The following is a 72089-nucleotide window of genomic DNA, read 5'->3' on the forward strand; positions in this document are numbered from 1 at the left end:
TCTGTTCCCCTCCAGAGGAATCAAACTAATATCAGAATTCTCCCTATCTATATTCTTCTAATTCAGCTAACAATACTTGTACTATACACTTTTCATCTACATGTGGAGGGGGGGGGTGCAGCTGGCCATGGAAGTCTTATGCTGCACTACTGAGAAAGGAAGAGACAGGGAATTCAAAAACATTCTTTTTTTTCCTACAGCATTGTCTTTTCTGCCTTGCTTATTCAGAGCATTTCCAAGAATGGGAGTAAAGGTTTTGAATTTTTAAGTGCATGATTTTTTTCTTGGTGTACTCAAACTGGGATTTGAAGAAAATCCACCAAGCAAAGGAGTATGCACAGGAGGAGGGGGGTGGGCTGTGGTATAACAGTGCTCAGAATTGTCACCTTACTCATTAATTCTTCCTGCCTGAAGGTGTGAATTTACTAACATTGATTCTGTTGGCAGGTTTAGAGAATTTTCTTAACTGCTGCTACTTTTCAATACCTTGAATATTATATTGTTCTCTGAATTACTCTCTGTTTATTCAGTAATTTTAGGATAATATTGCTATTTTTACTGCCCTCTGTTTATTGTTTAGTCGTTAAGCACATGAATGTGTAAGTTTACAATCTTTGAAGCTGTTTGCAGTATTAGGGGATTTTCTTTTTATTATTGACTAAATTTAAAATTTGCTGGTTAATACTGCTCGGGTTTGACCTCTGCTTTTTTTCTTTAGTTGTTCTTTACATTAAGGTGTGAACTGCAAAGTGCCATTCTGTTTGAAATTTGTTATGTATCTTTATTAGCGATTACTAGATTGCTTGTGATTGCAGTACGGGCAAGATGATATTGCTTTGCTTTGCACTCTGTTAATGTCTTAATTGTTCATTGTTAGTAGAAAGTGGAATTCTTGTGCTGTCTACATCTCATGAAAATGGTGATTGCAGTTTCCTTCATTATACCTGTTGTAACATTCCTTGCAGGGTTTTATTATGTCTCATTGTTTATTAAAACAGAGGTTATTAGCTGTCTTGCTTCAGGCCTACCCCATTTCCCTCCTAATCACAATTCCATGCCTACCATTCTTGGCCTTATACCTAGTTATTTTAGCTGTCTTATCTCAGTCACTCCTACCCTTATACTTAGTTTTGACAGAGATGCAACGTTGAAAAGTTATAAAAAGATACATTATCTTTGCGCTCTTGATAATCACCTGCCTAACTCCTACTTTCCATTATTTAATTTAAACAGGATATAAGCTCCTAACCCCATTCAATTATTACACAGCAAGAAAATCCACAGCAGTCCATTGAAAACAGTGAAAAGCACTATTATTACCAAGTGCTCTGCAAAGGCACTGAGCTCTGCAGCATTGTTTAAAGCAAGCAGAGGCTTTCCTATCACTTTCCTTCATGCTGGGTCCAGCTAAGGCTGTTTCTAAGTGCCATTGAATGGGGAAATAGTAAGCTCCCCCTCCACTACTTGCTACACACCCTCCTTTAATGCTATACCAGTTCAGTGGGATGCAAAGCAAGGAAGCCTCTTACTGCAAGACTGAGAAAGGGCCAAAGAGTACAAGAACTTACCCCTTAAATTAAAACAAGGGAAACTCTAGACTAAACTGTGAAACATGCCTGGAGGATTGCTTACCTTTTCACTGAATAGTTTCTGCTGTGTACTTTTCAAAACTTCCTCAAATGCCATTTGGAAATCCCATATTTCTGCATACATTCATTGAGCTCATAATAATGCTTGGATTCTACCTAGTTATATTTTACTGGTGCTGCAATCATACTTTTCTTATGCTCTGTACATCTGCTTATCCTTATTTAGCTGCCTAGCTTTATCAAGAAAGCTGAACTTCATTTCCATGCATTGATCACTTTGTAATAAGGTCACAGTCACATAAAGGCTTGACTCCATTAGCCCTCTCTATGCTTAGCCCCTCTCCGCCCTCCTACCCTGCCACCAGTTCCATCCCACCTCTCTTAATCTACAAGTAAATGGTAATTCTTCCCTCCCATGCTGTCTGTTCAGCCAATAGTTTTAACTCACCTCAGCCTCCTTACCAGATTTTTAACCAATCCATTTCATACTAATTACATAATTTAGCTGCTCCACAAACAGTGACACACAATCATATATCCATTTTACTTACTTTAATCTTAACCACTTCTACCAACTACATAAGGTTATGCACAAATGGACAACTTTCCCTTTTAGATACAATTATCATTCCCAATTGCCACCTAACATCAAAGCATTATAACTAAGAGCCTTTCTCTCAAATCTTACGCATTTCTCTTTCTCTGCATGCATAAACATCCATAACTCCTCCCACAATCCACATAAAAGTCAATGCTTCAGTAGCAGAACACTTGCCATAATCTGGAACATTACCTTCCCTGCTCGCTTATCTTGTTCTATAAAAATCTATAATTTCCAGTTATTTAACCTTTTTCTCTCTATTATTCCAACTATTTTCACTACACTTCCCTAACTGTAGTTAACCATTAATAACTTTTAACTAAACTCTCTGCTAACATTCTTACACATTTAACATTCACACCATTCACTACAAAGAATATTTATGTCATTAGTCTCCCACCTACCTGCCACATATCTTATAGATACTCGAAAAGCTTCACTTAGTATTATATTAATTCAATGCACTTTCCCATTCCTCTAACATGAATACTGCAGTAATCCATTTTCACTCTTCCTCCTGATACATTTACAAAACCTTTGATATGCCTCTATCTACATAACCTTTCATGCACATCTGTCTAACTATCCATTATAACCATTACTCTCACAAACATACAACCCAATTTTCCAATCATTTTTTGCTATATACACATCTCCTTCTGTTACTGAAAATTATATATTTTACAGTTAATAATATGTCTTCTATAACTGAAAAGTATTACACACAAAAAACATTTCACACCACTAAAATCAAAACCAGGTCCACCTCAGTCAGGTCACTTCTATGTTATATCTCCCAGAAAAAAAAAGAAAAAGGTACTACACACAAACCTACTCCACACCACTAGAATCAACACCAGGTAAACATCAGTCAGGTCACTTCTATGCTGTATCTCCCACGCTGTTCAACCTAGTCTATCCATATAACTTTAAACCCAATTTGTTTTCTGCACATCACAATACAACATATCTCTTAGATCATAAAAGCGTCATTCTATTTACCAAAAATGTCCGCATTCTTCTTTCCTGTCATCCCTTCACTAATTGGTTGAAACATTTACCTAGGTCCAGGACTAGCAAGTCTCACCTGCCGGAGCTGAACCCATACATCAGACAATAAGAATCCCATTATATAATGGTCCACATACATTTCTAAAACCTTTGAAATAAACTGCCTCATCTCCATAGGTGGATTAGACTACACTCTCCAGACAGAGAAGTGATTACTGAAATGTGGTTCAAAATAGTTATAATATATAAGGAAATAAAACCACAAAGGTATAATATTATCAGAGGAGATAGATAATCCAGAATAGCTGTAGTCATTCTATATTCAAACTGCAAGTGGCATATTTTCCCATGGGAAATTCCCAACTTTACACAGTTAACTAATAGACACCCCCTTAAGGTTAAGCAAAAGAGATCTATCTGCCTAACTGGCACTTACATCCCTTCTAATTATTTATTATTGAAGACAATCTTTCCCTGACCTCTACTTAGGGTTGCAAATCTAGATTATAATATTATAAAGCAGAAATCGTCTCCTAACCCATTAAATCTTTTAAAATTCACACAAACTACCTTTTATCTACCAGATATAATAAAGCTACCAAAATAAGTACTACCCAACTGCATATTAACATCAAATAACTCAATCTAGAACACTATCAGACTCACTCAAGGACCATCTCCCCATATATGCCTTTCATCAATGCTCTAAAACTCATAAAACCAACACTTATAACACAGTGAGAATTTACCTTTTTTCATACGTTGTCACACTGTAACTGGGCACTCAAACATATCTCACACTTGTTTATGCTGTCTCTATATTCAGTAATGTCTTACTATCTACCCTAAATTACCAAACTCCAGCTCAATGGAAAAGAATGAAAGCAAACCCATCATCAAGTCTTACACACTCATCAAAAAATCCTACATTAAACAGATAAAGCCTGGAAAATGTAACATAAATACAAAACACAACAAAACTAACAAACATACTTGTCATAGGTGACTCCATAGTCAGACACACTGACGTCCCACTCACCAGGCTGAACAAGAAGAGGGTCACAGTAAGCTGCCTATCGGCCGCTAGCATCCGCCACATAACACAAGCACTCGGGTCACTCCATGGCAAGTACAAATATGACACAGTCATTGTCCATGCTGGTGTGAACGACCTGAGACGTACCTCCCTGGACTACATGAAAAGAGACATAGAGTAGCTCTCTGATTATGTAGCCCAGGCAGGTATGACCCTAACCCTGAGCAGTATCCTTCCTTCACCAAGAATGATGCCACAATATAGAGACAAGATGATCAGCTTTAACAATTGGTTTAATGTCTGGTGTCATTCAAAGGGGATCCAGTGTCTGTCTGCCTGGGATGACATGCTTGACAAGCCACGCTGCTTTGCAAGGGACGGCTTGCACCTGTCACCCTGGGATTCCGGATATTGGCTAAGGCTCTTGCCACCCCCATAGTGCCTTTTTAGGCAAGGCTCAAATTCTAAACCTACCAACCTAGAAAACAAAAATGGGAAGTAATGCTGCTCAATGCCAGAAGTCTAAATCTCAAAATGCACGCACTCGAGGCCCTTCTCAGTATGGAGAACATCGATGTCTGTGCTGTAACTGAAACCTGGTTCAAGGCTCCTGAGAGCACCCCGGCACTATTAGGTTTTACCTCATATCATGCGTTCTGGCCCCAAAACCCGGACCACACCACAAAAGGAGGGGGTGTATCCATATTCATAAAGTATACCCACACCTCCAGGTTGGTGGCAATGCACGAAGCTTTGGAAACCATCCAGGTGCAACTAACCATAGACAAAACTGCTCTACAAATTGTAGCATGCTACAAGCCACCCTCTCAAACTCAGGAACCCCACACAGCCTTCCTGAAGACACTGGAGGGTATAAATGTATCTCCAAACACCATCATATTGGGTGACTTCAACTACCCGAATATAGACTGGGAACATTACTCAAGCCCTAACTTTCTAGCCCAACAGTTCCTGGAGTTCATAAATTCAAATGCCATGGAACAGCTAGTCATTGTTCCCACGAGAGGAGAAAATATACTAGATCTCATTATCACAAACATGGGAACAAAATGCTCCACACCAGAAGTATATCCCTCATTGGTGAGATCTGATCATAAACTAATCTCACTGGAAATCCACATCACCCCCCCACCCCAAACAAAAAAGACCACAGTGAAGAACTTCTCTAAAGCAAACTTCACACTACTCAAGACTGGTGTGGTATCCTTCAAGGCCCCTGAGCCAGTGGAAACCACAACCCAAGCTGGAAGCCCTTACAAACGCCTTCTATGAACACCTCCAGGACTGCATGGATCAGGCAATCCCAAATAAAACCAAGACTCTTTCCACAAAGGGCAAACGTCCAGTCTGGTGGACCCCAGCCATTAACAAACTTTACAATAAGAGGAGAAAGCTATTACATGATAGAACAAAATCCATAAAAGGGAAGTCACCCCTAATCATTATTAGTAAAAAAAATACGAGCACTCATAAAATCAACTAAGGACAATTTTGAGAGAAAAATTGCCATGGATTCAAAGGACAATCATAAGGCCTTTTTCAGCTATGTTAGGAACCTGGGTGGAAACTCCCAGATATGCTCAGAATTAGTCCAAAATGATACAAAAATCACTGAACCCACAGACATTGCCAACATACTGGCAGACAGGTTCAGTGCAAACTTCACCCCCCCCCCTAAAGGAGAGATAACTATCCCAGCGGAGTGTAGCCTCCCAGACATCTCAAATGTGCAGGTGAAAGCTGCTCTCTCTAAAGCTAAAAACACAGCATCAATGGGACTGGATGGTGTCCCCGGCTGTGTGCTACACGAGCTAAATGAGGAATTAAACCTGCACATAAGGCAGCTGTTTAATCTCAGCCTTACCACAGGATACGTGCCCAAGGAGTGGCGTACAGCAACTGTGGTCCCACTCCACAAAGGCGGTGCCTCTATGGACCCTGGTAATTACCGCCCCATAAGCTTAACAAGTCTAGTCTGCAAAGCTATGGAGAGGATCATAATGGAGCTCATAAACAAAGATATAGGGGACTTGCAGACATTGGACCCGACCTAGTTTGGCTTCATCAAGGGAAGATCATGCCTTTTGAACTTGGTCGACTTCTTCGAAACAGTCACCAAGGCCATTGATGAGGGAAAGGCAGTCCATACAGCCTACCTTGACCTTGCAAAGGCTTTCAACACAATACCCCACTCGGGTATTGTAGAAAAACATACCAGCTTAAATGTAAACCCATATGTCACAAGATGGGTTGCAAACTGGATTAAGGACAGAACCCACAGGGTTAGAGTTGCTGGCGCTATGTCAGACTCCAAGCCGGTCACAAGTGGTGTCCCACAGGGGTCGGTCCTTGGCCCCCTATTGTTCGGCATCTACTTCTCAGAAGTACAGGCCAACATGGGAGGACTTTGGCTGACAAAGTTTGCAGACGACTGCAAACTGGGCGCCATAGTGGAAAGTGCATCGGACACGGATATCCTTCAGAAGGGACTCACAGAAACAGATAGCTGGTGCCAGAGCCATGGCCTGAAGTTAAACGCCAAAAATGTATAGTCATACCCTTCGGGAAAAGCAAGGTAACCCCAAGCTACCATATAGGTGGCAATCCACTAAGCACAGAAGAGGTTATCAGGGACCTGGGGACCCAGGTTGACAGTGGCCTTTCTTTTGACACTCACGTTGCTAAAGTGGTTAGAAAGACCTTCTACATTGCCCACCTGATCATGAAGGGATTCACATCCAGATCTAGTGAGGTCATTGTTCCCCTGTACTCTTCACTTATCAGACCAATGATCGAGTACAATGCCCCATTCGGGATGTATCTCACCCGACATCTGCAGCAATTGGAGAGACCCCAAAAGTTCCTCACCAAAAGGATAAAGGGACTCCAAAATCTGTCATATGCTGCCAGACTGAAGAAACTCCAGCTCTATTCAGTCGCATACCGTCTGCTCAGAGGTGACATATGCCTGATATACAAGGCCATGTCCAACCCGGAATTAATGGACATGCTCCACCTCAAAAAATCCAAATCCACCAAAACCACTAGAGCAAGTGACTTAAACCTTAGCACAGATATAAATAGGATGTGCTGGAGGGATAGATTTATCACTCAGTGACTCCCTATGCTGTGGAATAGAGTCCAGGTCCATGTGAGGCAGAGCACCTCGCTGGCTCTGTTCAAGAGAAATCTTGACCTGTGGATGGGAGATCGTAGGTTTACCCCGGGAATCATCTCTGTGTCACTGCTGGACAGAGGCACAACAAACTAATGGGCACAGTATTTTTTCATATAAGGGGTGGCGTAAGCCACAAAAATTTGGGCTAGGCTTATAAATGCCTTGGGGCAGATAGCCTAGTATAAACCTATGAACCTATGAACCTATGAACATATAGGCACCCACATGACTTATTCAAATCTGTTATTAATGCTGACAAACAGAAAACCCACTGTGCCTATCTCAGCTCCTTGTGGTCAAGCATAAATATATTTATAGAAGCCAATCCTATGCCCCTTGAAAAATATTCCGTGGTAATCTTGAAGTTCAATAAACACTCCATCAGTTCTTATCTGCCTTCTAAAATCCATCCTCCAGCACGTCTGCTACAGAACCAATATCTATAAGTAAATCACACTATACATAATTGTTGTAGAAAACAAAACACTAGCAGCTGATTACATTCCATCAGACTACTTAAAGATAACAACCCAATCTGTAGTACTTCCATTTTCCATATAAACAATAAATTAATTACAGAATCATATGTTCATCACTATTGAAGCAAGTATCCATCTTAGCTCTGCACGCAGGTAGCAAACCCACTGAGTTATCTAATGCCAAACCTATTGCTCTGCACCCATGTCTATCTATAGTGCTTGAAAGAATTAATTTCTCAATTAATGAAATACCTCCCAAATAACAGTTTTTTTCACCTCTACTTAGCACATCTTTCACTCCAACCACAGAACAGACACAGCCCTCCTCTCATTTTAAACACAATTAAACAAAAAGAAATGAAGGGCACACAGTTTAAACTTTGTTCCTAGACTTATCAAAGGGATTTAACAAGAAGACCCATTCAAAACTTACCCAAACTCTGAGCAACCTTGGCATATGCTAAAACACATCTACATGGTCTATCAGTTAGCTAACCAAACAAACTCAGTCCTTAGTATGACATGACATATTTTCTGAATATCTATTTGCAACTAATGTTGTTCCCAAGGTTTAAAATTCACCTGCTGTCATTAATTCTTCTTCCTTGCCCGCAAAACTCCAAACTATAGCTCAAGAATCATATGCAGCCTTTGAAAACTATTTCTGTCTTTCTCACTTACACTTAAATTTAAAAACAATTCATGCTGTCCATTCCCATTTGACTGGCCAGTGTTAGAGAAAGCACTATCTATTTATTGCACAATATCCAGATTGAAATAATTACCACCACTAACCTCCTTGGAGTCACTATTGCTCAAAATCTAAGGTGTAATGGTTATTAACAAAACTCATCAAAAGCTGAGTCTTCTTTATTGTGTCAGATATTTACTAAACCAAAACGTCCATCTAAGTACTGCTTCCGAGTTCTATTTTCAAAACCTTCTTTATGCAACTATAAGATTAACTCCATCCAGTACAGCTCTGGAAGATTTACACAATGGTGAATACTGTTGGACAGATGCTAACAAATTTAACAACTTTATTATAGTGCTCTTATAATTTACTTTGTAGGGTAATACTAAAGTTGTTAAATTGGAAAGCATCTACCCAACAGTATTCAACACTGTGTATCTCTTTTAGAGCTATACTAGAGGGAGTTTCTCAATCTCTTACAATGGCATACAAAATCCCTTATCAAGCAGAAAAATTCCTTTCCTCCCTTACTTACATGGTACAACCTGATAGACCATTGCACTCTAAAGAGACATCTAATCTGCACAGAGAAATCACACAGTGTGTATTGAGATGCTTTTTACTCCTCATATGTTGCTAACACACGCAAAGCCCCCTAAACCATTTTAAGAGAAAGCAGCAGTCCCCAACAACTGAAGGAAAACATTAAAGCTCATCTGTTAAACAATAAACTGTCTCTGTAACTCTCTCTCCAAAAAAGATGGATAGATAGATAGATAGATAGATAGATAGATAGATAGATAGACAGACAGATAGGCAGATAAATAGATAGATAGATAGATAGATAGATAGATAGATAGATAGATAGATAGACAGATAGGCAGATAGATGGATACTTAGAAAGATAGATAGATAGATAGATAGATAGATAGATAGATATACAGTAGACACACACACACACACACACACACACACACATAGATAGATATATATATATATATATATATAGATAGATAGATATATATATATATATATATATATATATATATATATATATATATATATATATATATATATATATATATATATATATATATATATATATATATATATATATATATATATATATACACACACACTGCAGTGGGCTATGTCATCTGCACCCAAGAATTTGAAACAAGCTGATCTGCTGATCTCTAGATATACTACCTCAAGGGTCCTACAAACTCATATAAAAAGGGAAAATTGGTAGTAACATGGAGCTCACTTTTTCCATTTTATCCATGTTTTATAACATCACAAAAAAGCAAAGCACCTGTGATAAATCAAGTTCCCATATACTGTGACATCTAGAAGACCTAATTGTGATCTCATATGTTTGATAATTTAATACCTGACAACAGGAGTTTTCAATCAAAACGAGTGCTCTCCACTATAGATCACATTGTTGTACAATTGTATGTACTTTCTTCTTTTCTATATTGTCTCATCTGTAGTTTTGCTAACACATGTGCATTCATGAGGACTATTTTAAGGATGTTCCTGTTCCTTGTCTGATTCTGCCTGAGGCCAGATTCAAACAAAGAATCTATACATTTATGTCTGTCAAGTTTGTGAAGAAGAATAAGCTATAATTTACTGACAGGTTTTATCCTGTAGCATATGGTATGACCTTATCTATCTCCATTACCCTACTGTGGAAGTCTCAGTATGTCACTTAATCAGACAATGCCCCTGGGTCACCCCAGAAAGGAAGGGTTTGTTCCTTGTACTTATTTGCTTCTATGTTATCGCATCCTATTTCACTGTTAAAAAATTAAAGTCACAGCTGATAATAATTGTTTTCTTCTTTGTCCTTGAGCAGGTTACTATATTAATGTTTTTTTAATATTTGATGGTGAGCATGCTGCAATATTTCCTTCATAAGCGGGTGGACCTTTCCTTGATTGGAGTTGTGGCTGGAGTTAAAGGAAGCACATGATAGTGAGAGAAGAAATGTAGCAGTGAACTAAAACCCTAAATAAATAGGTTTAGCTGAAGCTGAAGACTCAAGCTACGTTGGTACCCTGGTAGACTAATGGTATCTAATTCACCATATTTGTTCTCAGTGTCAGAGCTTCTATTCATAGCAAAAGTGCTAAGTAGTCAAATCTTAATTAATGTAAAGTGAATATACATTCTACATTTGCAAAAATAAACACATTCAGAAAGTTCTGCAAACCATAATAAAATGAAATGTCTTCTTCTTTGTCTCACTCTAAAGGTTTAAAAAGCACCTGAAATATAAAAAAATGTGAAAAATTTACAAGACTGAAACTGCATAACTCATATTCTTATATTTTGTGAAGGACGACACTATTATCAACTCTGGCAATGCATACATTTTTCATAAATTCAAAACATGCAATGCAAAATGCAGAGAAGTAAATATGGAGTATTGCTTATCACATCCGTGTATAACATTTTATGCCACTATGTTATATAATATGGAACAGATTTCTCATAAGGGATAAAGTGAATTTGCCATCCCAAGCCAGACATGTTTTTTTTTTTTTTATTTATTCTTCTATACCAGCTCTTTGTGTCCAAAAAAGAAATGAAGGTCCACCTGAGAACATTTTGCTAGCTTATTTTACAGGACACACTAGTACTTAGTACTTTCTTTTATCATGTCTTCCATTATGACACCACTCTTCCAGCCAGGAACATATGTCTAACAATAGTTGAATTTCTCCTGCATGTTTGAGATGTTTCCTTTCCATCTGCTCTTCTGTGAGTCCTTAATGCCCCTCGCTGTAGTTGTCTTTTGAGCCCATTGTCTTTTTTTAGGATACTTTTGCAACAGAGCTACTGATGACCTCAATCTGTCAACCTGAATTAGAGCCATATTCACATTTGTTTTCTATCACTGCAGTGGAATGAAATGGGAACAAAATGAAGGTTCAGAGAGCACATCTGCTATGCTGGCTCTTTTTATACATGTCCTTGTATGAACAGACAATAATGAAACCATTATTTGTGTTTTGCTTTATTTTTGATTTTAAAAGATATATAAATCCCTGGCATTCCTATTTTCATTATACCATTGCTTATTGATGAACATGTAGAAATTATTAGTTTTATAGAGGAATTAATCATCTGTGTTTTTGTTTCATAAGCTATGAAATGAATACTGCTCATGCTATACTTAAGCCTGGTGGTTAATTTTTTTTTTACCAACAAATGTGTATTTGTTAAAATAATATGAGCTTACAATGGGAACAGAACTAATGCAACATTTTGTTGTACAACTATAACAACTTTGACAAGAATCAACAGTCAATGATTTATTTGCATGTTCTTAAATAACATATAAATTAGTTTGTTATTGAAATCATGTGAAATGGTTATACAAGCAAATTTATCAAGGACAATGCTTCCTTATCAGAAAGACAAAAAAACCTAACATTTCAAAAATAAAATAGGATTAAAATAAAAATCCAAAATACAAGGATGATTTGCCCCTGCGCTCAACAACATATTAGTTTAATTCACAACATGGCTTTTACAGCTTATCTGGCAAATGGCTAGGAGGATTTTGAGCTGCTAATACGTTGTTTCTTGTGATCCAGTGCTACAAGGTTTGAGTCACTCAGCCTCCATTGCCTAAATGGCCTAAATGTGTGACTCCGAACAATTCACTTAACCAGATAGTACTCCCTGGGTGAATATGAAAAATGTCCCTGGAGATCAGTGCTCTACCCCACAAAACAAATATAACTAAATATATACATTTACTAACTCTGAGATTGCTGTTCCTTGGAGTAGGGACGTATGTTGGTAATACAACATTGGACTTGTCATATACTCCTCTGCACTTGCTTTTGCAGTTCTGTTACTCTAAATGCCCCAGTTACTGGCCTTAACTTTTTAACCAGCACCCAAGTAAATTAATATTTAAATTATATTTTGTATGACACTGACAGCACATCCTCATAGTCTTGGAACAGCACATACATTTTTCTCTTGAAAGCAAGTATTCCCTTTAGCTGCTGTACATGACTCTGAAAATAATAGTTTAGTTTGGAAGGTATAGGAGCGCAGACCCACTTTACAAGTGCAAGTGTTGCCTCACCCAGTCCAGGTATAATGTGAAATCCTTAGTAGGCACAATTCTCATTAGTCCCTCGTTCTGACTTAGCCAGACCCAAAAGGACTTTGAAAGCAGAGGCAGGTCATTGGCAGCAGAGGGTTTATGTGTGGTACCTTGTAACAGTGAATTTCAGTGACATCAACGCGTAACATATAAAGAGGGTGAGGTAAGAAGATTAAGCTACCCTACTGTCAAATGGGGTTCCTCTCATCTCTCAAAAACAGGCTTCTTGGTTAGCTATACTAGATTGCCCCATATGCATATTTGTGTTTTCATTCTTATTTATTTTACTTATCATTTTTTGAATGGGTTAGTCCCACTAGTCTAGTTGTCTCTTTTCAGGGGAGACCCAGAGGTGTATTTATGCTAAATGGGGGAATTTGGCCAGGGCACCAGGAACCTTCTCTTGCTGTATTCTAATGCTGCTGTGTGATCTTATCCATCCATTTCAGTTACCACAATCTCATGCAGATAGGACGTCTCATCAGAAGGAGGGTTGCCCTTATGGAGTGTATCATGGTTGAAATAGAATCAAGGTAGCAGATCTTACCTGCTTAAAAAATGCTAAAAAAAATAAAAATATTAGGAAGCTGCTCTTTCATCTGCTGTATTTGTGAAGGTATATCACAGCGGTGTATGGAAACGACATGAAAAGCAGATGTTATGTACTACTGATTTTGAAGGCTTGCTTTACTTTATAGATCTGACTGAGGATGTAAGACAAAGTACAGTTGTGTAAGCTGCACTTACCTATAATAGTAGATGTTCAAATTCTTCTCTGCTGCTGTACCCTATGGCAGTATCCTGACAATGATACGACAACCTGCCAGCTTCCCAGAGCTCTAACCCCCTCCCACACAGAGACTCTGGTTGCCTATAGGCTAATTCATTTTGGAGGGAACTAAAAAAAGCAGCCAGAGTGACTACAAGTCTTCAGGACTTTCTTTCCCCTAAGTGAAATAAGGGAAATTCATTCTGAACAAAATAGCAACAACAGTAAGAATAACACCAGGTAGAACAATAACAACAACAAAATGTAGCAAACGTTCTAACCCACACTATTTACAGTGAATGGAATGGTGGGTGGGAAAAGCTACTGCAGCAGTGAAGAATTTGAACATCTACTCTTATAGGTAGATGCAACTTACATAACTGCACTGTGTTCGTCATTTTCACTGCTACAGTAGCCAATGGGTAGATTAACAAAGCTTATCCAACCTCAAAGGAGGAAAGATAAAGATCCAGGAGCCTCCTGAAGACTACCCATGCAAAGCTTGCTATTGGCCTAGAAATGGAATCCAGTTTGTAGAGTTCTGTAAATGAATGGATGGAGGACCAAATAGCTGCCTTTAGAATGCTTCTAGTATCCACACCTTTCCAGTATGCCATCGAAGAAGAACATGCCCAAGTGGAATGGTCCTTAACTCTACCTAGCATAATTTTGCCATGGTAGGAGTAACAAAAGACAATAGCAATAGGCAGCCATCTTGAAATACTGTGTTTAAACATGGGTTGACTTTTTTAGTCTGTGAATCCGAGATAAAAAGCTGGTCAGCTTTTCTGAAGGACTTGGTACTGTCAAGATAGTAAAAATAGCAAAATAAGCAGACTAGAACATGGCCTCACTTTGCAGGTTAACAATTATTTAATCCAAACTTAAAACATCATATAAAAAGAAAGAAAACACATACAATTATATGCATTTTCTTTTTTTTTTATATTGAATTTTATTTGGATTAATTAATTTTAACCCAGACAGTGAGACCATGTTCCAGTCTGCTTCTTTTGTTATTTTTGTGATTTGTTTTGAAGTAGAGGACTGATTAACTCGAGACAGAACATTTTTTTTCTTTGGATTACAGTCAAGTACTTGAGTTGTCTATGCATATCCATGGTATAAAGAATCTTTCCTCCCTTGTTTTTAAGAACCGGGTATAAAACTGGAAGATTTATAGCTTGATTCAAAGTGAATTCAGAGACTAATTTTGTTACAGACGAAGTTATAGTCTTAAAAAGTAACCCTATCTCTATGGAAAACCAACAGGGTTTCTACACCATAACAGCCTGCAACTCAGATACACATCTTGCAAATATCAGAACAAAAAGAATAACAGTTTTCAAGTAACAAACCTCAAATCGTCCAAAAAGGCAGATTCAAAGTGTGACAAAGTCATTTTTTTTCTAGCACATACAATTGATAAATTTATTTGCAAGGGGGTCTCATTTCAACACTCCTTTCAAAAACCATTTATCCACAAACAGGGACAAAAAAGGAGGAGTCTTGGACAGACAATCTGAAATAGCTAAAAGATGAACATTGATAGAGGCATAAGAAATGACAGAAGATAGTAACTTGCACAAATATTTGAGTACATGGGATAGAAAATCCATAATGGCATCCTGGTTACTGACTAGACACCAGCTAAAAAATATTTTCCATTTGCCAGCATATGACTTTCTAGTAATCAGGCTTTCTTACCTCCTTTAACGCCTGATACACATCCCTCATGAAAAGAGGTACCCGAATGGTGTCAAAATTGAATCATCAAGGCAGTCAGGTGAAGTTATTTTATGTTGAGGTGTATCATACTCATCTTATCCTATGTGAGGAGGTACAATTTATGAAGAAATTTGTGGTAATTGCTTTTGGCCAGCTCCATAATAAGTGAGAACCAATTTTGCCTGTGCCAAAATGGAGTCACCATAGTGATTTTTAGTAAATTTCTCTTAACTCTTCAAGTGTAACATAATAATCATTAAAAGGGTGGAAAAGCATATAGTAACATCCCTGACTAGGGGAATAAAATAATATATGTTCTAAAAGCTTGGTTGCAAGGATTTCTGTAACAAGATATTTCTAGTTGTCTGTTTTGAAACAAGACAAGCAGATCTACTGGAGATATTTCTCACATCTGGATCAGTTCCTGGAATACCTCTGAACTGAGCTTCCACTGGTGAGGGTCAGTCTGGGATCTGTTGAGTTTGTCTGCCACTATGTTTTGCTTTGACAAAATGTTAAAAGCCTGAAGAGCTTTAATGTGTTGGAAAGCTAACTCCTTAGCTAGCATAGCTATCTGGAACAAACATTATGATCTGGTAGCCCCTTGTTTAAGTGCTGTATTACTGTGGTATTATTTCTAATCATCAAAAGAGGGACTGATTCATAAAGGTGATGCTGAATGTTTATGGCATGGATTACAGAATTTCGTTGTGCTTTGATCTGTCCAAATTGCTCCACAGGTCTAGCACATTTATTCCCATAGAAACTACACCCCAAGAAAAAATCTGAGGGGCCCATCAGGACAGACTGTGTTGAAGTAGAAAAAGAAAAAAAGTTCCTGGTTTGAGAGCCATTTGATCCATCTAGTACTGCAGCTTTAGTTTTACAGAACCAAGTACTAGAATACAAGCTCTAATAGCTGAACATGTTGAATCACCATATTTTGGAGGTACCAGTGCATTTTTCGCTTGTGCAATCTGGCCAGTGGTATCATGAGGACCATAGAAGCCATATGGCCTACAATCATGAAAAATTCTTTGTCTGAAGCTTGTAACAGAAGATCCAAGTTTAGGAATATTTCTCAGTATGAATCCACCTTGTCCTGAAGTTAGAAAAAAAATGTGAATGTGAGTGCTGATAAGGCACTCCTGAAGTTCAATCCTGTGTGAGGGAGTCAGAGAGGAGTTTTGTAAGTTTATCTGAAAACCCAGATGAATGAGGAGGGACGTAACCTTTGTTAAGGCTCCTGGCATCTAGGCAAAGATTCTGCACAGATATACAAGTCATGTAAATAAGGCAAAATATGGATACTCTACAGTCAACAGTGGGCAAGCACTGGGGCTAGAGACTTTGTAACCAATTTGGTGTAGTAGGCAGCCCAACATGTAATACTGAGAATTGATAATGTGCTACAGATACACAAAATCTTAGTATCTCCTCTAGGTATGAGCAATAGCAATGTGATGCTAAGGATACTTGAGGTCAAAGGTTACTATAAAAAGTGGTCTAGAAGAAGTGCTAACACTGACTGAAGGATTAACATCCTGAACAGATTGAGGAAGTATAGATCAAAAACTGTCCTTCATGTGTGCTCTTTCTTCAGGACCAAAAACATTATGGAATAAAGCCCTTTCCTGTGTTTTCTGAAGGAATAAGTTCTCTGAATCCCGAATGTAATATGTTCTGGAGAACTCAGGAAAATAATTCTTTCTGACTAGTAGAGTAAGGGGGGATCTTCCTGAAAGGAGTAGGAGAACAGGTAGCTTGCATCCTTCTAAGTTGGGAATTGCTGATTGAAGGCTCAGTGTCTGTTATTCTAAAAGTGCATTAGTTCTGGTTTAAGCACATGGGCTTCAGGCCAGTTATTATACATTAAGAAGGTTTGTGGTCTGCACTCTTGTGGGAGGAGAGGCTAGATTCTGCCCTTCTGAGCTGGGAATTTCTGGTTAAAGGCTTATTGTGCCTGCTTATTTGAACTGTTTATTTCTGAAATTCATGTGCCTTGTTTGCTGTAGCCCAGAAGTTAGTAGTTTATTGGCCATTCTGGGCTAATTTCTATCTCTTTCATTTCCCTGCTATAAAAAAAATGTTTGCGCTTGTATTCAGCTCAGCAAGTGCCTGCCAGGTGTCCTGCAAAAAAGTTCTACAGCAGCAGAGAGACAAAAGAGAGACTTTGGAGTGATTAAGTATCATTTTGCTGTATTTTCTTGCTGTCTTTAACTAATTCCACCTAAAACGCCGATTTTTTAGCATTTCTGTGATTTAAAAAGCTTGTTTCTGCTACATATTGTACTTATTTGCTGCCTGCACTTGAACTAAGTCATTTTGTGTTTAAATAATCTGTTTAACTGTTGTAGGCTACACATTAAAGTGTGATAGCCAATTCTGTGCATTTAAAGTGTTTTTTTATTGTATCTGTTTTATTTATTTATTTATTTTTACTTTATACCTATGTATACTTTTCACCTAATACTATACTGTACTAACTACTGACTTTTCCTTAATGATCCATATAAACCATGATATTGCAATTTAATTCTATGTATATATATATATATATATATATATATATATATATATATATATATATATATATATATATATATAGATAGATATATATAGTGAACAACTTTTTTGTATATTACCTTTACTATTTGTATTATGCTCACCATTAGTATTGTACTTTTTTTTAATAACAGCTGCCTCAAGCTTGTACTGTTGCAACATTTATTAGTATATTGTGTATATGTGTTGGAGCTTTTCTCTCTGGGCCTCTACTGAAAATGGACATGTATCCAGTTAGACTAGCCTGGTCAACAAATGTAAAATAAATAAAATAAATTCTGAAAAAAAAAAAACCCAAAAAATTATACTTTTTTCCCGCCTTTCTGAACTAGTATAGTCCAGTTTTCAGGTTACTGCTGAATTCAGGGCTGTGTTACAAGTTTCTGTGTTGCACATACCTTACTTGGAAAGAAGGAAGTTTCTCTGTTCACCTGTGAGAGAGGGGAGCTTTAAGCAGCCTATCTGTCTCTGAAGGAATAGTTTCAGTCAAGAAGTTAGTAGTTTATTGGCCATTTTGGGCTAATTTCTATCTCTTTCATTTCCCTGCTATAAAAACCACATTTGTGCACTTTTGCACTGGGCAGCTAGCTAGGGTTAAACTATTCCCAGCTCCACAAAGTCTACTCTTCAATTTTTCCCTTGGAACTAGACAAACTTTCAACTTAAGCACTCAAACCATTCATTTCACAGCCTAGCACTTGCTCAAAACTCATAGCAAGCACTAATTAACCTTAGCACTAGACCCCCCCATACTGTCCAGAAAGGAAAGGCTCTCTATTTGTCCCTACCAGCCAGTCAGTAAAACAGCTCACTTTACCTATTCAGGCATGTCCAAAGGGCAGTTTCAGGTGTACTCTCCAGTCCAACTGGTGAATCTGGGCATTTTGAGGCAATGTTACAACTGCCTAATCTACACAGACAACCTTCTCCTCCTATCACCAAACACTAATATATGCAAGAGATGCAATTATACAGCCAAACTGGAGGCAAAGTTCTCTCAACCCAAGACTGGAACTGACAGTCAAGAGGAGAAGGGAAATACTTGCAACACACCACTAGTCTCACATAGACCTACTAAACCAACACTGGCAAATAATACACATAAATACATGAAAACATACTCGTGGGGCTCTAAATAAAAATCTGCAAAAGCAACAGAGACCTCCAAAGCAGACATCCAAGCAACCTCCACACCCCATCACAAACCATGAAACACATACTTCACATAATCAGTGTACCACACAATCACAGCCCTTAAGGCAAAATAACATACCCAACACACTAGTAATAGGTGACTCTATAGTCAGGCACACTGATGTCCCACTAACTAGACTGGACAAGAAGGTTACAGTTAGCTACCTCTCAGGCGCGAGGATACACCACATAACACAAGCATGCAGGTCACTCCAGAACATGTACAAATATGACTCTGTCATTGTCCATGTTGGTGTGCATGACCTGAGACATAACTCCCTGGACTACATGAAAGGAGACATGGAAGAGCTCTCTGATCCCATAGCCCAGGCTGGTATAACCCTGACCCTGAGTAGCATCCTGCCCTCACCAAGAATGATGCCACAGTATAAAGAAAAAATGATCAATTTCAACAATTGGCTACGTTTCTGGTGTCATTCAAAGGGGATTCAGTATCTGTCTGCTTGGGATGACATGCTCGACAAGCCACATTGCTTCGCAAGAGATGGTTTGCACCAATGACCTATAAGCTTTTGAATACTGGCCAAGGCTTTTGCCACCCCCATAGTGTCTTTTTTAGGCAAGGCTTAAAAGATAAACCCACCACTGTAAATAGCACAAGTAACCAAAAATTGAGGGTAATGCTATTCAACGCCAGAAGTCTAAACCTCAAAATGCATGCACTCGAGGCACTCCTCAGTATGGAGATCATCGATATCTGTGCAGTAACAGAAACCTGGTATAAGGCTTCTGAGAGCACCCCAGCACTACCAGGCTATAACTCATACCATACTTTTTGGTCACAGAATCTGGACTGAAACACAAAATGTGGGGGGTGTATCCATATTCATCAAGGATACCCACACCTTCAGGTTAGTGACGCAGCACAATGCTTCAGAGATCATACACATACAACTAACAATGGGCAAAACTGCAATTCAAATTGTAGCTTGCTACAGATTACCCACTATAACCCAGGACCCCCATTCCATGTTTCTGGAGACACTGGAAAATATGAAGGTCCTACCAAACACTCTAATAGTGGGTGATTTCAATTACCCAAACATTAACTGGGAGAACTACTCAAGTACTAACTCCCTTGCCCAACGCTTCCTAGAATTTATAAATGTTAATGCCCTGGATCAACTGTTCAACACCCCCACCAGAGGTGACAACATATTGGACCTGGTCATCACCAACATGGGTAACCGGTGTTCCACACCAGAGGTCAACCCCTCGCTGGTTACAACCGACCATAGACTAATCACTCTGGATATCCACATTCTACCCCCACCCCCAATCAAGGAAACTACCATGAAAAACTTTTCAAAAGCGAACTTCACATTACTTTAGACCGAGGTGGAAAGGTTCACAGCTCCCATGCTAAAGGACAACGCTGTCCAAGCTGCTGAGTCCCTTACAAAGGCACTCTTTGAGCACCTGCAAGAATGCATGGATCATGCTATCCCAAGCAAACTCAAGACTCATTCCTCCTTGAAAAGGAAACCAGTCTGGTGGACCCCTGCCATAAACAAGCTATACAATAGAAAGAGGGAACTAGTACAGAAAAGAGTAAAATTCCAAGAAGGAAAAACATCCCTGATCAGTATCAGCAAGAAACTACAATCCCTCATAAAATCATCCAAGGCTAGCTTCAAAAGAAAAATTGCTAAGGACTCCAAAGATAACCACAAAGCATTCTTTAGCTATGTCAAGAACTAATCTCATATCTGCTGTGAGTTAGTGCAGAATGGCACAAAATACACTGAACCAACTGATATTGCCAACATTCTGGCAGACAGGTTTAGTGCAAACTTCACCCCCCCTCACCCCCTAAAGGGCCCATAACCATACCAGAAGAATGTAGAGACCCGGCAATCACTGACACACAGGTTAAAACAGCCCTTTCCAAAGCCAAATACAAAGCTTCAATTGGACCGGGCTGTGTCCCAGGCTGTCTTACACACTCTCCAAAATGAACTAATCCCTCACTTAAACACATTGTTCAAACTCAGCCTCTCTACAGGCTATGTACCCATTGAGTGGCTCACAACAACAGCTATCCTGCTCCACAAAGGTGGAGCCAAAACGGACCCCGAGAACTATCACCCTATAAGCCTGACTTGCCTGGTCTGCAAGGCTATGGAGCACATCATCATGGAACTCATTAACAGAGACATTGGGAACCTCCAAACATTAGACCCTACCCAGTTTGGCTTTATTAAGGGAAGATCATGCCTTCTATACCTGATGGACTTCTTTGAGACAGTTACCAAGGCTTTAGACAAGGGGAAGGAGGTCCACACAGCCTAGCTAGACCTTGCAAAGACTTTCGACACCATTCCCCATTCTGGTATTATAGACAGGCTCACCAGCATGAAGATAAACCCCTATATCACAAGATGGGTTGCCAAATGGCTCATGGATAGAACCCACATGGTGAGAGTTGCAGGGTCTAGGTCTGACTCTAAACCGGTTACAAGTGGTGTCCCCCAGGGCTCAGTTCTGGGACCCCTCCTGTTCAGTATATACTTCTCAGAGGTATAGGCAAGCACAGGAGGACTATGGCTTACCAAGTTCGCAGATGACTGCAAACTGGGGACCATAACTGACTCTCCAGCTGATACAGACATCCTCCAGCAGGATCTCACTGAGACAGATACCTGGTGTCAAAATCATGGCCTCAAGCCAAATGCCAAAAAGTGCATAGTCATTCCCTTTGGAAAAAACAAAGTACTCGCAAACTACCATATACGTAGTAGTCTCCTAAATACAGAAAATGTAATAAGAGATTTGGGGACCCAAGTAGATAGTAATCTCTCATTTGATAATCATATTGCCAGGGTGGTTAGGAAATTCTTTTATGTGGCCCACCTAATCATAAAAGGGTTCACATCTAGAAGAAAAGAGGTTATTGTGCCCCTCTACTCATCACTCATCAGGCCCGTCATAGAGTACAATGCCCCATTTGGGATATACCTTACAAGACACCTACAACAGCTGGAAAGACCACAGAAGTACCTCACCAAGAGGATTACTGGCCTCAAACAGATCCCTATGCAGCCCGACTGAATAAACTCCAGCTGTACTCAGTTGCATACTGCTTACTCAGAGGTGATCTCTGCCTCACATACAAAGCCATGTCCAACCCAGAATTGATGGACATGCTCCACCTTAAAAAAAAAATCCCTGAGAGCCACAGACTCTAGGGATCTAAACCTCACCACAATGACAAATAGGATGTGCTGGAGGGATAGATTCCTGTCCCAGAGACTCCCCATGCTTTGGAACAGGATTCCAATCTACATTAGGCAGAGCCCCTCACAAACACTCTTCAAGAGAAACATTGATGCGTGGAAGGGAAACAGAAAATTTACCCTGGGGATCACTGCAGAGGCACAGGGAAGTAATTTAAAGGGGAGGCGAAAGCCAACACATTCTGGCTAAGCTTATAGATGCCCTCAGGCAGATACCCTAGTACTTACCTATGAACCTATGATCCTAAGGAGAATCTATCCATTGCTAACTGTATCCTTACTGTATCAGCTTCAAAACCTATTTTTCTGAAACTATTTGATGCCAAACAGGGTCATTAAGAGTCAGCATCTGTGAAGGTGGAAGGGGTGAATGGGCAGGAGGTAAATACAAAGAAAAAAGGTATCTGGCATAGTTATTCAGTATCTGGCATTTGACTCTGTTTTGGGAAACTTCCCTGTGTTTTGGGATTGGAATTGGTTACATGCTGCCATTTTTTCTTAGGAGCCTGCCTGTTATTAGGTTGTGCTCTATGCTTATTTTGCCCTTTGAAAGAGGTATACAATTTGAAACTGAAGGGGATCTGACAAATTCTGGAAACTCCCTGCATTAGTTTACCTCACTCACCCCATTGTTTGAAGACCTGTGTAGCAGTAGACCCAAATAAACCGTCTGTCTCTGAACATAAATTCATAATTTCTGAATTATAAATTATCTGAAAACTTTTGGTTACCCAAGTATATTTTCTGAAAAGACAAGCTGAGACAGAACTCCTGCAACAGTATCAGCACAATCATGCCCACTTTGTAATGTATGTTTAGAGATTTGGGATAGGTTGGACACAATCTGATCCATATATGACCTAGTTACAGATGTTACTGAAATAGAAAATTATCTCAAGCCATTGGCACATTTTAAAATAAACTTCCACATATAGCCCTGGTAGTTAAGGAATTTGAAGACTAGAGTAGAAGAAGAAGAAGAAAGTCTCTTACCCTGTCTCTCCAGTCACTTATCCTCATTATCCCAAGAAATGGGTTGGAGGTGGGAAGGAGCTTTCTCATCACTGGAGCCATAGGCAAAATGGTAGCCTGGTCAGCTCTAAGATGAGAATAAATGTATTTATTTTTAATGTATTCATTCATTGATTTTTTTTTTTTATGGAAAGGTCTGAGTGGGTGAATTACCTGTTTTTAGTGGAGGCACAGGGAGAAAAGTTCCTCTATGTTATAATTATAATATAATTATAATTATTTTTAAAGTAACTAAATAGCAAACAAAAATGTAATCAATATTTTTAGGGCTAAAAAGCTGTATGACAGTATAACAGATTGACTAAAACAGTTTACAACAGCATAAAAACTGAGTAATACAGTGCTTTCTTAATTCAATATAAATGCACAGCATTGGTTAAAAACATGTGCAGTATCACAAAAACTATATTTTGCAGAAACATCTAGAGCAGGTTGAAAAAGTAAGGATACGTTTTTTGTTCTTTTGATTTGATGAAACAAGAGATGGAAGAGATTTTTTAAAGACTTCAAAGATGTAAGATATTCAAAGGTGAAGAAGAAGGATGATAAAGATTTGTAGTACACACTGAAAGTTATTTCAGTTGATAGAAAGTAGCGTAACCTGGTGAGGAGCAGGGGCTGAGCCATGTTTTGGCTAAGTAGTATTTTAGATCTAGTTTGAAAGCCTTCAATTAATGAAGTGACCTGATGGATGGAGGTAAGGAGTTCTGTTGTTTGGCAACATAGTGTGAGTATAGACTCTGTCTGGTAGATTTGAGAGGCTTATGGGTAGATAAAAGATGTCGGTCAATGGAACACAGATTGTGGTTTGGAGTATTGGTAGTGAGTGTGGTGATTAGAGCAGGACAGGTAATGTGGGGGTCAGTAATTTTATAAGCAGAGAGAAACTGTGTGTCATTTAGATGATAAGGCAGTTCTAACCATTTTAGTGTTTTGAGTGCTGTACTGTGGTGGGTATTAAAGTAAGTGCTTGCTATTAGTTTTACGAGGGTGGAAACAGCACAGAGAAAAGTGAATGCAGGAGGTATGTAGAAAGTGGGATACTTATTGGTTATATTAATAAGGAAATGTTCGGCTGTGTAGAGAATGTCTAGTTTTGTGGGTTTTTTTCTTTTTTTTTTTTTACAGAATTTTGATTCTGCAGGTCATATTTGAGGTTATCACCAATTATCATTTCTAATAGTTTGGTATGACAGGTGTTGAAGTTAGAAATTTCCAATGATTTAGAGAAGAAAAGTAGTATTTTGTTTTTCTTTGGGTGGAGCATAAATTGACTGCTACAGGACCATGTATCTGTGGTAGTAAATGTTACTTGGGTGATATATTGGAGGTCTGTTAGGTTATCAGAGGAGCATATTAGGGTAGCGTCATCTGCATACTAAATTAGAGAAGAGTGCCTTAGGATGGATCACTTTAGAACACCAGCCGAAAAAGGAGGTAGGGGGAGGGCGGAGAGACATTTGGCTGACTGTTGTCTATAGGACAAGTAACTACTGAACCACTGAAGGATAGGAAGAGCTAGTTCAAGACATGATGTTTCCAGCAGAAGCTTACTGGAGCTTGTTGTTTTGTAGTCTTTTGACATGTCTAGAAACAAGGAGGAGACATGTTTGCCACTGTCATTGGCTTTGTTGTTGGTTTCTACAAATGCTATAAGTGCAATATTAATGGTTTGAGAAGGATATAAGTCATGATGTGTAGGGTTAAAAGATTTTATGGAGAAGAAACTTTAGTGTTTTGTTTTAAATACAGTTCTTCTAGTATTTTAGAAATGGGGGAAAAGATTGATATAGGTTTAAAATTATTGAGTTTTGCTGAAGTGCAACCTTTATGAAGGGGCATAATGTGCAACTTTTCCCAAAGGGGAGGGATGTAAACTTCTTCAATGGACATGTTTATGAGTACTGAGATGGGGAAGGTGATACTATTAGAAGATATTTGAATGTATTCATTGGGGGGTTGTCAGTACAGATAGACCATGGTTTTAGCTTCTTGGGAGTTATTTTATGTAAGATGTAAGCACAGGTTTTAGGGTAAAAATGGAAATACTTAGTTTTTGAATGGGGTTAGTGATAGAAGTAGCAGAGGCAGAAGTGTGAAAGTTCTAAGTTAAGAAAGCTATTAATTCTATAAAGTACCCCTTGAATTGCATGGCCATTTCAACAGGGATGTTATTTGGTGAAGGGTTCAGGGAATATTTATACTCAAGATGTGTTATTTCTCTAATCAAGAACCAGAATTGTTTTGGATTATGTTTGTTATTCTTTCAGATGTAGGATAGTTTCTAATCTGCATTTATTTTGCTAGGTTTTGTAGTTCTCTGAACTACAGGAAGTAAAGTGGATTTTTGTTTTGTTTTTGCCATTTATTCTAAGATGTGTCTGTATTATTTGTAATATTCTACCATTTTTGGAAAACTGCTGTTTGATTTTACTCTTTCACTTCTTGATGGTGCTAGTCTGTTTAAGGTATTTAGGAAAACTGAATTAAAGATGAGGTGGGATAGATTATTATGGAGTTGGGGAGAAATTATCTAGCCAGTTGTACAAGTTCTTGGGTGGTGATTAAATAAGAATGATAGTCTGCTTGATTAAATATTTGTCATATGATATATAGATGTCAATGCAAATGTGTTCATTATTAGTATTATCTAAAGATGATATCTTATTATGTCACAGGTTGTTATTGCAAATAACTAAATAAAATAGCATAATTTAGCTGAGTAGTGCATTTGTTCAGACAAATAATAAAGGAGATTAGTATATTAGGTTTGTGCATTATATGCAGCACTGACAAAAAAAAAAAAAAAAAACTGAATGCATTCTCACAAAACTGATATGTCACTGCTTTACTATCAATCAGAATCAGCTGAGGTAATGTAATTTTTTTAGCTGGAAAGAGATAAATGAAATATTAAAAGAATATTTGATGCATTTGGGTACATAATTGTTAGAGGAAAGGGTGCTAGTATCCATGACACTAACAGAGTCAGGGAGAACATACATAAAGGGCACTATGGCCATTGACATTTTACTAGACCATCCTGATGTATGTGTTGAAAAAAAAGTTTTACATTTTTCTTTACTAGTAATATTTTCTTGTTTAAATATGGAAGAAAGAAGCAACTCAGAAATACAGAAATAATCTAAATTTGTAAGAAAAAAATAAGAGTTAGAAAAGATAAAGAAGTGTTAAGTTGTTATTGAAAGGAAAAAAGAAAGTAGAATAAAAGAAATGTAGATATCATTGCATGGATAACAGATTTCTGAAACTTAGTACATTATGGGTGGAGTGGACACAAATCTTAAACAGAAAATATTTTCAGTTTATAGGCAAGCATCAAAGATGTTTATGCCTTTAAGGATACCAAAGCACACTACCATACACAATAATGTTCTAATCATATGTATCTCTATAGTCAGACATACAGATATCCTAGTCATTAGAGTGAGCAGGGAGAGCTTGATAGTTAGCTGACTTTCAGGCGCAAGAATCTGTGATGCCACTAGATCCCTTTCATCTATTTACTCCAAGTACATGTATGACCAAGACATTGTCCATTTGGGCTGTGATTGATCTTAGGTGCTCCAGCCTAGGCAAGATGTGAGAGACACGATCAAGCTCTCATTGTATGTGACTAAAGCTGGGAATTATCTAGTCTTAAATAGCATTTTGCCATCACTAAATTACTAGGTCATAGATGAAAACCTTAACTTTGACCTACACTTAAACAATAACATAAAAAAACACACCAAAAGCTTGGTATGCTTTACAGGCACCAACACTTTCTTAGCCTCTCTACTAGACAAACCCTTGCAACTATCTTTTTATTACCCTCTCTCCTTTATGGTGCCCCTCTCCTCACTAATATCAGAAATTCTACAAAATCCAAACTTGCCATGTGTTACAACAGAATAGCAAAATTTGCCACCAAGGCCACATTCTCATCCCACCATTGTAAGTCACTGAAACAATTAGGGTGGCTGGAACTCCCCCACCATCTCTCATTCACCCAAGTAACTACTGTGCACAAAATAATCTACATACCCACAGACTGTCCTGCTCTCTCAACTCTACTTGCCAAATACCATTCCAGCAGGCATCTAAGATCTGAAAATCATCTACTTCTAAAAGTAGATAAGCCCACCTTACCTGCTGGTCAACTCCTCTATGTCTTCACCATCGCCAAACTATGGAACTCACTTCTGCCTTCTATAAGAAACACAGGCAGCACCACCACCTTCAAACAAATGCTGAAAAATCATCTCAACTCTTCCTGGCTATGTTCCTGCTCTATAACCTAACCTCTTGACTCTCCTTATATGATTACTAAACTCCTATGTCTTTTACTACTAATGACTGATGATATTTTCTCCATATTTATTTTTATCTTCACTTGTTGATTCTGGTACAATAATACTGATCTCTGTTTATACCAATCTAATTGAATTCATTGAATTATGCTTTAATGTATATTTTCTGTATATGTTGCTGTAATCAAACAAATTAGATTCCTGCTTTTATGTATATATTCTGTATATGTTACGATATTTACTATCTGTAACATTGTTTCTGCTTCTGTAATAATTAATGTTTATATTTTTTCTGTATCTCGTTGGAGCTTTTCTCTCCGGGCCTCCACTGAAAATGGGCACTTTTAGGCCTAGTGAACTTATCCCGGTAAACAAATGCAATAAATAAATAAATACTACAAATTATGTCAAAATACAAACAGAAACAATCAAATTTTACATGTGGCTCAGTATGTTGTGTCACTTTACCACCATCCACCATGTGTGGCTTGGTGGGAGATAGTCAATAATCCCAGCCTAATCACTTGGGATAGCCATCACCTTTCAACTCAAGTATGTGTATTTTCCAATATAGTGCCTTTTTTAAGCAAGGTTAGTCTCCCCTACCAACCAACCTAACAAATCCTAATTAGGCTTATATAAATTTGGCACTGCTCAACACTAGTAGTCAGAACAAGTAAAGACCTGGCCTTGAGGCATTCCTAACTCTCACAAAATATGCAGTCCATATTGTTATTGAAAGTTGGTTCTACTTTTTGACTAACTCCCCCTATAGCCGAGTTCAGTATCTTGCATTCATTTATAAATCTCAACCAGTCTACATTCAGCAGAGTGCTCAGATTTTAGCATAAGTTTTACTGTTTTCTCTCCAGCTCCTATTTGTCCTTTGGTAATTCTAATTTGTGCTCTTTAAGTGGTCCATTTATACCATTTATACAGCCAATGAGAAAAAGGCTAGTCAAAGTCAAAACAGAGTCAGTGAAGATGGAGTCAGTCACCGCACAGGCTTTTAGGAAGGACCAACAGCACAGTGCAGCAGGAAGAACAGACTTAGTTATAAGACAGTCTGCAGTCCCTTTAAAAGTCCAGTAAAGTAAGTACTTGACAGTTGTGCTCTGGTTCAAAACAATAAAGATTCAAACTTTGTTCATTTTTGCTGCCCCTTGTTTGGGTTCTGTAGCTGTTTGAAGTCTTAGTATCAGCTGGGTAGGAGCTGCTATTGCCAGAGTAAGTCTACCTGCCTTAATGGCTGTACTGCTGTCATGAGAAGGCTGCCAATTCTGCATCAAACTCCAAAATACTGTTAGTTTGTAGTACTGGTGACATACAAGAGTGGAGGAAGATGCACACAAGTGGATTATATCTTATGTAGAAGGGCCATTTTGAAGGAGATTGGAGACTGTAAAGTGGTAACCAGAGCAAGTGTAGTTAGGCAGCATAGGATGGTGGTTTGTAGGATGACATTGGTAATCAAGAAGAGGAGGAGGAGTGTAAGGGCAGCACCAAGGATCAAATATTGGAAACTGAAAAAGGGTAATTGTAAGGTGGAGTACAGGGAAGAGTTAAGACAGGCACTGGGTGGCAGTGAAGAGTTACTATATAGCTGCTTAACTACAACAGAGCTAGTAAGGGAGATGGCTAGAAAGGTGCTTGGTATGACATCTGGACAGAGGAAGGACTACAAGGAAACATGGTGGTGGAATGAGGAAGTACAGGAGAGAGAGGTTGGCAAAGAAGAAGTGGGATTGTCAGAGAGATGAAGAAAGTAGACAGGAGTATAAGGAGATGAGGAGTATGGCAAAGAGAGAGGTGGTGAAGGCTAAGGATAAGGCATATGAAGAGCTGTATGAAAGGTTGGACACTAAGGAGGGAGAAAAAGACCTGTACCAACTGGCTAGACAGAGGGACAGAGATAGGATAGATGTGCAGCAGGTAAAGGTGATAAAGAATAATGAAGGAAACATACTCACAAGTGAGGAGAGTGTGTTGAGCAGATGGAAAGAGTACTTTGAGGGGTTGATGAATGAAGAGAATGAGAGGGAGAGAAGGTTGGATGATGTGTGGATAGTGAATCATGAAATGCATTGAATTAGCAAGGAGGAAGTAAGGATAGCTATGAAGACGAGGAAGAATGGAAAGGCTGTTGGTCCAGATGACATACTTGTGAAAGCATGGAGGTGTTTAGGTGAAATGGCAGCGGAGTTTCTAACCAGATTGTTTAATGAAATCTTGGAAAGTGAGAGGATGCCTGATGAATGGAGAAAAAGTGTTTTGGTACCGATTTTTAAGAATAAGGGTGATGTGCAGAGCTGTAGTAACTACAGAGGGATTAAATTGATCAGTCACAGCATGAAGTTATGGGAAAGAGTAGTGGAAGCTAGGTTAAGAAGGGACGTGATGATTAGTGATTAGCAGTATGTTTTCATGCCGGGAAAGTGCACTACAAATGTGATGTTCACTCTGAGAGTGTTGATGGAGAAGTACAGAGGAGGTCAGAAGGAGTTGCATTGTATTTTTGTAGACTTAGAGAAAGCATATGACAGGGTGCCTACAGAGGAGTTGTATTATTATATGAGGAAGTCGGGAGTGTCAGAGAAGTATGTAAGAATGGTACAGGATATGTATGAGGGTAGTGTGACAGCGGTGAGGTCTGCAGTGGGAGTGATGGATGCCTTTAAGGTGGAGGTGGGATTACATCAAGGATCAGCTCTGAGCCCTTTCTTATTTGCAATGGTGATGGACAGGTTGACAGACAAGATCAGACAGGAGTCCCCATGGACTATGATGTTTGCAGATGACATTGTGATCTGTAGTGAGAGTAGGGAACAGTTAGAGGAGACCCTGGAGAGGTGGAGATATGCTCTAGAGAGAAGAGGAATGAAGGTCACCAGGACTAAGACAGAATATATGTGTGTGAATGAGAGGGAGGATAGAGGAATGGTGAGGATGCAAGGAGTAGAGGTGGTGAAGGTGGATGAGTTTAAATACTTGGGATCAGCAGTTCAGAGTAATGGTGAGTGTGGAAGAGAGGTGAAGAAGAGAGTACAGGCAGGATGGAGTGGGTGGAGAACAGTGTCAGGAGTGATTTGTGACAGACGAGTACCAGTAAGAGTGAAAGGGAAAGTCTACAAGAGAGTAGTGAGACCAGCTTTGTTATATGGGTTGGAGACAGTGGCAATGACAAAAAGGCAAGAGTTAGAGCTGGATGTGGCAGAGTTAAAGATGTTAAGATTTGCACTAGGTGTGACGAAGGTGGACAGGATTAGGAATAAGTCTATTAGAAGGTCAGCCCAGGTTGGAAGGTTTGGAGACAAAGCCAGAGAAGCAAGATTATGTTGGTTTGGACATGTGCTGCGGAGGGATGCTGAGTATATTAGGAAAAAGATGCTAAGGATGAAGCTACCATGTAACAGGAAAAGAGGAAGGCCTAAGATAAGGTTTATGGATGTGGTGAGAGAGGACATGTAGGTGGTTGGTGTGACAGAGCAAGATGCAGAGGACAGGAAGAAATGGAAACAGATGATCCACTGTGGCAACCACTAATGGGAACAGCCAAAAGAAGTTGATGAATCTATAGGTATTTTATAGCATTTTTGATCTTAGAAGAAATACATTCAAATTTGTTGGTATAACTGCATATCATGATTGCCAGTTTTGATGTTAGCTGTAATTGTGTTGGTTAAATATAATATTTGCTTAATTATAATGTTATAACTCTTACTTACTTCTAATCTTTGCCTTATGCTTTCATTCATGAGGTTTTTTATTTGGTAAAATTCCCAAACTGTACATTTTTTTAATTAATGGGTACTGCTCTAGGTTTAATTTAGCGTTATTTAACCTGATATTTAGATTTAGGTGGATTGGTTGTCCAAGTACTAGGGTGTCACTAAGATTAAGGGAAGATCTAAAGTTTTGTCATATATTCTGGTGCTAAGAAATTAAAAGCTCTAAAAGAAAATGTGTGTTGTGTGTATAAACCTTTGAAACTACTGGTGCAGTGTTTTACATATATCTTAGATATATCTTCTTGGATTATGTAAGTACCTTCAGAAGCCTGTGTGTGTGTGTGGGGGGGTGTAGCAGTCTGTTGCCTGTCTCCTGACCACAGTGAGCTCTAATATATTACTGTAGCTATTATTTATTTGTTTATTTGTGTTTGTGCATATATACTGTATTCATCTGTCAATAGCAAACTGAACTACATTACTAAGGCTATTATATGTATGAGGGATGATACACCATTGTGGTGTCTTCAGATGTATGCCTGAGGATATAGCATGTACTATATTTCTGTAAGTATAATTCTGCTATCTGGACTTGCATGGGATTCACATTTGACTAAGACACATATACAACTGGCTCCATTCCAGTAAAGTGTATAAAGGTAAAAACAAATATGTGAGGTCATTACATTTGGGTCCCAAAGCATGACTGCAAAGCTAACTCACCTAATAATTACCTTCCAGTTTCCAATATATATATATCCAGGCTACATCAGTAGACACCTCCTCAAACTAAGGCCAAGTGTCAGATTAACCTTGCAATTTCAACTATTTAATTCCTCACTGCTTGGCACTCCTGCTGTCCACTTACTATTGCACAAATACATTGCTCAGATTTGCACACTCCCAGTAAACATGACAACTGGAATTGATGGGACAGCATCCATTTTCATTGCTCTAGATCTGCTGCTAGATATGGTTATGGTTAGTAGGAAAGGTCCCAGGTTTAGGGCACAGAGGTGGGGTGTCTAGGAGTCCCAGATATTTATTGGTCTCCTGGTAAATCACCACAGCCAAAGGCTTGTGCAGGGGGACTATTCTAGCTGCCAGTACAAGCCTGAAGCATGGAATGCTTTGGCACAGGCTGTATCCAGTGCCACTGGCATCCTGCACACTAGACATCAATGTAGGCATCATATTAATGACCTACAGAGGAGAAAAAGGGATACTCTCAGTCATTGGCTGGAAGAATTAATGATAGCTTTCATCCCAAAGCTGTGTTAGTATAAACTAAGCAGAGAACTTGTATGACTTAGAAAGCTTAATATAGGCAAAACTGGTATGCATAATGGTCTTCTGTTCTTTTCAGTTCTTTCCCCAGCTTCCAGGGATTGTGAGTTCTGTCTGGGCTCATGAAGCTCAACTGGAGAAACTAAGGAAAGCAAGTAGTATGTATTCAGCAGAATTGTAGCATTAAAAGTTAAAGAGAACTTTTTTTGATATTTTATAGAGTTGTATCAAAATTGAGCATGCATATCCCAACTGTATGCATTAGTCTGTAGCACAAAGCAGTTGTAAGAGTTCAATATTGGACTTTAGTCAGAGGTTGTGGGCTCAAAGACCACAGTTCACAACTAAACAATACCATAATTTCTTCAATAATATTTACATTAAATTAAAAACTGTATACCAGTGGTACCAATGCCCTGCTGTAAACTGTAATCTGTACAACTGGAACACACATTTATGCAATATAAGCACACAGATTACTTGCAGCAATCTGTAGTATAGTGTGTATCTGTTAAAAGTTATGTGTAAATGTAAAACTTAAGATAAAAGAGATGTATAACTGTACCAATGCATTGTATATCACATATGACGGTACTAATTTTATCGCTTTTTTCTCTAACCCCAACCATTATTTCACTTATTTATTTTATGTTATTTTTAAAAAATATATTTTTATTTTATTTTTCTTTTCTTTTTTTATTTTTATTATATGTTGTCAAAGCATGTCCATGTCATCCATGTATACCACATCACTAAATGCTCCATAGCACACCAAGGTAAGTTGATGCCCTGCATGCCTGGGAGTCAATCTGGCAATTCTGTCTCTGCTGTCTCTGCACTACCTGTGCCATCAAGTAGTCCTGCCCCGGTGGCTGGTCCAGTGGTACCTTCCAGGAACAGTAATGGAGGTGGTGATGTCATCACCTGCAGTGAGTTGTCAGGGATGGTGCATAGGGTAGTGCATCACACCATTGGTGCATGATTACACTGCATGTAGAGACTACTCTCCCTCATGTTCCATAGGAGGAGGAGGAGAGATCAAGCACTCCAGCCATCAGTGTAGTAAGGTGACAGTGATGACAATTACAGTGGCTGAGGACTCAATTCTCACTGTCTCCAAGCTTGATGTGCAAGGGGCTAGGTTGTTCCTTCCCTCACTGCATTCATGGTGTCCCCAAATTTTTGTGTCCATCAACATCCTTGCCTCTTACCTCGTTTGTTTTGTATATTTGCAATTGCTTCCTCACCTACTGAACTTACCTGACCCAGACATACCTATGTCCCTTACCCAACATTCCTCTCTCTCTCTCAAATAAAAAGTAAATAGGCACCTGTCCCACAAAAAAATCATCCCATACATAGCTCTCCATTTTGCACACGTCTTCTAGACGCACTTGATTCAGTCCACGTGGCTATATAACATGATTGCATTGTGGTCAGCCCTCTTTGTGGAGGTGATAGTCCAAATTCAGTTAATATTCTGTACATATTTTCAGTTTACACTGCTAAAGAAATTGATTGGTATGGTTCTTTACTACATCTCTCATTCATGTATCATAGAAAAAAATCTCACATTTGCGACTTAACCCATACATTACTAGCTGCATAGCCAGCTGGCTCAATGACAGAACATACACTGTCAATGTTGGGGACTGCACCTCTACCAGTAGACCACTTACTAATTTAATACCACAGTGATATGTGCTGGGCCCTCAAGTGTTTGAAAACTATTTCTCTGAAGCCCAGATGAAGGTAAATGGCCTCTGGTTTATGAAGTTTGCAGGTGACTGTTAACTGGATGCAGTTAAACACAAATCCAAAGACAAACTGCTAAAATGAAAAAAACGACAAGAACTGGTGACCACACTCCAATTTAATGAATTTAAGTGCTTTTCGACTGATACAACACAGCCTTCTTCAGAATACATTCACAGTACTCCAGTTACATTTATATATCAAAAACAGCACAAAAAGGCGTGAAAATAAAATAATTGACTGAACAAATAAATCAATTAATTCACTTAAAGTGCACTTGTCACTAAATATCATAGTTAAAAAGTAAAACAGTCTTATTCATAACTAATCTAAAATAACATTAACAAAACTTTGTAGACCAATCTTACCAGTAGTTAAATGAGAATCGTCTCTCTATACTTTTTAATTTCAAAAGAGTATCATCATGAACCAAAATGTAAAAGGAAGAAGAAATGGAAAAGAAAGACAGTTTTTCTAGATGAGAAGGTTAATCAAGATATTGTTACAGAAGTTAATATGCATACATTTGATATTTTAAAAAAATTTAATTACAGAGAATTACTTATTGAAAAGGGGCAATTTTTGTAGTTTAACATGTTTCAAATTTGTTCCCACATACAGTTTAGATAGAAGCAATACTTAAAAGATATTAAAGTATTTTTGAGAAAGGTAAAAGATAACAATCTGCAAATACTAATATTAAATAATCCAGAAACCAAGGAGCAACCCAAGGTTAAGATAAGCGCTTTTGTTCATATTTTCAAATTTTCAAATATTGAGTGAACTGTTGCTTTGCAAACTGATTATTTGATTTTCTTACTATTTTTTTTTCTGCTTGGCTGCTTTTTGCATTTAAACACAACAATACTGTTGAATATTTTATCTGCTGAAGTTCCATGCTGAAATAAATAAAAATGAAACTGCTTATCTTAAGCTTGAGACATTCTTTGGTTTCTAGATAATTTAATATTAGTAGTTTTGAGAAAATTAATTTTAGTAGTATGTACCCAGATGAAATATTTATGGTTAGAAGAATTAATACTTAAAAAAATGATGAGTAACAAATATTTTAGAGCTATGAAGCCAGATAAGGGTGGTGGGATGGTACTGATGAATGTGGTTGAATATGCTGGTTATATGTTTCATACATTATTGGATAGTGAAAAATATGTTAGACTCATAAAATTAAATTAACATAGCATATTCTAATATTGATTATATTCTGAAAGACCATCTATTACAAGGCTTTATAAATGAGGAAGAAAGTGAACGAACAAAAAACACTAGTCAACCACAAAGTAGAATGGAGCAGGCAAATGTTTGTATAAACACACCAAAATTTTATTGTAATCCAAGGTTAAAATTGTAGAATATCCAAATGTATAAGCACTTTCATCTTGTTTTTAACTGAATTGAAGAGACTTCATCAGATACAATTAATTGCTTTCACCTACTGAATTATATATGTTCTTCAACATTTTAAGTATTTATTTATACTAATTGTTACATGGATGTATTTATTTAAATGTATAGTTAAGTTATTAACATATTAGTGGATAGGTGATGATTTTAAAATTCATGAAGTATTTTAAAAGTATTTTAATGGTTTTAACAATTTTTACAGTGTTGTGGAAGTAATGATGACTTTATGTATACTATGGCTTTAAATGAAGGCGTCTTGACTGCTCTAGGATGTGATGTAATTTGAATTCCTTCTTTTAAATTCAGTAGGTGAAAGCAATTAATTGTATCTGATGAAGTCTCTTCAATTCAGTTAAAAATGAGACAAAAGTGCTTACACATTTGGATATTCTACAATTTTAACCTTGGATTACAATAAAATTTTGGTGTGTTTATACAAACATTTATAAATGAGGACTTGTACTATTTTTTGAAAATTGAAAGAGCATTGGCACCTTCTATATTTGGTGTACTTAAGGTCCATAAGGATATTTGTAATCTTCCCTTGAGACCTATTATGGCAGCAAATGGTTCAAAAACCCACCCCATCAGTATTTATAGATTGAAACTTTAGCCATTTAATAATTATAGTCACCATATTTTAAAAGACTTGAGATTTTCTTTAAAAAATGGATAATTCCCTTTATAACAAAGATCTAATATTTGTTACTATACATATTGTATATTTATTTTCTACTATACTTCATGGTCAAGGTATGAACTGGCTTGGGGATGCATTATTAGAATGTAATTTTTTGACTATGCAGGATATACAATTAATTATAGAATTTATGAATATAATTCTGCACAATTTTATGAAGGTTTTCAAACAAATTAGTGGAGTAGCCATGGGAGCTGCTTGTGCCTCAATGTATGCTAATCTAGTTTTGTGGATATAGAAGAGGCTATATGTGCTAGATTGCCAACACTCATTATGTTGCAATTTATATATTAGGTTTTTGGGTGACATCTGTGTTTTTGGATTGATAACAGAATTTAAATTGTTTGAATTTCTAGAATATATTCAGAAGACCACTACATTCATGAAGTTTACTTGTACCTAAAATCAGATGTCTGTTAATTATCTAGATGTAACTACACACAAAGTAGAAGCAAATAATGGATTCAAATCAGCTTTACATAGGAAAGATACATTTCCCGGTTCTTATCTATACTATACTAGTGAACATCCTATACAACAGAAGAGAAGTACAGTAAAAGGACAATTTATTAGGGTGGCATAGATTGATTCAGAATAAAGGAATTACCTGAATGAATGTAAATAACTTATTTCTTTTTTATTTAAAAGGTGTACTCCACGGATATGGTAAAAACTATATATGAGGAAGCAACAGAAAAATATTTTGCTAAGTATGCACCTTTATTAGGAATGAAGAAAGATGATACAACTTAATGTAGTAAGGAAATGACTAACAACAACAATAATAATAATAATAATAATAATACATTTTAAAAGCATGTATTATGAATTATAACCAAGACTATCAAAACTAAAGAGATTATTCTTAAATATCAGACTTTAGACATTTTTTTCAGACCCTCCCTGTTTTTATATACATGAGAGGGCATAATATAAGAAATATGGTAAAGAGAGAATAGAAAATAAATGTTGGGTTAGAATGTACCCCTTTTGGAACCTACAAATGTGGTATGTGCAATGTGGATATATAGTGACTAAGGATCATATAACATTACTAGCAAGGGATAGAAATATTTATGATAATAAACATTACACATGTAACAGTAGGGAAGTCATATACCTGGCACTTTGTACTGAATACCTTTCATTTTATATAGGGAAAAGTGAAAGATGTCTGAGGAAAATAATTTACAAACATGTATATGATATTCAAAAAGGCAATGAAACCACTGCAAACATACTAAGACATATAAGAAAACAAAATATGCATTTTTTTGCATAGAAGTACATGCAGATCATCAATTTGCAATTGAGTTTTGGTGTTGGTAACATACCAGGACTTAATGACTGTATATCAATAGCCCTGTTCTAAAGGTTAGGGCGGCTAGATTATAGGTATATATTTTTAATTTATTATTCATTTCTATTGTTAGAATTTTTATTGCCCTGTTTGCAAATTCATTCATTTTAACATATTTATTTTGGGTACATTTTTATAAGAATATTTTAGTAACACATGGTGAGGTTGTTTTATTTTAACTTACGATAGAGTCGATTATCCGAACAAATTGGGACCTAGGGTAGTTCAGATAATCAAACTGTTCGGATAATCAAACATACATTGAACTGGATAGAAAACTTCTAAAATCTTTTTTCTGCAGACAGGGAATACACTTTTCACCCATTCAGGGATTCCTGTGGACAATAAAGAATATTGCTCACACACAAGCTGGATACATGCTCAAAAAAAAAACAAAAGTGAATACGTACAACATTTATATATTCAGACTTTATTATTTTTCCTACCAGAAAATTTTGGAAGGCTGTGTTCAGATAATTGATGTTTCAGATAATCAACATTTGGATAATCAACTCCCTACTCTATCTGGAAAGTTATTTTACATACTGTGTGCATATTAGCATAGAATATTGAATCTTGGCCAAGTAATTCATTCATTTTTAAAATTATGAGCATGTATTTATATTGTTTTTGTTTTTAGAATTGACTTATTGATGCTGTTTGTTCATTACTATTGTGGTACATCCAGAGATTCAAATGAGCAAATGATTAAATGGCTACATTTTCTAATAATGTGTTGGTTAATGATATATAGAAAGAGGTGGATTTAATCCTGATTTTTATTCTGAAGAGTCCTAGTGGTTTGCAGATGAAAATGCTGAGAATCATTCTGTGTGGCATTAAAATAATAAACACTATGCAGATTTATTAAGCAGGTATGCTAGTTTCTTTCTCGGGCTCCACACTGTTTAGCTGATAGCAGTATACAGTAGCACAGTTTCTGTTTGGTTTGCATGTATTTCTAACTGTATTTGTCTGCTCATCATTTTGGAGTGGCTCAGCAACCCATCCTGAACCAAAGACAATAGGTCTCATAGGTGGATGAGAATAGGATTTACATATTTTAGATAATCCATATAAAAAGGTATGACAGAGTGAAATACATAAAAATATTCAAATATATCTTGACTATGTAGTTTTCTCATAAATAAATCATAAATAATAGTCTTTAATCTAGAGACAATCTCATTAACTTCACATTTAGAAAATGTTTTATAGTCTGATCTAAAAATAAGTAATTTGTTTCATGCACCTAAATATGCTTATCCATAATAACAATCCCACCACCTCCACCCTTATGTGTAGATTTGATCTCAGTGTTATCCATTGTTCTAAATTATCTTAAAGCTTCATTTTCTGCAAACATCAAGTTATAAAAACATTTCTTTCCATAAAACTTGCATTTTTTATACATACTGTACAAATCATTTTCACATCTCTTAAGAAATTCTTCTACTAAGGGGTAGTTAACTGGAATGAAAATATTCAGTTCCTTAAACAAAGCATGTGAAATATGTTGATAATTTTTAATTATCATTTTCTACCTTATTAAGATCCCTCTAAAAGGTATAATATTTGTGATGAAATCTTGAATGCCTGCATTCACAGATGGGATAATTGTAAATCTTTTGGGCTGGATTCCATAACATTTGTGGACTCTGGTGTATTTTGCTGATGTCAGCTCAAAATTTGTGGATAAGCCTGTAATATGCAAATATGCCTCAGTGAACTTGGAATGTCTCAGTGCATAACAGAATTGAGCAGCAGCATTGACACATTGTCTAGCAGTCACAACCACTCCATAAGTCATGAAAACTGTCAAATAAATCTTGATGTACATTAGGTTCATAGGTAGATACTAGGCTATTAGCCCTGGGGCCTATACAAGCCCAGCCAAAAAGGTACCCTGGCTTTTGCCACCCAAGAAAAGTATTTTCCTGTGCCACTGTCGAGCAGAGCCACAGAGGTGATCCCTGGGGTGAATTTCCTATTTCCCATCCAATCATATAGGTTTAAAATAATACTGTCCCAATGCAAGCTCCATGACATTTATATGTAAAACATATCCTCAGCAGTCCCTCCAGTAAGCCCAGAGACAAATACTGATGTCTCTGTAAGTCACGTACTGGTAAAATACACTTGCTGGAAACTATGGATTCCAATGGAAGCCATACAATTTCTAATAAGAAAAGTAATAAAGGTGAAGAGTAATCATGGGCCCTTTACCAGAGTTAACAGTAGCTAGAAATGGATGTCCGAAACACAGGTAACAAACATGCTCAAGTGGGGTACGGGTGAAGAAGAAGAAGGACACATAAGAGGGATGTCGGTATATTAAATTCTGAGGGACAATCAGTGGACAAGGGCAGCGTTTTTTTTTTTTGAGAGTAGAAGAAAAGAAAAAGAAAACAAGGAAAGAGTAAGAGAAGGGCAACAAAGCACGTATACACATATAAAAATATCACAAGACCTGCCAGACAAAGGTTGGAAATAAACAGTAGAGAAAGGTAAGGTACACCGATGGCAAAAAGGGTGTGGATGCATACCAACACTTGCGAAATGCAGAAGTACATATGTAGCTATACATTATTACATTATGAAATGTTGGAAACTGTGTGACAGTCATACCTGGATGTGTATGACTGATGGCAGTTGTGTGTTGCAGGATAATAAATAGGGATCACAGTACACATTGGATATTGAATTCCATATCAAAGGAGTCTGTCAGCAGTGCAAGTGCAAGCCAAGCAGCAGCCCAGATGAGCATATGAAGCCAAGGAATGCTGGAAAATATCAGCAGATGACAGAGCAGACTCTCTAACCATGCATATATAAGGCAAACAACCAAGCATAGTGCTAAATAGAAGTACTGCAGCAAAGCAACAGAATGGCTGCAAGTTACCCAAGTAGGTGTACACAACCCAAACAGGTGTGTAATGTAATACATATGTCACAGACATATGCTATGTCAAAGGCAACATGCAGGTGCAGAAATGTATATATGACCTTCTTTGCCCTAACAGGAAGCTATCAGATAGCAGTGTTAATACACATGACCACAGTAATGACATGTAATAATACATTTTCTGAAATCTACATCTTGTGCTATATAACAACTATCAGATTGTGCACATGAAGCTTGACAAATCACACTGGCTAATACAAAACACACAAGTATAATTAGGAACAAGGATGTGTTGCAAACAATAGCTAGAAACGTGTGTGCATAAGTCCTGCATTTGTATATTCTCAATAGGGTTGGCACAAGTTGACATTCTAACAAAACAAATTGTAAGAAAGGTGAACATATACCATGCATATGTGTAAGATAATATGTCATAACTACAAAGGGAGAAGGGAGGTGGACAACATGGGCCTATATCAAGGAGGACATGGCAGCAAAGCTACATAGGCAATTGATAAAGCAAGACAACACTATGTAAGGGGACACATTGAAAATCATGCGTACACCACTTAGTGTGGTGTTGAAGTCAACCAAAACTATATTGAAACAAATGGACAATGCATGTCACATGGGCAGAATGCATTGCCAACTTCAAAATAAATGACCATACATAAATCACATACACAGTGTTGTGCAATCATCTAACAGCAAGAGGCATGGGTAAACAAACTAAGAAACGGTATCACATAAACATATATACTGTCATGCCAATATACAACAACATGCGGAATAAACACCTGTGGTAATATATACATATCATTGACCACAGGTATGACTGAGCAAAGGACAGTCCTATGAACAAAATAACTGCACATTAACTTGAATTCAATGACTACTCACTGTCCTAAAGTACAATGGTGTTTCTCCATTAATTGGAATATGTGCAGAGATATGTAGATAAATCAGTGCATATGTACACCATTTGCTGAAATATGGGAATTTGTGTGAATAAGGAATGCATACAGAAATGTAACATAGGTGAAAGAAGGCATACTTTAATGTCACTAGGAGGAGCAAGGTGTATACATGAATGGTCCCACGGCAGTCTATATATTCAGTAAAGTAGGACTGCTCATATATACCAGAGATATTTATATGATACAGCATGGCACCATGATTGCCAATACACATCACGCACAAAGTCAGTATGCCAGTGTGACAGCATACATGTCATCCAAAGCACGAATAAGGAAATGTCCTGTTGTTGACCAGACATGACACAGTAGCCCACTAATCATACCCATCCTACTATGTTATTTGTGAATGATGGGAAAAATGTTGTTTGTGAGTTGCTGTCTATCACACATATGTATATAGTGGAACTTCTGTGGCAGTAGAAGTATGTCAACTGCAAAATGCAAAACTGTGTCATACAGGGCCACAGAGCATTGGCCATAACAACAATATGCTGGATATGGATAGGAGTACACACATATACACAGACATAATGAATAACATACCTGCCCACATGGAGCAATGCATGCATTAAATGCAGAAACTCATGGACAGTAATATATTGACTGAAAGTCTAATGTGGTAATATGTGCCATGCTGCCATTGCAACATAATGCTAAATGTCACATGACATCTGAAGTGTATGCGTAGCCGTGCATCACATAAGCATGGCAGCAAAATATTATGAATTCACAAGTGTGTGTGTGTGTGTGTGTGTGTGTGTGTGTGTGTGTGTGTGTGTGTGTGTATATATATATATATATATATATATATATATATATATATATATATATATATATTTAGAGTCCAATTGCTTAAATGACAAATGCCATAGTTGCAGTATTACACAGTGAATCACACAGAAAATACAGTTCTGAGAGCCCACCCTGATGGGAATGAACATCGCAAATGATCACCTGGGCTATTGTCCTGAAGGAGTCCCACATAGCTTGTGACATATCCTGAAATAAATTCCCCATCATGTTCCTAATCTGTGTCTGAAAGACATCAGTCATCACCTCCCTGATTAGTCTCCAATAACCATCTTGTTGTTGTGATCAGCAGCATCTCCTCCAGGGTGCAGCAGTAATGATGGTACATGCAGGTCCAGTTTCTACTTTGTTGACATCATTGCTTCCATCACTGTTGTCACCATCATTGGAGGATTTGGGAAGTGGTCTGGCATGTGCTTGTTTCTAGCATCTGATGGGCGAGTGCCCATGGGTCCCATGCTGTACCAAGGTGAATCGGTGACTCACAAGACATGAAAGAAAGTACATAATATGCATACCTGCAGCTATATGAGTACATGACATACGCACTGTGGCACAATGCACAGACAGAAAACAGTCAGTATGACACCTTACAATAAGGTATACCCACAGTCAAGTGTACCACTATATGAGATGTGAGTCATTAATCAAAATAATAACAATAAAAAACATGTCTAGCAGTCTGCACATTCCTGTGAAAAGCATTGCTGACATTAAACAAACTGATGTGCACATCAGAAATGTAACAGCCATTAACTGCTATGCTATCAACATGTGATGTCTGCATATGAGAAAAAAGGTATATCATTATACATTGCAGGTGTCATTAAATCTACATTCTCAGATTATGTGGCCTAAAAGGATTATGTAGGAGGAGCATTAATAAAAACAATTGCTTGTTGTTGGTGTGTCTTTCAGCTTATCCCGGTTAGGGGTCGCCACAGCGGAACTCCGGTCCGCTAATGTTTGGTAGTGGATTTTTACGTGCTGAGTTACCAGCCCTGACGCACAACCTTCAACGAAGGTATGCCCATTCATGCATGCCTCCATATTCATGCACACAACACATTTCCTAAGCTCTGTTATCTATACGTATGAATGAGTCCGATAGAGACCCAATTCAGGGCCAGTGTATTCCTCACAGCATGTGAGCAGGTTACTCCAGGCCATGCCATGACATGCATAACACAGATTACATGTGGAAATCCTGCCATTACTTGGAGATTTGTTATTAGACCACCATTATGCATGACAAGCATGCACAGAGCCAGCACATTTACAGATCATAAAATCTGAAAAGAAGCATTCCATGACACTATTTCATGCAATACTGACATGTATCTATGTCACATAACAGCACTACTAAACTGACAACATAAAATAAATACTGTGACCTGTAGTGGGTAATACTTGACATATGCCTCACTACATTGGCCAGCAGACAATCTGGGAAAGTATCACTCTTGCCATTTTTCCTGTCTTGTATGTGTGCCTTGTACATTTATATTAACATGTGAATGACAACTGTAACTCAGGTGTCTGTGCATGTAATGAGTCATGTGAATAGCCACCAATTAACATATTGGTATAATGAAGATACAATGAGATGACAAGCCAGTGGGAAATACAAAAGCTATATGCAAATGAGCTGAATAAGGCAACATGGTCACTGATTGGCCCAACATCAAATCTTTGGAATGCAACACAACACCCTAGAAATAATGGGTAATCGTAAACACAGTGACAGCCTGTGATATAGAAAAACATAGGTTATATCCTACAAGAAGTACTATCTGTCTACTAATGTATCTATGCCCCCATACATTTATCAGCAATCACGATGTATGGCCCTGGAAAATGCAAACACCACAATGCTGATTGGTGATTATGTTACAGGCAGTGCGAAGCAAAGAACAGGAATGGCTATGTGTATATCTATACTTAAACACAGGATACAAGTGTGTTGTAACCAAAGCATCAAAGCTGTTGTTATCAGAAGCAAAATCAATGTTGAACTGTACTGCATACCAGACGTAGTCCACCAACAACAATGCAAATACTAAAACAGTAGATTTCCATGCAGTACATGAATAGGCAGGCTATGCATAACAGAGCATGCAATAAGAACCACATCCAAACATGCCAAAACCTACAAAACAAACCATAGTCAAAGTGCTATTAATTTGTATGAGAACCATCACAAGCAAGAGCACTTTGACAATTACACATAACTGACTGGCCTCTAGGTTGTGACATACAATTCAAAACATTACCTTCAGTAAGCATAGGTTGCTGCTAACTCATTTTTATGAAATTTATACTGGTAATCACAGAGATTGTATGACTGCTGCACTTACTTTACAGATGCATGATGGGTAGTCCTGTATGAGTAGTAGTATACATGGTAATGCAAGCAAGAAAAAAAAATCCTCTGACTATGATCAGATCTATTATAGGTACAAAATATTAAACGTAATCAACATACCTCTCTAACTCACTGTTTTCCAGCCTGTGCATCCACTTGATGTATGAGGCAAAATTCCTAGAATGCTCCTCATCACCTGCAAAAAGTAAAAAGCATGTATGAATCACACTATACAGATATAAAATAACATTAAATATATGGATAAGCTAATTTTCTCTAACTTTTAAATTGAATAATATTACAAAATCGACATGCCCATTTTTGGTTGTTTCACACACAGTCCTTTACACATTAGAAGGCTAATTAACGCAGGTTGAAGGACATGAGATTGAAACCTGCAACTCGTATCTATATTCATTGTGCTAACAATGACAGCTACCTGCCTAGTGAATGCATCTTGCCTGGGATTGTATGGAAGAAATGCAATTAAACAAATCAGAGGTAAGAATGTCCAGGGATGTGGTAATAACATGGATCACAGCTTACACTTTAAAAGAAGGTTAAAATACAGTTCAATGTGCTGTGCATTTTTGAAAAAAAAAAAAAAAACTTGCCAGCATGAATACATATCAGTAAAAGATGAAAAAAATGTACAAACCACCAAGAAAATCTTCGCACAAGCAGTATGCAGGCAATACAAGCCAGTGAGCCCTGAAATAATCCAATGTAGGCTTTAAATCAAGCCAACATGTCCAGTTCAGTACAAGGATGCTTTCTTTATTCAAGCAAACAAAAAAGTATAAGCGCTTTTGCATACTGCTTGTGCAACGATTTTCTTGGTGATGAATGCATATCAGCACAGTGGTCATAACACAAAATCACAACAGTAAAGTTTCATGCATACACAGTAGAACATTGTCATATAAAACACAGCTGCTCTTAACAGACTTGTTCATCACATACACACAAATGTAGTTTAGGAGGAAGAGTAGAAAACATATGCATATATTTTGTTGTCAAAGTAGAACTTAAATATCAAAAATATCCCTGATATTAGGGGACGCCCCTTTTCTACAGTCAAAATGCATATCTGACCATCTCACTCCCTCCGAGTATAATCATGAGAAGGGCTGTGAGCTGGAGTTAATAAACAATGACAGACTTAAACAGTAAATTCAGTTTGCCACTGTTATCATATTCACCGTTCATTTTGCAGATCTATCCCACTAAGTTCAAAGCTTTACACATAAAACTGTTGTAAAAGAGATGCTATTGGCAGAACATTACAGATAACAGAGATATTTACAAAAGTCTGAACAAAACACACTGTAGTCATAAACATTTGTAAAATACCTGTAAACATCAAAAAGCATGTTTCTATGCAAGAATTTTCCAAACTTTTATAGACACACCAATCCAAATTTAATGTGAGCTGTCCTATATATGGATTTGAACCCACAGTTCGCCATGATATACACACAGTGGCTTCTTTTTTATAGGCTGAGCTAACACACAGCACAATGCCTTCCTTCTTAACAAACTACCATCATTTGTTTGTAAAGAAGAACTGACTAAGGGATGTATGCATGAGTTATTATTCACACATACAAAAGTAGACTGTCCAATACTCATGAAGTATTATGTATAACAGAAAATGTGTAGCCATCAGCGGCATAGGTGTAAAAGCATCAGTGATATATGACCATACTGGATGTGGAAAATGATGCACTTATGTGTTGGAACAGAAACACGTCTAATGTTTAATAATATGTACATGATAAACAATATTAAACAAACCCTATGAGAACCAAATCCATAATTTCAGGAAAAACAGTAAGTAACCTTGCCTTTTTCATTAACCAGATGAGGTAACTGTCAGAACATCTCAATTATTGGTTCAAAGGGAATATATCTGACATATGGGTCACAGCAATATTTCTGATTTCATTAGGAATGCACAGGTATACTTAAGATTGTGATACTTACTGTAGGCCTCCACTAGCTGTGTTCACACTGCAGTGACCCTTAGATGAAGATCCTCAATGTCCCTCTAATGAAGGTCATTGTAGCTGTGGTGAACCTGAAATCCTGTCCTGTACATTCCCATATGATGTTTGTACTCCCTTGCAGTCCAGTTACAGGTGTTGATCATCAAAGAAGTTCCATGGTCTGTTTCTCATATGATGCTCCACTCCAGTATAGAATGTTAGCATTTGGGTGGTCTCATCTTTAGTGCACTTGGGTATCGGACATATCAAAGCCTCCTGAAAGTAGCCATGTCAATGATAATGTTGAAAAATTCTTTATATCTGAATTTAATAAATTGCTCACTGAGGTTCCAGTCAGTTCACAGGTATCCATGGTCTGATCTGTTCATGATTCAAAATCACAATTTAAAAGTGGCACTTATGGAATGGTAACACATCATTGGAAGATAACATGCATGTGCTACATATAAACCCATTTAAAGATACCAGTTTGGTATCTGTGTGGAGCACCTTCCCTGTTATACTGCACTATTGGTTAATGCACTGAATTATGAAACCTTACTCGTATGTGCAGAAATGGGATTTTAAAAACTTATTTTGATGCACTTCATTAATTATGCATGGCTCAAATGAAACTTAAAAGCTGTGTGCTAACAGCTTGTCTTAATTTCATTCATACCTGACTCATATGTAACTGCAAAGGAAATTTTGCACCTGCTAGCAATGCTGTGGTAGGATATGTTTCTTTTGTTCTAGACCTATGTTATCATTACTTCTTAAAAATATATGTGTATATGCTTAAACTGATGCCTTTAGGGAAAATTGTGTACAATAAAAAGAATGTTTGCGACTTAATGAAGGGGTGTAGTATTGACCTATATGCATACAGGTGGGTACAGCTGCATTACTAAGAACCAATGCTTCTCAAATGCACTTGTACAGAAAAATGTAAACAAAACTAGTGAACCATACATACGGATGCACTAATGAATTTTCCATACATATCGCTGGTGATACAGTATAGTCTGTGGTATATATGGATTCCAGCATTATCATTATGTTGCTACATAATATTTATTTGAAAATATGTTGTGGATATTTATTCATTGATGTTTATTTAAACTTTGCATATCATTGTTGCATATAGAGCACCTCAATACAAATTGCTCATGCATGCATATTCATGTGCTGTTATTTTTGTGCTGCAGTAGCAGCATTGCATCATGAACATGGGTCCACACAGGGTGATGATGACCAATGTAAGTGCAATGACATGTTACAGTACAACCTCAGCATATATAACAGTACAACCAACCTATGTAATGTTGTCTGGTTTCATTTGCACAGGTCCAGCCACTTCTGCACAACAGCAGGACACAACATTCGAGTGCCTCCTATTACTGTGACTAGTAGCTGCTATTGCCTATGCTTCCTGTCATGCCAGTGGTGTATATTCTCATTTTAATATTTCCCTAACATTGTAACCTTCAGGTACATCTTCTGGGGACGAGTCATGCAGGTGCACTTACAGACAGACCAGGTATGGTTCCCCACCATACATGCATACATACATAGGGTCTATATCATCACAATGAATGGTGATAAGTTTGAACACCCTTTGTTCGAACCGAAAAGTCCAAAAGCCGTAAACCACGAACTTATGGAATATCGATTTTTTTCCCCAGGGAAAAAAAAATTGGTGGGCCGACTTTAGGGCTTTGCTATTTCCTACACTGTAGTATGATCTCAGAGTTGGTATATTTAAGTGGGGGGGGGGGTGTGTGGGGGTGTGGGCAGGGTGAAGCCCCCAACTTCAATTTGTTTTAAAGTTGTGAATTTTTTTTTTCACGGAGCAGCAATTTTTTTTCCCTGGGAAAAAAATTTGCTGTTTTGTGAGTTCACTGTTTCAGGTTTTCAGACATTTAGGTTTGAACAAAGGGCATTTGAACTTACCACCATTCGATGTGATGATACAGATCCCATACATACATACATGCATACAAATATTTCAAGCACGGGTGTTCATGCCCTTCTAGCCTGCCAATATACCAAAACAGTTGTTCCCATAATAAGTGTCCAGGCTGTTCTTAAAAATATCTGAACTAGTGATTGCTTTAATGTAATTTGGTAGCCTGTTCCATACATCAGCTGCTCTCTGAGAGAACAAATTAGTACACTTCTTATTCCTATAGAATCTTCTTCATAAGTTGTCTGATGATTCTCTAGTACTTTTTTTGAAAAACTTTTTATTGCATTTTAAAACAGAATGAATTCGACATATTCAGTACATAACAATCAACTAAGAACAAATGGAACTATATACAAAGTCCATAACAAAATGTACATTAAAAAAAACATTAAAACTTATCAAATAAATTTTAAACTATAGCCATGACAAGCGTTTATCTATTACTTTTTGATAACCCCAAACAATCCCAGAGGTAGCTTTCTTTAAATGCCCTATATAACTGAAAAAGATCTCCTCTTAAATATTTGTATGAGATGCTGTTCAAGTTCAGATATTTTAGTCTTTCATAATAACTTAAATTTTCACATACATGGATGCCTTTCGTATTTTTCCTTTATACTTTGTCCAGTTTACTCATGCTTGTTTTCTTATACGGTTTCCATATTGCTATTCCATACTCAAGATTGGGTCTAATATAACTAGAAAAACAATGACTTTATCATTTCTGATTTCCTAGACTTTATAATTGTTTTCATGCAACCTATAGCTCTATAACTATCATTAACAAACTGGTTGATATGATTAGAAAAACTCAAAAGCTACATTTACTCATATGCCCAGGTACTTAAATGTATCTACAGTTTCAATCACTGTATGCTGTATGAAATATTCACCTTTCAATTTATGTCTCCCAAATCTCATATGCTTAGCATTTGATGTATTTATCAGCATATTATTTTCTGGTGTCCAAATGGCCAATTTTGTCAAGTTTGTTTGGAGATTTGCCCCTTCTGTAACACGTCATCAGTTTGCCCAATTTCAGATCATCTGCATACAGACTATAGAATACATCAGATAAAAACATTGCTGTGAAAGATCCAGTCTAAACAAGGAAGGGCCTAAAACAGAGTCCTGTGGGACACCCTGACTGTAACCAAGAATCTCACCTATCCAATTGCTGTATGATACTTGCCATGTCCTATTTGTAAGCCATGCAGCTATCCATCCTATCAAGAGTAAATCAAGACTGGGTTGTTCTAATTTATAGATCAATGTTTTGTGTATGACCCTGTCAGGTGCTGAAGTTAAATCTATATAAATGACACCACAGCACAATTTTTCATTCTTACCTGTTATTATATTGTATTAGAACATCATGTTACAGGAAGTAATAGATCTTTTTTTCAACATATGCATGCTGATATATGGTTTCAAGTCCCATCCTTTCCAATTCTGACAATGACTTATCCAATATTACCTTCTCCATTAATTTTCCACATTATGAAAGTAGACTTAAGGGTCTATACGACTCTGTGTTTGTCCTGCTCCACTTTCCCTTAAAAATAGGTTTAATTAGTGCATGTCTCCAAACTTGAGGAATCTCCCCATATTTATACAGCCTAATAAATAAATAATAGATATAACAGTACTATAAGTTCATGAAGAAGTGTTCTTGGGTCATTGTTACTAATTCCGTCACCTCCCAGTGCTTTGTTTGGAAACAGATTGCATAGTTCTTTCTCAATATACTCTATTTTGATTCCAGTATCTGAAATCACCTGGATTTCACTAGAACAACTTACCATCCCATTTGTGGAGCTAAACTTTTTTGCATAGGATTTTGTAAATACATCTATAATATCTTGTGTCTGAGAATACATTTTTGAATCTACACACAGTTTATCAATTTGTATGGATTTACTCCATCCACATCTTATATATCTATAAAATGGTTTCCTATTATGCTTATTATCTTTATATGAATTTTCTTCAAAATGTTTCTTGATCTCGACTCACACTATTCATATTTTGTTTGTTCAGCTGGTTTATTTCAGTTTTCAATTTTGTAGTTCAACCTCTTTTCCATTTCTTATATATTTTTTTGTCTCTCACCTTAATCATTTATATTGTTCTTATGGAAATATATTCCACTGACATCGTATGCCTAGATCCTGAAGCTAAATATGTTTTGATTGTTTGCACTCAAACAGTTTCTGTTTCAAAACATTTCACATTCCTTCTGCAGTTTTTCCACTGAATGCATCATGCTTGACTCCTATTAGTTTTACATAGTGACTGTTTTGCCTCCATATAATCTATAATTAATCTCCTGTACATTGGTTTAGATTTCACTTTGGCAGAATTACCTGACAATAAATTATCCTTTATAAAATTTGACATGAAGCAACAGTAATTTATTTAGGAACACAAACAATGGCCAGTATGTTCCTTTCCCTGGTATTTTTTTATAACCTGAAGCAACTGTTCTTTCTGAACTTAACTCTGTGAATAATTTCCTTACTAAAGTTGTTGAATCAATACCATTCCAGTCTGTTTCTGGTAAATTTACATCCCCAGCCACTATTGTTGTTCCGTCCTGTGTTACATGCAAGAAATTTATGAATTCCTCTAGGTCATCTGCACTTGACTTTGGTGGTCTATAGACTCCAACAATTGTAATATGTTCCAGAGTTGCCTTTATTGTCACAGTACATACTCTGTAGTATTGCTGTTATCATTGAACTTCTCATAATCACAAGTCACATAACTATCTTTAATCCCTATCATAACACCTCCACATGATTCTTTGTTAAAATGTCAGTTACAGCAAAAATAAATTATACCCTGACAGAATTGGTTTACATTCATTGTCCTTTAACTATGTTTCACAAACAAAAACATCAGTCTTGTGGGAATATAGCAAATTTTCCAATAAAAAAAGTTATTATTAATGTTCCTTGCATTAACAACCATCAGAGATGAATCAAATATTGCTATCTGTGAACTGTTAAATTTTTAACCTGGCAAAAATTCTACTTGTTTTTTTGTCAAATATTGCAAAATATCTGCTGGAAAATTCTCTTCGCTGATCTTGACAAATGCACACCATCCTGTTTGAACACGAGTGCCCAAAATCAGGCTTGGATGCTCTACACATTTCCATTTTTTAAAACAGGACATTTTTTACGTAGGTATATACCCAACAAATCTTTTCATTCACAGTGACCTCCTTTCTATATGTGATTTGTGAAAAATACATCATGAAACCAGTATAAGCTGTACTATCTAACAGGGCTGTAAGTTCCCTAATAACAGTTAGAGAGCCCTTGTGGATGATGTAATTTGTACCGATATGAATAAAAACAGATCTGTACATCCTTATATTAAAGCAATCTAAGGCTTGTCTCACATCCTCTAGTTTTGCTCCTGACAAGCATAAAGCTATTCAATGTTCATTATCTTCTGTCCAAATGTAAGTATAAGTTCCTCTAATAACTGAATTGCCAATTGCAAGAATATCTTTTCTGACCAGATCTGAAGAATCTTCGACTTCTAATTCAATAATATCTGCTCTAGTAATCGTTACAAAGGAATGATCTTCATCACCATTAGTCTTATTAATTTCACTGTTTTCTTTGCTTATTACATTTGCAAGCATACAATTCTCATCCAGCTGACTTTGTACATCCACAGCTTGAGCCATGTTGTCAACATCTGTCTTTCTCCTCTTTTTTTTTTTTAAAGTGAAGTTCCTCAATCCTTCCTTATTCAGTTTTAATTACTTCCTCTTCACCCTTCCCTTGTCTCTTTTTTCTTTTGGAAACATGCTACTTTTTCCTATAGAATTAAGGTTTTCTGATAAAAAAGGTTATCATCTCCTGTAATCTGTGTGTTACATAACAAAACAATATCCTTTTTAGTATGCATTCTCTTTACTTTACAGACATTTATCATTTATCTTTCTTCCTTGTTATTTATTGTGAACTGCCTCCTTTCTTTCTTTTTTATTTTCTTGTAATCACTCTAAATCCTCACATTGCTGAATACTTGTATCCAGAATTTGTCAGTGGCATTATCTTGTTTCATAGAGATTGAGTGATCTTTACAGACAGTAGACAGATCATTTCCTTAATGTGTTCTGTTTGCTCTTTGTCTAACATTATTTATCTCAACAGTCCACACATTAATATATGTAACAACAGTTCTCCAAGCTGTGCCAATTGCACAAGTGCAATCATCATCAGTAAGTCTAGATTTACTACGAACAAAGGTAAGCAAATCATCCAGCTTTTGACATGAAGAACACAGATCATCAGTGTTATCAGGTGTTACCTTTAAATATACATAGCATTTATCACACTGTACAAGATATTTGTGCTTTAGTAAATCATTAATGGCATACTTATTTAAGGAATTAATATTCATCCTCAAATGAATAAAATATTATAAAAGAAAAGAATAATCAAAATCAGTAACCACAGAATTCAAAAAGAACTTAATCCAACCTGTATGAGGAAAATCACACAAACAATATACAACAAAATAAGTAAGTTCAGTAAAGTTATTACTCTGACCGTACATGTTCTGAAAGACAGAAAAAAGCTGGAATTTCTGTTTGTTGCATGCAAATGCGAGCAGTAGCTTCTGCTCACTAGCTCTCACAGTCACACCTCTTTTAACAAGTAAAGACCAATAAATCAAAAACTAAGACAGGATTGTTTGGAAAAGCTATGGATTTTCCTCTCTGCAGTCTGTGCAACTTCATAGCTGACTAGGTCTCTTATGATGCCTACAAGTTGCCTGTCTAAAACCTATACCTTTCTAAAAAAAAAAACAATGAAAATTCAGGGTAAAACAACAAAATATAAATCAAAGTAAAATTTCTTGTCTATAAGCTATCCCTTCATATAAACAGTGAAAAGCAGTGTGTGTGTGTGTGTGTGTGTGTGTGTGTGTGTGTGTGTGTGTGTGTGTGTGTGTGTGTGTGTGTGTGTGTGTGTGTGTGTGTGTGTGTGTGTCTATATATATATATATATATATATATATATATATATATATATATATATATATATATGTGTGTGTGTGTGTGTGTTACCTACTGTGTGTTTTACTTCTATCGGAATAGTACAGGCTGGCAAGTATATGATTAATACTGCTGTGTTTATGCCTTTGTTTCCATACAGTAATTGCATTTCAGGCCTTGCCTCCAGTGCCTGATTCCCATGAGGACATGATAGGTGTGTGTTATATCTGTATGCCTCACAAATGTCATGTATGTTGCATATGTAACATAATTGTTAACTCCCTGTTAGATAGGTTCCGTGGGTCATACCCGGACAAGACCTCCTGGTAACTCCTTATTATCTGTAACAATGTCAGTAAGATATCTAACATGTGATACGAGCATGTTTACCTGACCTGTGTCATCTATCTCTTCATTTAGCACATCCAGTATTACTGCAGTGGGATCTGATGTGTCTCAGTATGGCAGCATGTACCCTGGCACACTGGACACAGATTTGCTGATACAGTCTGGCCAGATGGTAACAGTCATTTGGATGAAGCTGTACCCTCAGATGTGGAGGAAAATTTGAACAGCAATTCTGATAATGTAGGACATCAGATGCTGGACAGGATGGGGCCTGTGGACCACAGCCTCATTTTGAGTCTGCTAGTGATGTTGAAACATTCCCAAAACACAGTGATACTGCCCAGTGCAGTAGATGTAGGCATGTAGCTGGTGTGCATTGACATGTGTTAGAGTGTGAACACTTACTCCTATAGGCAAATTAATGTTCCCAGTGACATCATGGATATAACATTCATACAATTGCCTGTGCCACAGATCGTGTTGTACATCAGCTATGTGTGCTGCATGAAATGCGGGAGTGTAGAAATGGTAAGGTCATGGCAGCACTGGTTGCAGAGAATGAAAGCATATTATCTGTGGGATGGTCCATTGAATCCCTGCTGTACTACAGCAGTGCTGTAGTATGAGCAGGCTTCTGTGTGCCCTGACTATGCTTAGCCAGGTGCCACATGGGAGATGCAGGCCCCCTTTCAGTGGACCAACCTTTGTACATCAGGCATCAATGTCTGTTCTGAAACATGCATATAATCATCTGCTGCTGGTCAATCTGGTATGGGCACAGAGGTCATGACCAGACAGCCAACTCACAATGATGCTCCTTCTCACAGTGTGTCTCCACATGTTGGCATCACCATAAAATGTGGGTAGATTGCTTCTATGCATGGTAGGGGCAGCCAGGACCACAGTGTGAAATGTCAGTGTGAGTATGCTATACTGTATTGGAGCAATATTGACAGTTGATCTGTTATTTCCTGTAGTGTCAGTCTGACCCCATGGTGATGATGATTGTTATATGCAAACTACTGACTATGTCATCTGTCTGTGGTTGTTGGGAATTCTGATGCCACAGGAGTCTGACATTTTAAATAACTATAGGTGACTCCATTTAGTACATGATACTTTATCCATACTTTACACTGATATATATCACTTGAACGGCAACATTGTTTCATGTCAACTCATTGACAGTGCAGTTCGTCAAACCCCCACTAATTATATGTACCAACTCCGAGATCTCACTACAGTGCGGAAAAGGGCAAATTTCCTGAGCCCTCCCTTTACACGGTCACAGAATGGTTCGACAGCCTGCATTGTAAATAAGATGATGTTTGACAATGCAGCCATTTGATGATATGACTGCAGTATATCCACACTTGGTTTCATGTTTGCATCATTTGATAGTGGAGAGATAGGAATGGGGTTCACAGAGGTCCGTCCATTGTTGTCTGTCATACACAAATACATCATCATGAGTTTGTATGCATACTTGTGTCACCTGTGACCTGAGTTGATGGTAGATCTCTACTGAAATGTTGACACCTGAAATGCCAAATGCCAACAATCCGGAAAAAAAAAAAAAGACTGAAAACACAAGAGAAGACCGAATCTTGAAAGTCAGTCTTCTCCTTTAAACTTATTTTTTGCAGAAACCCCCTCCTGTACCCCCTATGTTAAGGGCAAGCCCCTCACATCCTCCAACATACCAACTCAGAGATCCCCATACCTTGGAAAAAAGGGAATATTCTGAGAAATGGTATCTTGGACTAAGTATATATAAGTCCATTCTTTCAGCCATTCAGTCTCTGTAATTTGGGATTAGCTATAGCTGGTCCTGACATTTCAAATGGTTACTATTGATGGTCCATGTCATGAAAGATTTGTATATGTTCATACCATTATATGTTAGAATTACGCTATGTCTGATGCTCAGTGTGTACATCTACTAGATAATTTCCATTAGATGTGATCTGTGCTGCTGTGTTGGTGAAAACCTGAGCATCAATGTTTAATGTGCATACTTTTTACATGAGGTTTGTCATGACTCAGAGGTGTGTGTGTGTCAGATGCTGCCATGTCACCTGGGCCTGAACCTGTGGTCACATTCTCTGTTGCTCATGCCTGTTTCTTCTGTCCCTTGTGTTCTCCTGCTCCTCCACTGATAGCTGCAGAAAGTCATCTTCAGACATCTGGAGTTCTTGTGGTTGTTCACCCACATCTACAGCAGAAAGATCATGTGATGTTGGCTGCATATGGTGTTGCATGGCGTACACAGTAATCATCTGTGTTACCTTTTCAGGTGTGTATTGCAGTGTACTACTGGATGCTTGCAGACATATGAACCTGGCTTTCAGTACACCAAAGACATGATCTATGGTATTCTGTGTTGTGGCATGTGCTCTATTGTAGGCCTCCTCTGCAGGGCTGGAAGGCTTTCTGTATGAGGTCCTTAGCCAGGGCTTGAGGGGATAGCCACAGTCACCTGTCATGGGGAGGGGAAACACATATGTTGTCTTCATGAATAATGTTGGCAGGTATGTATTTAGTTTGCACCATAGCTGTGTTCCTTTACTTACCCAGTAGTAGTCCCTCAGGTATTTCACCTTGCTGTAATGCAGTCCTCAAACCACTTTCCCTCAATGGCAGCATCATTGCCACTACTGGATTGTATTGCAATGACTTTTGTTATGCTGCCATCTGCTGTGCACACCATCTGGCATTTCAGGGATGGCCTCCCCTTTCTATTGCTATATCTTCCTGTTTCTGAATGTGTAGGGGTCTCAATAGGGATGTGGGTGCAGTCTGTTGTACCAACAACATGAGGTAAGTCTACAATGTTATAGAAGTGGTGCATGACAATTCACCACTCCATGGGTGTAGATGGAAGATATAGGTGTTCATCTACCTTAGTGCACATTGCTGCCAGGAATTGTGTGATGGTATGGTTGGCTGCTGTGTATAACACTCCTACAGCATTTCCTATATATTGTTGGAATGTCCTGGATGCCAGTACATTTAGGTTCAGACAGACTTTTGTTTCAAGAGCTATGAGATTATCTCACAATGTCTGCACAGACATGTGTGGGGCACATATTTTGCACACAGATTGCACCAGCTGTCTGTCTAGGCAGTACCTGTCAATGATTTCTTTATCTGAGAGTTTGCTTATTTATAGCCTGGTCCTTTGTCTAGCTGGCTGCATTCTAGGATACACAGCCAGGTCCTTCTCCATAACTTGTAGTACAACAGCCTGTTGCAGTTCATTCACTGCAGGTAGCATTTGTTTTTGTTGACATTGCTATAAATTCAGTAAGGTTCCATGGGACTAGCTTACTTTCCTTGCATTGCGGTATGGCATTTACAGAGGATTACGGACACAGAGTAGGCACTATACTTTGTCACATTTAAGTTGCACTGTGCATGCACAATGTGTTTTGGAATCTGATGGGCATGCATGGAAGTCATAATTATCCTCTGCTGAATAAATAAGTACTCAGACTGCCTGCATCTTGTCTTATAAAATTGCTTCCATAGCTGGTATGCTGAAATCTTCCTTTGGTGTGCTGCACTGTCTTCTATTAGCTTTTGGAATACAGCCCTTTATTTAAAACTCTAAATCATTATTGGGTTCATTCAACAGAAGAAAGGATATGAATAAATGTTCTTATTCCTCAACATGCTGCAAGTACTCGTCTTGTCATCAGCTGAATTCCAGTTCTGTCTTCCTCCCCTGTGCTGTTTGTGACTCCAGCCCCAACAACTTGATCATTGTCTCCATAACTTAACAATTACATGCTCAGGCAATATTGGAAAATATATATAAAAGAATATAAAATATATAAAATATGTAAAATATATATTTTGACAAGTACAGAAGTGAGACTTATAGTATATAATATAGTATAGTTTACAGTTTTCCAAATGTCACCCTTTTTATAAACTGGTTTTATTTGAAAAAATAAGAAAAAAATAGAAGAAGGCTCCAGACCACGGCACTTAAAAACATAAACTCTTTAATAACAAAGTGATGGGCGAGCGCTTTCACAGCAAAAAGCTGCTTCATCAGGTTTTAGTTGATATTTTCCATGACCCTGAAACAAAATCTATTTGAAGTAATCTCTTAAGTAAAGGGTGTATTATCAGAAATAAATAACTCTTGATTGTTAATATCTGCAAAGTAGGGATTATGTTTTGTGATTATGTTTTGGCCCTTAGATGTGGAATCTCTTACTTTGTTAAATGCCCTATCTATAATTTCATAAGAAATTATGGAGCAAAGAGCTCCCTCAGGAATTTCAACTTTTATCAGACAACAGTCAAAGCTGTAGCCCACACTAATCATTGTAGCATAATAGTAATTAAAGTGATTTGCCAACGTTGGTGGATCATAGATTATAGTGTCAAAAATTGTTGAGTTTACACTCTAATAAGAGTCATTAACACAGTTAATGTATTTAGAAAAAATCCAATTGCAGAAAACAAACAAAGGCAAAGCTCCAGGTTTTTCAGCAGTTTAATAAAAGAACAAACACAAGCGCTTTCACAATGATGCTTCTCCAGGTGTATGAATACAATATAAGTGACACCATTCTTATACCATTTAAATACAGTCACATGAGTAACCATTCAGACTCTTAAAGGTAAAAACTACATTAAAAACATAGCATCCCTTTCATCTACGTAATGGCCTTTTCCTGAGTATAGGTCTTAAAGGTACATGGTCATTAAGACCATGTCCCTTATCTGCTCTCAGTCTTACAATCCATTCTGCCTCCAGTTCTTCAGTTCTACATCTAATGTCACCTCCTCTTGGATTCTCTAGAGATTACCCCAAAACTACAAATTTAAATAAATGCTGTTCTGTAGTTTAACATGTTTTGCTAATGTAATTCTGCAATTATCATAACTTGCACCTATATCATCAAGCTCTGCTTCCAATCTGATGTCTCTTACTTTTAATTGTCTGTCCATGAGAATTGTGAGTCCCTACTAGGGAACATTGTATATAATCACTTTGTTTTTATAATTGTTTGCTAACTTCTGTGTAATCAAAGCAAGTTTATCTATGTGGAGCTTTTCTCCCCGGGCCTCTGCTGAAAATGGACATGTATTCAGTCGGACTATCCCGGTAAACAAATGTAAAATAATAAATAATAAATAATAACAGTGCATTAAATGTGCTCTTTTTCCTAATGTGGAACAAATGCTCTTTCACCCTGTCCTTAAGCTGTCTGTCCATTTTGCCAACATTGAATTTATTACATATTGGCACACAGCAAGGTGCACTACATGCGAACTGTCACATGTTGCACTGGACCTGATATTAAGCAATTCCCTTGTGTCCGGATGTCTAAAACTAACATATCTTTTGCCATGAAAAATTCTTATCACCAAACTGAAACTAAACTCAAAAAAAAATCTATCTTTATGCATCTATATCCCCCCCTGGAAATAAATATTTCCAAAGCATCCTAAACATGGCTATCTAAATCTCCCCCCCTTAACCCAAACATTCATCTTAATAAAGCCAACAATAAAAGCATACGCTTTGAAATACCTCCCTAGATGTAATGCAAAATTCCTAACATACTTAACTATCACGCCCCCCACGATCTAAAATCCAATTCAAAAATAAGATCTTTAAAATCTCAGCAAACTTGCAAAATTGCCCACAAAAAAAATGGGCCAATATAAATGAGCTACTACAGCCTAGTAGCCACCTCCCCTTTTCTCTTCAACCCTCCCCCCAACCTACATACTCTCCTTATCAAACAGAACCATCGCCCAGGATATGCCCCAAAACTTTCAAACTACCGACCAATAGCCCTGCTCTCCCTATCAAAAATCATGGAAAGATGTATACACATCTTCACTCCCTTACACAACACATATTTCCTCCGTTGAAGAATGGTTTTCTCAATGCTGTCTCCTACTTAACCCCAAAAAAACTAAACTCCTCCTCTTTACACCCTTTCAGTAATCTCTCATAGACTTTTTTTTATAATCTCTTCTAAAACACCTACATCTCATGACCCATGACCCCACACTAAAACGCTATTAGGAATTACCAAAAAACCTTAACTTTTGATACACATATAAACAACACCTGAAAAATGAAAAAAAAAAAAAAAAAATCTTCAATCAAACCTTTCTTCACTCCTGACTCTAGAACTACTATTGCTCAAACCCACTTATCTCCCCTCCTCTATGCCTCCCCATTTTAACAAACCTATCCCATTCAAAACCCACCATTGTATCAATCTAAAACTACTAGGCTGGCTTGAATTTCAGAACCAGCTTAAAATCAATCAATTAACCATTGCCCATCAAATTCTGCATCAACCTGACAAAACACCTATACTATCTACCCCTATCCACCCCTACCATAACCTAAAATCCCTAAGATCTGCACAAACTTTTCTTAAATATTGACAAATAAAACAGCAAAGCTGGTGATTTTCCAACACTGTTGGAAAACATTGGAATCTGCTCCTCTGAACTTACCACTATTCCATCAAAATCTCTCTTCAAAAAGAAAATTAAACTCCACCTCAAATCTCAATGGATGTGCCCTGCACTAATCCTGACTAACACTCTATGCCTTCAGACATTATCTTACACACTCCTTTTAACCTCCTTTCAAACAAAAAAAAAAAAAAAAAAAAAAAAAAAAATATTTTGTATATTAATCTTTTATATTGTTAACAGGATAACCTTTTTGTTTCTCTTTGTATGTACTCTTTGCATATTGTTTTCCCTTACTTTCTTGTAATATAGTAAATGTAGGCCTCTACTGAAAATGGGCATGTATCCAGCTAGACTAGCCCGGTCAACAAATGTAAAATAAATAAATAAATAAATGAATAAAATGTATATGCACACCTGGCATTTCCCACAAGGTCTAGTCCCTATATTGTCTATATATGTTACAGAGTCTCTTGGGTTACAAAGCTTTAAACTTTTTATTCTTAAAGGAGAACTGTGGTTTCAAATTTATGTACCTACTCATTTGTGTATCTGTTGTCAATACTCTCCAATGCTTATTATTAATTTCCATGTAGTGTCTTATGTTCCTAGAATAACTAAGACATACGTTAAGTTTATTAGATGGATGTCTGTTTCTTACAACAGGGGTAGGATTCTCATCTACATCTGAAAAGTAAGGCTTAGCTCTCATCTGTCTCAGCCTCATTATTTACATCCTATTTTGCTGTATAGTTTGAGAGTCATAACCACTTTCCATTCGTTCAACTACTATCTTATCTGCTTGTTGTGTAAAATCATTTTCATTGGCATTTAATCTAGATGCTCTGTAGAACTGGTTTTGTATCACATTCCTAAGTATAAATTTAGGATGCATGCTTTCACTACTCAATAAATTATTAACATGACAGTCCTTCCTATATAACTAAATACTAAGTTGATCATTCTCTCCTTTAAAAATAGTAACATCCAAAAAATTCACTTCACTGACAGACCAGTTTAATGTGAATTTAAGGAACTGTGTAGTCTGATTTATGAACTCAACAAAAGCCATTAATGCATCTACTGTCCCATCCCATAAAATAAAGAGGTCATCTACAAACCACAGAAAAAATAAAATGTTCTGAAAAGGAACTTTAAGTAAATTCTCTGCCTCCCATTCGGCCAATACTGCATAACTGTTGGCACATGATGTTCCCATCGCAACATCATTGCACTGCCAGTAAATGTTATTCCTGAACATGAATATATTATTCTCCAAAACTAACTTTAAAAGTACTTGCATTTGTTGCATTTTCAACAACCTAAAATTTGAGTTTTTCTCCATCATTCTACTGACACTACTAATTTCTGCTTCATTTGGTATTGCTGTGAACAATGACACTACATCTAGTGTAGCCAAAATGCAATTTCCAGGTACCATTACCTTCTTCAAAAAATCATATAGGTCCCTGACAAAACGTTCTGTGTCCTTCAGTATATGTTCAGTCTCACTAATCAGTGGACGAAGATGCTTCTCTAAATATATTGATACTGCTTCAGTACACCAGTTTCGTCCAGCCACAATTGGTCTCATGGGGGGATTTCGCAGGCTTTTATGCACTTTAGGTGACCCCTGTATTATGGGAATCATGGAGTTGGGCATTAAAAAATACCTATATAAATTCTCATCAATAATATTATTCAGTACAAGTTCATTCAAATTATGTTGTACCTTATCTATCATATTCTTCACTTGTATGGGTGTAATAACCCGATAAAAACTTTGATCTTTCAACATGTCAGACATAGCATTGTCATAAGCTAGTCTGTCCATCACCACAACTTGGCCCCTTTTGTCAGCTGGTCTTATCATAATATTACAATTATTTTGCAATCTAAACATAGCTTCATATTCATGTTTGTTCAAATTATATTGCTTGTTTTTCTGTCCTCTAACATTCTGTGAATAGTACAGCATATATGCATAATCAGTGCAAAGTTATTCAAATGCATTCACTAAAGAACTTTGTTTAGGAACATATAAACTAGGTTTTCTAAACATAAAATTAGCATCATCTTTGTATCCATCAAACATAGTTTTTAACATAAGGTTGCATGTAAACATTTTAATATCAAACACTATTTCAGTAATATTAGTGTCCGCTGTAGGAATAAACGACAGGCCTTTTTTCAAAATGTTAAGCTCTTCCTGTGACAAATTGTACATAGACAAATTAACTACTAGTTATTTTTGTTCAAAAAAGCTTTCTTTATTATATAGGGACTCACTGAGACTCACTGATGTTTCCTTTCGGTTCTGGTATTGCTGCGTCCTCTCTGAGTTCTGTTGTACTGGCCCCTACCTCCCTTGCTCACTGACCTCTCTCTTATTGGTAGTGGAAAATTCAATGAGGGTGGGCCTAATGTTTGTAAAAAAGATGAAGATGAGGAAGATAGCCGATTGCTATCTTCACTAAACCCAGGAACAACTCCATTAAATTCACAATGCACTTCTGCAGTCATAGTGAATGTTTTCCTTCTTGCACCCAACTGTTCAGTTGGTGCTGTCATAACCGGACTGACGTCAGGGTGTTTGCTCATCTGGGATTGGTTAACAGCTGCTTCCTGGATCACATTTGCCCCTGGATTGGATGAATTGATTTTAGCAGTCTCTGAATTGTTGGAGGCTTCTGGATTTACAGTTCCCCTATGTAAAGTATTCTCCATTTCACCCTGAGAATACCTAGGCCACGTGAAGACATTGCCTAATGAAAAATCTCCACGGTCTCGCTTCAATTTTTTAAGCTTAATTTGTAGCAACTTCCTAGAATAGACCGATGCATTTTCAATAGTTTCCCTCAAATGTTTGCCCAATAAATCCGGCCCATATCGCTCATATAATTGAGTGTATTTAGACTTAACATCATCAAGTATTTGCATTGTTTCCCTCTCTGCTGATGCGACAAGCAATTTCATATAGCCCACGCCAGTATTGAGATTTAATTTTTGCCAGTCGCTAAGGAGAGCAGAATCACAGTTAATTTGGGTAGGCATTTTTAATACTCTTAAACCACATGGCACTATTTCTTCTTTTATGCAAATCTCTAGGTGAAACTTTTCATATTGTGTTCTTTTTAACTTAAATAAGTCCTTTTCTAGTAATAAAAGATCACTTATTAAAGCCAGGAAATCCACATTCTGTACCTCATTTCCCTCCTCTTCAAGAGCACTATGATATAAAGGATTTGTACTTTTGCTCACCTTTTTTAATAAAAGAACAAACACATGAGCTTTCACAATGATGCTTCTTCGGGTGTATTAATACAATCTAAGTAACACCATTCTTAGAATGAGGGTGGGCCTAATGTTTGTAAAAAAGATGAAGATGAGGAAGATAGCCGATTGCTATCCAGTTAAATCCAGTCACATGATTAACCATTCAGACTCTTAAAGGTAAAAACTACATTAAAAACATAGCATCCATTTCATCTATGTAATGGCCTTTTCCTGAGTATAGGTCTTAAGGGTACATGGTCATTAAGACCATGTCCCTTATCTGCTCTCAATCTCACAATCCATTCTGCCTCTAGTTCTTCAGTTCTACATCTAATGTCACTTCCTCTTGGATTCTCTATGCTGTTCTGTAGTTTGTTTAACATGTTTTGCTAGTGCATTAAATGTAGGTAAGGTTGGTTGGTTTAGGTGGGGATGTGCTTGTTTGTGGGTATTTTCACACAGTGTCCCTGGTGGTGGATTGATGTGGAGGGGGAGCATATGTTCTAGTTGAAGGTTTATGGTTGGGGATTGTGTTGGGGGTCACTTTGGTTGTGACCCTGAGATTTGGACCTGGGTATGGTTGGTTTGTTAATTTTTTTTTTTTGGGGGGGGGGCTCTAGGGGATTGGGAGAAGCGATCCTTGGTCTTGGCGGGATGTTGAGGGTGATTGGCTACCATCTTATGGCCTCTTGTAGGTGGACTGCACCCGCCAGGCTCGCAGGGACAGTGTGTGGTTTTCACGAGCTTCTGGCTTACTGTGCTGCACTGTGCATGCATATTTGCTTGGTAGCAGCTTGGTTTGGAGTGTCATCTATCAGCCATTGCTGGGTTTTCCTTGGTATACTCCACCTTTTTTATTGCAGATCAGACACACAGCTACGTCTCAGTGGAGGAGACATTATAGTGATTTTACATCATTTTCCTCAGTCAATGGGGGGGTGTCAGTGGCACTTGGCATGATTTGGATAATAACAACTTATGGCAGTGGAGGTCAGCATCGTGTGGCTTAAAGTAGGTAGCACTCTTTCCCGACAAGATTTGATATTGATTACTAATCTGCTAGAGCCATTTATTGTACCTGAATGCATAGAAGTTTCGGTGAGCATCTTCTCTCCCTTTCTTGTGTTTGTGCGTTGCCTTTTATTTTGGGTCATCATAGGTATAGGCATGGGTTGGGAGAAGGGGCATATGGAGCTGTATGGTACTGTATCACTACTGTTGTGCTTGCAAGAAATGCTTATCGGAATGGCTTCGTCTTCATGCATGCTTTGGGCTCAAACGCATACATTGCTGCTCTGATGTCCTGATGCAACATATGAACAAGAGAAAGGCAGATGGAGTGTTAAGTTTGCAAATAGCTTGATTCTGTACAGACATAAGTTGTAAAGCACTTCCAGGCAATTTCTTTGTGGGTGAATTTGGGCTTCATGCTACCACAAAGCCGGTGATTTTGTTGACTCATTGTGGTGGTAGTGATAGTGTTGAAAGTGTGGTCTGCGTCCCTCGCTTATTTTGGCTTTGTAGTTTTAGTATTGACTGGAAGCCTATGGTGAGCTTGGTGGTTGCACACTTTGGTGGTTGCGGCCATGGTCATGTATGTGCGCTTAAAGGGACACAGCTATGCTTGGGTGTTGTAATGTATTTGCATGGCGGCTTTATGGGGGGGGGTTGTGGGTGGTTGCTGTGTTGACAGGTCTTTTACACAGTTACAGTTGAGTAGAGACAGTGAGGGTGGGATCTCTGGGCCATTAAACACTGGTCATTTGGTGGAGGTTTGATTATGTAGCGCCTCTGTTCTCCTGATTTTATGTCAGAGAGCTGAATTGGCCTGATGGCGTGTTTCCCAGCCAGTGGTTTTAGAGCTTTTTTATGAAGTTTGGTGTGAGGAGGATGCTCGTTTCCTACATAGAGCAGTAACACTTGTTAATGGAAACCCAATTAGCCGGTTCTGTGTTTTTTTTTTTTTTCTTTCTTCATCTCTCTATGAGGGTAAGGTTGGAGGCTAACAGTGCCAGGCATGTAAGCTCACCCTAGAAGAGAATGCAAAGCAACTGGGCAAGTTGCTGTTCAGTTTGTAGACATCACTGCTACTTGTTCAAGTAATTATCCCTTTTCCACCTTTGGTCCATGAGGTAGGTGGAAGAGGGATCCCTGGGGGGTAGTTTGTCTATATCATTTACTGGTGTTGGCTGCAATACAGTAGCATTCTCAGTGAGGTGGGAGTGTTTTGGCTGAACAACAATGCCTATTCGCGGGCTCTGCAATCTATATATAACAACCGTTAACTGGGTTTGTAGGCGGTGGCATTAAATGGTTATGTGGATTCTGTAGCCAGTCACATAGTTGGATGCTGTCATTACTGTTCATCTAAAGGCCTGAGGTTTTCTTCTTTTTATGATGTTTGGTGTGAGGCAGACAGTATGCCGAGGGTTGACACTTTGATGGATGCTTTCCTTATGTGAGGAGGCAGCAAAGTAAAGGGGTTTCCTGGGCAATGCAGCACAGGTCAGTGAAAAGCATACTAACACAAAGCCTGTCATTCTACCATTTTCTAAGCATAGCCAACTGCCACTCTTCAACGGCTGTATGGAGTGGTTGATCCAGAGCAGGTGTAATGTTCTGGAATACCTCTCAACTGCACTGATTTTAGCTGAATGGCCAGAGTTGCCTTAATTTTTGGATCTGTTGTCTTAATGTTGTGGTTATGGCTAATTGGGGGGAACTCCTAGATTGTTTGAGACTTAAAGCAAAACCTGGTATTCTTTCCACCTTAAGTTTGTACGATTGACGTTAGGCGACAATGACAGGCAATTGAGTTGCAGACTACGTGACCTTTCAGAAAATTCATGGAAAAGCAAAACCTGGTATTGATTCTTGAGACAGAGAGGCTGACTTAATTTTATGACTCTTCAAGGTAATTCTTCATATCAGCCCCTTATGCAAATCATGCAGGTGTGGATGACATCCAATTTATGTAAAAAAAAAAATGTAAACTGCGAAGGGGAAAGATCAGGGAGGTGGGAGTACTGACCTGCTGGGGTATAGACACTTAAGCCTCTGTCCAGATTCCGTGATACAATTAGGCATCTGCAAGTTTATTAATTAAAAAAAAAAAAAAAGGTAGTGAAGGGAGCAGTGCATAACTACTGTGTGGCAGATAACTGGGGTCCCAGTTAGGTTTGATGCCACGTACTGAGCAGAACAGAAAGAAGGGGGAGTTGTAGGTTGAGAGCTTGCACTGTGGTCATGGAGGGGTGGATCTTGGTTGTGGGAAGCAGGCATTTTGAGTCATACCTTTCATCTGTACAGGTCTTTGCAGAATGTCCAGATTTTGCCTCATATTTTTTGTCCCTCTTTCATAACACTGTGGTTTTCTAGTAAATCATTGAAGAACTGTGTCAGAAAAGACAAACTTTTGAGTTGCAGACTTCATGGTCTTCAGAAAATTCATGCTAGTGGAAACTTATTCTATTTACTTTCAAATTGGTAAGAGCAATATTTAAAGATTTCCCTGTTTCTGGGTCTTAGTCCCACATTGCAATTGATCAGGCAATTGCCAGGGGCTGGTAATGTCCTGGTAATTATTGTACACCGAATGATGTTTGGCCTTATGGTGGTTAGATGATGGAAGTTTGGTGGAGAGAGGGGGAACAGCTTGGTCAGGCTGGTGGGCAGAGAAGATGGGCAGGTTTACCCTCTTCTGTTCCCCCTCTGGTGTTGGATAGTCAATTCAATAAGTTGGGAAAGGAAAGTCAGCAGTTACGCTGCTTGATAAGTACATAAGCAAGCAGAGGAAGCTACTTATTTGGTTGATGGTATAATGCAATAAATGGTAACAGAAGTGAGTGGTTATGCTGCTTGGTAAGTACATAAGTAAGTGGAGGATGCTGCTTATTTGGTTGATGGTATAGTGCAATAAATGGTAATGGAAGTGAGCAGGTACGCTGCTTCATAAGTAAGTGAGTGGTGGTATGGATGCTGCTTACTGATCAGGATGAGCAAGTTTACGCAGTCCTGTCCTAAGATAATTTTACATGGATGTTATTTCACCTGTATCATGTTTGGTTGAAATGAATGAATACTGTTTAACATTTATATTTATGGAAATTTAATAAAGGTCATCAAATGTCATTCGGTGTGATGTGTTTGTTGAAGAGGATCGGGACAAATGAGGTTTGGAACAGACTAATTTGTCCAGGGACATCTTCAAAGGGGAGGGGTTAGATGGAGTAGCAGGAATTGGGTGGATAGGGTAAGGATATGGTTAAATAGGAATGGATGACATTTAGGAGGAAGTGAGGTAGGGGAAGGGAGGGGCTTAAAGGAGGTTAGGCAAGTGTAATTGAAGTAGGAGTCACATTTTGGCGTGAACTTACTACCCGCCCTCCCGCTCCCTTTTTTATTAGGGCAGAGAAGAGGGGCAGGCTTGCCCTCTTCTGTTCCCCCTCTGGTATTGGATGGTCAATTCAATAACTTGGGAAAGGAAAGTGAGCAGTTACGCTGCTTGATAAGTACATAAGTAAGTGGAGGAAGCTGTTTATTTGGTTGATGGTATAATGCAATAAATGGTAACAAAAGTGAGTTGGTACGTTGCTTCATAAGTGAGTGGAGGTATGGACATTGCTTACTGATCAGGATGAGCAGGTTTACGCTGTCCTGTCCTATGATAATGTTACATGGATGTTATTTCACCTGTATCATGTTGGTTGAAATGAATGAATATTGGCTAACATTTATGTTTATGGAAATTTAATAAAGGTCATCAAATGTCATTCATTGTGATGTGTTTGTTGAAGGGGACCAGGACAAAGAGTAATTGCTGCAAAAAATAAAAAATCTGGAAATTGAATGAACTTGTAATAACAAGACTGCAAAAAAGGAAGGACATCACAAAGAGAAATACAAGTAGAAACAACTAAACCAATAAAGATTCAGTTTACAGAAAAAAGAAAGAAAAATGATTGATCTTAAACAGATTCCAGTTTAACATACAATGAAATGTACAAATATAAGACCTTACAAAAGAAAGAAGTACAGCTCTGAGCAATTGTCTACAAGGAAATGAAATACCAGAGTTACAGAATGAAAGTAAAGGTGATGGACCTTCATCTGAGCCAGAGTATATCTTAATTAAGACTGGATTTAGGTATTACTAGAAAATACAATTATTGTAAATTTGGCATGCAGGAAATACACTACTAAAAGCAAAGTGCACTGAGTGAAAACTTGAGACCCAGATGGGGTATATTTCTTTTTTGGACCAACATAGGTTTTCCAGTTACCTGAGTGTTCAGTCTGGCAAGAGACCATCATTGAGAGTTATAAAATTACTAATGTTAGATAGGTGCTTAGTGTGTGTGTGTGTGTGTGTGTGTGTGTGTGTGTGTGTGTGTGTGTGTGTGTGTGTGTGTGTGTGTGTGTGTGTGTGTGTGTGTGTGTGTGTGTGTGTGTGTGTGTGTGTGTGTGTGTGTGTGTGTGTACCCTGCTATAAAAATCTAAGTTTTGTATGTTACAGAGTCAGCATTCACTTAGCAGAAAAGATAACAGCTTGAGAGATTTTTAATGAAAAAATAAATGGCAATACTAGAGATGCGTAGGGAGATTTGTTAAATCCAGAGAAGGAAACAAGAAGTTATAATTTGTTTAAACAGGGTAACAAATTACAACAGAAAATGTGAATTTACAATAACATCCAGTTCACATGTAAGGTGATGTATGATAAGAAAGGCAGGGACCACCAAAATAATAAGATATTTTGTTAGAATGTATGGATGGTTTGTGCAGTTAGTACACTACTTTGTGTCTTAAGTAACTGACAGAGAGAAATAAAAATAAAGAGAGAGCGTGAGTGAAAGAGAGAGAGAGATGAAAAAAATGTGTTGCCCTGCCTAAGGTTCTGACAGATACATCTGAAGAACAGCAGTGCTGAACAAAGTTTTGCTACATTGTCAAAATTGTGTGAATATTAAGGCCTTGTTGATTGTTAAGCTTATGTCTACTAGTGCTCTGACTAGAATGTCACTTTATGTGAAAATAATTGCTCTATTGTCATGAGTAAAACACATGTGCTAAAATGTAAAATTCCAATAATCATAGTTACTGTTAGCACAGAAAGGTATACATGAAATAAAGCTACTGAATATGTTTAACGGTAAAATAGTAATGAAAGCAACTAAGGACAAAAAGGCCCAGGACATAGCATAGATAAATGATGCATGTAGTGCAATGCAGTCTGACATGGTGGAGGATAATGGATCAGGTGTGGAGAAATGTCAGGAGCTAAAATAGAAAGAGTATCAGCATGAGCTCTCTTACCTTCACCATTTGACTTAAATGTTGGGTAATAAAATGAGAGAGAAATTGAACTGAGGCAGAAACTACAGCAGGCCAAGGAAGGTCACAATGAGGTACAGTTTGAAAGAGACACAGAATCATATAAATAACTTGCCCATTACCTGCTTTAGCAGAGGTAGTCGTATCTTTGTCAGGCTTCCCACTGTCAAGCTTGTAAGGAGACATGAAGGGATGGTGCAGAACAAGCCTGCTTAGCTGGATTGACCTGGTCTGTTTTCCTCTGTTTCTACTTATTTCTGCATTTTTGTCTGCTTTGGTTGTATCCTGTGTGTATTTGGGAAGTAGACAGCACCAATGAGTTACTTCCTTGCTTGCTGCATAAATGAGATGCTAGGAAACCACTTTTTTCATTAAAATTTAATTTGAAGTTAAATTTTCTTTGCCTGTTCTCAGTTCCCCTCTTCCAGTTCTCTTGAATTGTTATCCTCTCTTAAGTGAACACTGACTCTCATGTAATATGGAAAACTTTGATTTCATAGCAGAGCATGATCTGGCCTTCTACAGTTTCAGATTCACACAGTCAAAAAAAAAAAAAAAAAAAAAAAACAGAAAAAGAAATTAATTATATGAACAACATGAAAGCTGGCAAACGTAAATGAAAATATTTCATTAGATGTATATTGATGTCATGGGAAAAGAAACAGAAAAGAAAAAAATGATTTTAAAAGGGGTAAAAAGCTAGTGGAAGAGAAGCCATAACAGTTTACTAAGCAAATTTTTGAACTGGAAGAGTTGACCCGAGAGCAGCCAAGCAAAATGTAAAAGCAAATAAAATATAGTTGACTGAGAAGAAAAATAAAAATCTTACTACAATTTCAGGGACACTGCAGAATTGTGAACCATGCAGTAAAATAGAAGTGTGTTTGATAATGGTCCACGTTGTGAATGAAATCATGAAGACTACAGAGACGGTAGTACATGCTGTGGAAAAATTGAAAGGGTGATGATCTGTACCATGGAGGAAACCACTAGAGTAGTGATATCTGTCACATACTGTAGTTAAACAAAAAGTAGTGATCCTTACTATGTAGGAGGCAAAAAAGGCAATGGTTCTTATAATAGAAGAAACATAATAGTAGTCAAAGAAATTATGAACAGTTGACAGGTTCCCCACTAGTATCAAAACAGTCAGATATGAGTTGTGCGAGGCCAGTCAAGTAGCTCATACTTCAGTGTCTGATCTGGGGGCAATATTCTAGCATATTCAGCCCTACCTGTACCCCTGATTATGAATGCAGAAGGAATGCCATGCTCCATAAACCTGAATCCTGTGGCTGCTTAATGAGAAGCAGGATGTACTCACGGAGTTCCCACCCTTTAAAGAAGGGAGTGAGAACGTCAAATAAGAGGTTGGGGTCATGCTAAGAGAGATGCATTGACTAGAAGTGGGAGGTTAGGGGCAGCCAAAAAGTGAGGCTTGTGAAACAGAGAGGTGTTAAGAAGTTGCCTTAAGAGCGAAACACAAAAGTAACAGACCAAGAAGTTGGGCTGTGAAAAAAGTATTTGGGGTTATGTTTGCATAATCCACAACTGTGGAATTTCAGAGGATGTAAGTACAGCAGTTTACTTTACTATCTTTTTTGGCCTTTTCTTGTGAACTGTCTATAGAAAGCAACTTTGTGGTTAAAGAGAGACAGTTTTGTTTCACTTTGAACTTTGAAATGGAGAAACCTATTTTTGTTAAAAGAACTTCTAGTGAACCTATTTCTTAAAAAAAAAAATGATATCCAGTAAAGCGTGCTTTTATAAAAAATACCA

Source organism: Protopterus annectens, chromosome 7.part0, assembly GCF_019279795.1.
Source record: "Protopterus annectens isolate FY-2018-M chromosome 7.part0, PAN1.0, whole genome shotgun sequence".
NCBI lineage: Eukaryota > Metazoa > Chordata > Ceratodontiformes > Protopteridae > Protopterus > Protopterus annectens.